A 64,660-nucleotide genomic window follows, 5' to 3' on the forward strand; every position below is an offset into this window, starting at 1 on the left:
AAATGTGGAATGTGATAGTACTTACTTGATTGGGTCATGAGTGAGTGACCACAGGAAAATCCCCTAAACCTAGACTGGTGCCCAACACAGAGCAAGTGCTCAATGAATGTTAGGTATTATTTTTAACTGTTGAAAACATCTTCCCCAGTACATAGGGCTGACTAAACATATAGTATTTGTATGCTTATGATCAATACAACTGGCAAATATTAAGCCATAAACTGAGTTGTAATAGTGTCAACTGATGGTAATTGTCACTGTGGGGACAGAGCCAGGAGTGCAGTTTCCAGTCTCTCGGCCTCACACGGAAAGGTGCTGGCTCAGGTAGTAAATGGCCATTAACTGTGACTTGATGGCCATCAGTTGTGGCTAGTTGGCCGTCAGCTGTAACCAGTGAGCCATTGCCCACTAATATAACTGCTGTGGCTATGCTAGCAGAAAGAAAGGGGGGCTAGCAAGAAGATGGTGGCTGGCAAGTGCAGATTGCAGTTAGCACGGCAGAATGAAGTTAGCAAGGGGTTGGTTGGTTGGCAGAGAAGCAGACGGCAGGTTGCGGATCGTGTGGCTTCTGCTTCCTGTGTCTCCAACCCAGCTGCCAGAGAGACTATTGTGGTATGAACCCCCTATCTATGGCTCCGTGGGTGTTCCTTTTTGGCCTCACCACGTCCTGCGTTCTTATGTGGGGAGCGGGAGCTGAGACCCCGCAGGCCGCCCTGCATGACAGTTACCAATTCAGGAATTCCCAATTTGGGGTGCGTTGAAGAAGGAAACTATTCAGTGCAAACAGCTCAACTGTGATATGTCATAGCTGTGAAACAGCACAGCTATAGAACAGCACAGCTGTGAGATGCCCTGGGCAACCCTCAGGTGTCGCCCCTCTCTGGCTAGACATCTCTGCTCCGCTCAAGTATAGTCCGCTCCTGGCTGCTCTGCCCTGCCGGCTCTGCTCTGCTGAGACGTCTTAGGTGTTTCAGCCTGTGAAACACAGTCTTCAATGGAAAGGAAAAATGTGCTCTCCAAGCCAGAGGGGAACTGACTTATATAGAGAGAAGTCCTCATACAAATGAGGAATCCAAATCTTCAGTTTGGTCCAAAAAGCACTGTTCTGATTAGTTGAAGTGGAATAATCTGATTAGCTGGTGAAAATGGGGCCATAGTTGCACAGCTCTGATTGGACGGGGAAGTCTCAGTCCTATTGGTTAAAATATGGTCCCAGGAACTCCTTTATAAGGGTTGGCTCAGTGGGCAGGAACACAGCACAGACCTGCAGTTCAGTGCCGGATTCTCTCTGAAGCGCAGCTTGTATGAGAGGTCCCAGTTAACAACAACTGCTACTCTGTAAATTTGAGCCAAATTAGGCACCAGTAGCCTTTATTGGTTGGTATCGTCTTTCTCCCGGTCAACAATAGAAACATCTGTACTTTTATCTGATTCTTCGATACTCTGATACTCTTGCGTTGTGTTTGGTTAGTTTCTTCAAATCTTTGATTCTTCCAACAGCATTTACTGACAGAAGAATGAATTACAGTGTTGCCATGTTGTTTCTGTGTATTGTCCCTCAGCTATTTTTACTGTGGCAGGAAAAAGTGATTCTATAATGGTTCACGGCTTTTTTTCTTTGGCTTTTAATTAAGAAACCTCAAGCTGTACATTATCATTCCTTAATGAAGTTTCAAATTGCCAAATTACATTATTGCATGACTTTAAGCACTAAAAAAATTGTAGTGGCTTGTCTTCCTGCACTGGACATTTAATTTGTAAGTCTCACCAATCATCTTGGCCTCATAATATTCATTAACCCCTCAAGACCCAACCTACATTTGGAGAGAGCAATGTCATCATTAGTAGTGAATGTGAATCCATGGTCTTGATAGCTTATAACTTTTTGCCAACTTTTTATTGGATGATAATTGTTTTAACCTGATAATGTGGCCATTGAAGAGTTTGTACTAGGAGTAGAAATGTCAGTCTTGGCCATTCTCTTGTTCTGTTCTTGCAGTATCTTCAATCGCAGTGAAGATAATATGTTGCAAGAATGTTTTAAAGCCACACACATATATTTACATTATCTGATTAAAACTTCAGTTCCTTTAACTAGGCACTTGAGCTCAGAATGTAAGCAAATGAATCAACATACTTTGATTTTTAAAAAGTCTGTGTAGGCCACATGGGTCAGGGAGTAGGCTGATCAGTACCGTGGGTCAAAGAGTGGGCTGGACATAGCTACACAAAGCAGATGGGGGAAGGAATGAAATGGGATGTGCTGATTATGTGGACAGGGCAGGGAAAGTCAGAGAAAGGGAAATTCTCAGTGATGCTCTCAAGACAGAGCCCTAAGGTAGTAGCCCAGGCTGATAAAATGTATTTCCGGAAAGGCTCTGAGGACACACTCCCAGACTACCAGCTCAGAGCATCTGCATTTGCCCAGTGTATGAACACCAGGGTGTCTTTTTAGGAGTCCTCCTATATTTGGAGGGTTTCCATAGTCTAAGTTCTGCCTACCTAGGTCAGGAACCAGAACTCGACTTCTCAGCTGGCTTGTAGGTAGGGCACAGATGTAACTCAGGATCGCCAGTGGGATGCACTTACGGAAGACTTACTCAAGAGGGAAAAAAGAGAGGACGCCGGCCACTCTCTGGCTAGGATGTCATTAGAGGAGAGCGTTTTCAGTCAGCAGTGGGATCGTTACTGGTGACCATGTGGGGTCTCCCTGGGACTGGAGCAGTGGGGGCTTCCTGAGCAGCCTTGGGGTGTGGTCGGCTTTGTTCTTGGCTGTGTCTCTTCCCCTCTTGCCTTTCTAGCCCTCCCAGAAATTCTGTAGTTTCCTAAGAAGCTTTTAATAATTTCCGCTTTTTTCCCCCTCAAATTAGCTAGAGTATTCTATTGTTTGTGAGCTGGCAAGATGACAAAAACTCAATTATTATCAACGAGTGGGTTGGGCAAATTCACTGAATTCTAATGAGAAAACTGTACATGTCACGGTCATTTAATAAAGGAGATAGGACTAAAAAAAAAAATGACATGAGAACAAGGAATCTCAGTGTGGAAAAAAGTAAATACAGATAAAAGAATCGGTTCAGTCAATATTTGAATCAGAAGTATCAATATAAACTTGGGTATTTTATCTCTTAAAAAAATTTCTAGCTTTTTCCACCAAAAGCCCCAGAAACAATGACCAGCTCTGTTGTGATGAACATCCCTTGTGCCCAGATGATTGTCTTGAAATACCATTTTTCACTAAAAGACACGAGGATGTCTTGAAGAAATGGCTGTGCAGGAAATGTATAAGATGAACTTGGAACATCTTACCAGAAAGCATAGAAACAATAAAAAATGAGTAGGATTGGGTCAAAAGGACTCAGAGCCAAGTGGAAGAGGCTCCCACAGGCCAAAGAGGAGACAATTTGAACATCAAGGAGCCTAACAATGACAATGAACCAAAACGTATCAAACACATGTAAATCCAAGAGCTCATAATCAGAAAAAACAAGCAAAAACCAATTGGTCCCTTTGAAGATATGCGGGAATTAATTATTAGGTTGGTGCAAAAGTAACTGGGTTTTTGCAATTATTTTAAACCTCAATTACTTTTGCACCAACCTAATATTTTGAAAACTGCTAAATAAAGGGAAAGACTCAGGCCTCTCTCCTTCCTTTCCTATACAAATGTTAGCACTGGGTAACCACATAGATGAGAAATTTCTCTTTATAGAAGTATTCCACATAGGCAACAGTTTAGTGGTTACCAGAGGGTATGGGGGCTAAGGGGATGGTAGAAGAGGAAAAAAACAACAACAAAAAGAGAAGTATTCCAGCAAGTAAATAAACAAGGAATGATAAATTGAAATGTTATGGTCACATTTCCTACTGAAATTAGAATCTAAGCATGGAGCTAGTGATACAAAGCAAGAGACAGCCAGACATGTGCCTCATGTTGAAGACCACACCAACCCCTATGATGTAAGCTCTTCTCTGAAAAAAATCAAACCTTTATCTGATTAGGCCTCTAGATACTAAAATTTGCAGGAAATACAAGGGGCCAGGGAACTCACAAAATCGACCGCACTTTGAGAACAGAATCAGCAAAATCCTGACTGTGTGTGGGGAGGCGGGGATCTGCAGAACACATGATTTGACAAAAAAGATGCAGTGGGAACCTCTGGATTAAAAAAGACCTAAAAGATATATTTAAAACAAAGAGACAAACAAAAAAGTAGGCCAAAGCTAAACTGCAGTGTGTAGAGATTCAGACCTGGGTGATAAAACCACATAAAGAAAAATGAGAAAGTAATCACCATGGAAGTCAGTGGTGTGCCTGCTCTTAGTGGGGAGAGTAGGGACTGTTTTGGTGGACAGGCACATGGAGGGCTGGAGCTGGGAGATCTGCTGGGCTGGGCTCTGTAGGGTTCTGTTCCCTCTCACAGGTGGTGGTGACCAGGGTATTGCCTTAGAATAATCCAGTAAGCTGTATATTTGTTTTATGCTGTTTTCTATATTTGTGTAACATTTAATAATAAAAAGTTTTAAGCGATAACAGAAAACATTTGCTTACATTTTCACTTATTCATTTATTCTTTTAACAATTTAACAAACACTTCTTGTGTGTGAGCTGGGGAAACTAACAGATACTGACCTTGCCTTCAGGAGATTTGTGTTTTGAGAAGGAAGTGATGCATGTTGAGTATCTTTCACTGAAACCACATCGGATCTGAATGGAGTGGAAGAAGGTGGAGCATTGAGGAGGCCATGTGCAGTCCAGGGAGGAAGTGATGGTGGCTGGGAATAGGGAGACTGCAGTAGGGAAAGAGAGAAGTAAATAGGACCCAAATACATTCAGGAGATAGAACTGACAGACAAGATGATTTACTTGTTTGTTGTTATTTGTGGGTGGGACAGGAAAAAAGAAATCATAATGTCTTTAGAACTGTTTGGCTCAATGGATGATGAAGACATTTACTAATATGGTTGGATCTGAGGTAACATAAATGAAATGGCACTCACGGCACTAAAAGCTGCTGTTCTGCAAAAGAAGTGTCTCGTATTGTCTCCAGGTTCCTAGAGCGTCATCTTTTATGTCAAGGAGCTAATAAATGCTTTGCATATAGAAGGCACTCAGTGCTGTCATTTGGACATAATACATATGCAATGCATTACTGCAAATCCAGATTCAGAGAAAGCGACGCAGCTCAAGAGCCTTTCCCTATGCTCATCGTGTCATGTCAACTTACTGAGTGCATGCTATGTGTGTGACAGTGGAGGAAGTGTAACCATATGTCATGACATTAACCCATTTGGCTTAATCTTCATAAAATCATGATATATGAGGTAAGTGCTTTTAGTCCTACATGTTAAGTGAAGACACGAAAGAGCAGAAGCCTGATCTGGGGCTTAACCTACTGGCACGAACTGGCCTCACCCATTCTTTCTTTCTTTTTCTTTCTTTTTTTTTTTTTTTTTGAGGAGAACTAAGAAGAGATTAACTATGCCTGCAAAAAGTTCCACAGAAGTGATATTTTAGCTGGATTTGGATTTCACTGGGAGAAGAGACAAAGTGGGCTAGGGTGAAGTGGGAAGGATTCAGGCTGGTGGACCGGCACCTTAAAGGCCAGGGGTGTGGGAGAGCATTCAGTGTCCTACAGCTGTGCACTGGGTAATGGGTGAGTGGGGATTGTCCAGGGAGAAGGTAGCGTCACCTTGTGGCTACTAAACAACTGCTATCTACAAGGTACATTTTTACCTTTCACGAAGCACTTTCCATGGGGCTTTGCTAGAGCTGCAGTAGCACAAAAACCAAAGTGGCACTAGGTGTCAAATATATAAATCTTGTTGTTCCAGAAGATGTAGGTACGTTCACGGATGATGGTTCTATAACTGGTTCATTCTGCCTTGCTCCGTTCATTCTAAACCTTGCCCACACCCCTTGTCTGTAGACTTCTCCCTGCAGGAGTGGGATTTACCCACAGGCCTGGCACAGTCTGCTCTGGTTGGGTCTGCTGCCTGCTCTTGGACAGTAACAGAGCTTGGTGATTTTAAACTTGGGCTAGGTCTACCCGATGTGTCCCACTCTCTCCCAGTGTTTTCTGGCTTATGGTCAGGTCCATACTTCTACACCCTGTAAGTGGTCCGGGGCCCGAGGTCACTGGGTTCAGTGGAGAAGCCCTCTGAGCAGTCCCAGCAGGCAGAATCCTGGGGTGGAGAAGAGAAAGACTCCTCAGAGAGATGGCAGGTTTGGAGTGGGAGTGTTGGGGGCAGGGAGGAGGATGGGGATGGAGGCTATGCAAGTTGGTTGTTGCTGCACACAAACGACAACAGGCCTCACGCTGAACTCTGGGTTTGAGTCTGAATCCTTTCTTCACTTACAATTTAGGAATAAAAGTACCTATTTCACATGTTATAATGTTGTGAGGATTACAACAAATGGGTTTAATGTAAATGGACATGTCAATCATAGGGAAAGGCTCTTGACCTGCATTGCTTTCTCTGAATCTGGATTTGCAGTAATGCATTGCATAGATATTATGTCCAAATGACAGCACTGAGTGCCTTCTATATGCAAGGCATTCATTAGCTCCTTGAGATAAAAGATGACGCTGTAGGGCCAGTGGTTAGCTCAGTTGGTTAGAGTGTGGTGCTCATAATACCAAGGTTGCCGGTTCAATCCCCACATGGCCCACTGTGAGCCGTGCCCCCCACAACTGGATTAAAACAACTACTTGACTTGGAGCTGACGGGTCCTGGAAAAACACACTAAAAAAAAAATAAATAAATAAAATGATGATACTCTAGGAACCTAGGACACAATATGGGACACTCCTTTGGCAGCAAAACAGCAGGTTTTAGTGACATGAGTGCCATCTCATTTATGTTACTTTGGATCCAGCTACTTTCAATCATCCAAATTAATTGAAGAGTATTGTCCCACTGGTAATTGTAGTATCAATGTAGTACCTACAAAGGATCATAGATGATTTTGTGCCACTATGCAGAAAATCATTTTTTGATATCTTCTATTTAGCTTTGGAGTGCTTTATATAATGGAAAATAACAGATTTATTTTCCATTATAAAATTGACACAATTTATTACGTTAGTCATTGTGCTAGGCTCTGAGGATTCAAAGATGGGTAAGACACTGACAGGAATGCAAAGAAAAAGTGATAAATTCCACAGTAGAGGTACAAACAGACCTAGTTGTGGTTTAGAGGGAAGGAAAACTCACTGAGGAGGTAGAATATCAGTCAGGATGGGTTAGGTTTGCTGCAATAATGAGCAACCCTCAACTCTCAAAGATTTAACATCCTCAAAGCTTACTTCTCATTCATGCTACACATTCCATGCACTTCACAGTGGTCTCTGCACACTGCAGCCACTTAGGGTCACAGGACGATGGAGGTTTTATATCAACATGTGCTCCCAGGATGACCTTGCAAGGAAGTAGGGGTGGGAATTTTGCATTGCCTCCTTATGCTCCTACCTATAAGTAGTGTGTATCCCCTCATTTGATATTTCCTTGGTCACAGCTATCCATATGGCCACAGGAGTGCAATCCTACCCTGGGCCCTGAAAGTAGAGAGCTAGAAACACTCAGTGAACCCCACTAATGACTTCAGTGAACCACACTGATAACTACCATGGGTAACTTTGTCCCAATATACAGAGATGAGTGTGAAGGAAGAGGGCTTTTGAGTGTGAAGGAAGAGGGCTTTCCAGTGTATGAGAAGCATTAGGAAAGGCAAAGGTTGGAAAGCCTGGCTGCAGAGAAGGGGTCCAAATAGGAATGCTGGGAGCCAAGGTTGCAAAGAAAGACAGGTCACATTGGGAAAGCCATGCAAAAGAGGTTGGATTTCCTCCAAGAGACACTGAAGGTTTTAAAGAAGCTGTGGTTGAGGGAGATGAACCTGATTGCCATGTGTAGGAGAGATCAGAGGGAGAAAACTGGAGGCAGGAGATCCATTCACTTCTTACACAAATCCAGGCAAAGGGTGATGAGGGCATGAATAGGAGTCTTCTAAATGGGTAGGAGAGTCAAAGATGATTCCAAGGTTTTGAGCCTACAATAATGATACTATTATATAATAATTAGAGAAAGCCGTGGAAGATGGGCACGTCTGGGAAGAGAATTTGGGGCTTGTGGATTGCAAAGTAGGGATTTTTATTTTATTTACTCTTATTTCCCAGCACCAAGAGGAGTGCTTAGCATATAATATGTGCTCAGTAATATTTGTTGGCTATGTAATACCAGTAGAACACAAATGGAGAAGTTCCCAGGCAATAGTTAATGCAGAATTGGCACTGTTTCATGATGTCAGTGCTAGGAAGGCAGGTTTACCTACTTGAAGCCATAAGAAAAGATACCAAGAAAGTATGGAGAAAAAAGGGAGGAGACTGAAGAGAGAACTTTGGAAACCATGACATTTAGGAGCTAGAAAGTTGGACCAGAATTCAGGGCAGGTGGGCATCTGAGGATGGTATCAATCCATCTCAGATGCGGCAAACGTGTAAAGGATGCTGGGAACAGAGAAGAGGGCATTTGGTTGGGCAACTCAGGACTTCGTGACCCACCAGGGAGAGCTGGAAGCAGGCCAGCAAGAGCCTTTAACAATGAAGAAGGGGCAGCTACTTCTGGCCACAAGGAAGGCTAGGCCAAGAGGCAGGTCTGGGTTTTGTTTGGGTTTGAAGGCGCTGTAATTTGAGACCTAGTGATGTAGACAAGTGGAGAGAGACTGAAGTAAGAAGGAGGGAGAGAAACCATGGTTGGCATCAAGGAAGCTGGTGGAAGTTTTGTCTTCCAGCGGAAAGAGAAAGGACCACTTCTTCTAGGAGTGGAAGAAAGCGCGGGGACAGCTTTTATTGTTGTTAGATCCTCACTATTCCGTGCGGGGCATAGTTAGTGCTAATGGCCACCACCAATCAAGTCGTCGCGTCTTACTTCTCCATCACCTGCAGGCCAATGGCCTTATTTTCCCCTTTACCAGAAGGGAGGCGATTCCCCAGAGGCCCTGAGGGAGGCGGGAACCCGCGAAGGGACAGCAAGTCTGGGAAAGGTGCCGGCGAGAGCGGCGGGCGGCGGGGCGGGCCCGGGGAGGCCACACCCTGAAACTACCTGCGCGGGACAGGAAGAGTGAGGGTGAGAGCCACCGCCAGCGGCCGGGCGCTGGGCCTGAGACCGGAACTCGCCACGGTCCGCGCTCCACGCCCTACGTGTCCCCAGTGTCCCTTTGCCCCGACGGCGATGGAAGCCAGCCGCCTACGGGGACGATTCTTCTGAGACCCGCGATCGGCCACCCGGACCATGAAGAGCAATCGGGGCCGCAAGGGCGGAGGGGGCTCCAAGGACCTCGGCGCGGGACTCAAGTACAGCTCTCGGCTGGAGGTGGGTGAGGGCTCGGGGCGGCCGGGCAGCCAGTACCCGCGCCGGCCCGGCGGCAGCCCTGACCTGGCCCGGCGGGGGGTGAGGGGCGTGGACTTTGTGGGCGCCGTCGGGGCCCGGGAACCCCCAGTGTGGCCGGGAGCTGGGCTGTCGGAGCGGGCGCCACGGCCCCCACCGCGCTGCGCTTTGTCTTGGCCTAGGGACTGCCCCTTTGTGGCCCGGGCGCTGGCCCAACAGGTGGAATTTCCAGTTTGGCGGGTGCCTGGCCGGAGGACCTTTGGTACCTGCCCTGCTGCGCGCCAGCCATCGGGGAGGCGGGAACCCTCAGGTTCTTAGAGACGCGGGATCTCCAAGGAGAAAAAGGGACCATCTCGGTTCCTTAGAGGACTACGCTCTGTCAGAGCACCTCCGGAAGGAACTGGGGACGGAGTCGCAGAGTGGAATGATTTGGGCAAGGAAGGGAGATTTCCCCGGGGGCTTTGGAATCTAGTCCTTAGCCTCTGCAGAACTTTGGTTTTTCCTTCGTGGTCAGAGGCATTTGGAGTCCTTTGCAGAGGGCACCTGGGAGACCAGAGCTTTGGTTGCCATGAAGCCTGAAGCTAAGGACTCCAGGGTGGAGCTTGTCTGAGCTTCTCCAAGAGAGCCTTTGGGATGGTGACTTTGGAAGGGATTTGGGAACCTGTGTCTTGAGCATTTTAGAAGACCTGGAATCTGGGAGGCCCTTGTTTGGCAGGAAGGACAGTGAGAGAGACCTCTTGAGATATCTCAAAGACATTGTAGAGAGTTGGGGACGAGTTGTTACTTTATTGAAGGACACACCTAGGTGGCAGTGCCCAGGCAGGACTTCCACCTCTCTGTCCAGTGGGATCCCCAGGTTTCCTGGAAGGCCAGGACCAACCCTGAAAGGCAAGGGCTGTTCTGTGAGGGAGCTTGGCCACTCTGCAAATGATGGCTGCCCTGTGTCCTGGCTCTCACTTTCTCTGGTGTTCCTGGGTTCAGCAACCTCCTCTCCCCACACTATGGCCATTGCTCCCATGTTAGGTCAGATTTTGGAGCTCTCCTGAAACAATTCCTTTTCTCCAAGCAGTGTCTTAGGCAGCTTGCAGAAGTCTAGATTCTCGGGCTGTTGTGGTTAGGTGAACCCCAAGCAGAACTAGTTACTTCCACTTTTCCCTCCCCTGTAGGAGGAAATGTGGACTCAACAGGCAGCCCAGAGGCTGGGCCTGTGCTTCTGTTGAGCCCCTGCCTGCTTCAGGTGGTGGACGCCTTCAGATTCACCTGGTGGACGCCTTCTATTTTCCTTTCTGTAATTGCCATGTTATGAACCCTCGATAATTACCTACTGGGGCTCTTGACTCCGGCCTCCTCAGCAGAGGGCCTGCTGTTTGGTATTTGTTATTTCAGGGCAGTTTTTCTTCATGACTTCCCTTTCTGGGACGCTCTTCTGCTGGCACTGGGAGAGCAGGGTCTTCCTGGACTCTCCTGGGTCATCTCACTGCCCATGTTTCCTCCCCCAGTGGGACCAGGTCTGAGGCTCACCTCCACACCTGCTCTGAGCTCCTAGGGCCTGCTGACTTCTCTTGTCACCTGCTAGTCCTTGCTTTCTTGTCCCCTTGTACCCTGCTCATTTTCTCATGTTCTGTGAAACTCATCCATTCTCCACTTCACTGCTCTTCCTTCCACTTATCATTCTGTGGTTTTCCTTCACATGGATCATTCTGTCTTTTCTCCTGCCGAACTCCATTGAACCAACTCTGTGCCTTGTCCTGGGCTGGGCACTGGTGCAGGGAGGGCTCTCAAAGGCAGGTAAAATATGGTTGTCTCCCTTGAAGAACTTACAGTCTTGAGAGCCATGCTAGGAGGTGTGACAGGACAAAGTATGTCCTGCAGGAAGTGGCCTGCTGTGCCCAAAGCTCATTAACATTTCTCCAGGAAGTCTTCAATATTCTTCTCTATTCCATGCCTTACCAGCAATCTCACTCCCTGGATCACCTGGCAGTGTTTGCAGTCAGGGTCTGCAGACTCTGTTTTAACTTATTCCCGATGAGGAGGTGCGGCTGCCTCCCCTGGATTTGCCCTCTGCGTCAGCAGAGCCTGTCTAGATCATGCCAAGTCAGAAAGGGGCACTGTTGCTTCTGGGAAAGGTTCTGTTTGTTGGTACTTGTGTCTGGCTGTGTCCTTCCAAAGACTGATGACTCTGGCCCCTGCTCCACCCCACCTCCACCTGTCCCCATCCAGTGGAAAAGAGCCACCTCTGCTCCCTACTATCTCTGGAGCCCTGATGCGCTACTGTGTCTGGGGATTGTGTGGGCCCTGCCCCCATGAGAGCGGGTGTACAGATGCCAATGATTGTGGCTATTCAAAAGACTGGGAAGCCTGTCTCACTGAGTGTCCTGGGCTGTATTGAATATTTAATAGTGGTCGTGAAGTTGCATTGGCATCCACTGGTTCCTTCTCAAGTCAGGATTGCCCCACATAAGACTTGGTATGATCCAGGCATATGAAAACCAGGACTGGGGAATCAGACGTTGTGGGCCTAGGCTCTACAGCTCGGTTACTCAGAGTCATCTCTTTGTTAACTGGTCAAATATTCATTCACCCACGTAACAAATATTTATTGGGTACCCACTGACTGAGCATGTTCCAGGTACAGGGCCATAGCGTTGGGAAAGATCCCAGTTACACAGTCTCTACCTTTAGGGAACACCCAGTGTAGTGTGGGATACAGAGAATTGAATTCTGTGTGGTAAGAACTAGATTCTGGAGAAACCTAGGTTGGACACTTAAGATGGATATTTAACCTAGGCTTGAAGGTCTAGGGTAGGTGGATTGGGGCCAGAGGCTATGTGTGATGTGGTGGCAAGAGTTCCAACATGGAGTCAAGACGTGGTGCTGCTACTTTCCTGCCAGGTGATCTCAGAGACGCTATCGAATCGCTCTAAGCCTCAGTTTCTGTGACTACAAAAAGGGGGTGACATATGCGAGCATGTTACAGGTTTGTTGCAAGGATGAAAAGATACTTGACATGAAAGCCCTCTGTAAGTTGTAGCGTGGTGTACAAATCACACAGTTTGAATTTCTGAGTTGGAAAAGGCCTCGAGACAAACATTAAGGTGATGTGGTGTTAGTAGGATAGGTGCATGTGAAGAGGCTCGAAATACGGTTGTCAGGGGGGCGTTGACCTTGCCGAAGTGCTGGCCTGCCTTACTGGACACAGGGAGTCTCCCTGAGGAGTGTTGGGGAGCACATTCCAGTCATCGAGCCCTGTGACCATCTTCCTGTGGTTCTTGTTTTCATTTCCCTCTCTTTACACAGCTTCTATGAAAAAGATCCTCAATGGAAAGGAAAAATGTGCCAAGACCATACGACCGGCTACTCATCCTTTTCTCCCTTTCATTTCTCTCCCGCCCCGATACAAAACAAAACTTAAAAATTCCTTTCTCTTGAGCATGTGCTGTGCTCTCTGAAGGCCCCATGTCCTGGAAGGTGTGTAGGCGTGGGGGGAGGAGTGAGGAAAGAGCAGGGAAGATAGTCAGCTGCAGGTCACTAAGATTGTTCTTTAGGTGGGGATTCATCTCACAGGTGTTGCGAGTGGGCAAGGAGCCTGCCTCCTTCAGGGCGCTTCCCTCCACCTTGGTCTTGGGAAGACCTGAAAAGTCATGGTCCTCATTTAGGAGATGGGAAAACTGAGGCAGAAAAGAAGACAACCCTCACTTGATAGCTGCCCAAGTAAGCAGCCCAAGTTGCCTACGCCCTGTGGGAATCTGCCCAAGGTGGACTATGCCCTGAACAGGCTTGTTGGTGGAGGTGCCATGTCTCCACAGCTTCTCCCACCTGGGCCTCACTCTGCTCCCCAGGAGGTGTGACTGCCTGTGCTATGGCCAGTGGCTGCTGTGGCCCTGGAGTTCCCCTGGTGTCCTTTTCTGGTCTGCGGTTCTGCCCAGGCTTTTGGCTCACATGCCTCCTAAGAGAGAAAGTCTGTTCTTGAAAGAGAAAGGAGAGTGTAATGGATCCCCCAAGGGGCCCAGGGCCCAAAGATGTTGCTTCTGACATTGTGCACATGCTACTAGAGTGCTTAGCATACTATTAACCAGTGCCAGCATTTATTGAGCACATATCATGTATTGCACCTCTAAGTACTATTATTACCTTTTTATGGTTGAGGAATATGGAGCACAGAGGGGCTAAGTATTAATAACTTGCCTAAGGTCACAGAGCAAAAGCAGTAATGGGATCAGGATTTGAACCCAGTTATTCTGGCTCTGCTGTACTCTACTTGGGCTGCTCTAGTACAAGACAGGGCTGTAAGCCCAATGGGCTCAGGAACAGATGGGTTACTAAGGGTAGGAATTGGTTTGATTTGGTAAGAAACTGGATTTCTCTTCTTAGGATGTTTCTGAGATGCCTGTGGCTTAGCAAAATTACAATAGCATTTGGTATTCCGGGAATGAGAATGGGAACTTTTGGGCTTCTCAGAGAATTTTCACCATGGTTATCAGTGGTGACAGCATGTTGGAGTTTGCTCAGAGCTCATGGCCGATAATTGCCTGTTTTTCTTTGTTAAGAACTTTTCTAGAAGCAGGTCCCTACTAAAAATTCTGTCTTGGAATCTCCTATTTTCAGAATTTGCTTATTCTGTCCAGGTTTAGCAACAGAATCCTTAGAATCCTTGTGATAGTTGTCTAATTGGTCAAAATCTTGGCTCCTTGTCTCTCTTGAGATGGTGATAATGATGGTGAAAAGGAGAATATGATGATGGTCATTCTACCCATCACTAAATATGTGCACTTCAATTCATTATCTTCGAAGCAACTGTGTGAAAAAAAAAAAGCCTAGTTGAGAAAACTGAAGCTCAAAGCATTTATGTAATGGCCCAAAGGCAGAAGTAGAGTAAGAGTTCAAACCTAGATCTGTGAGACTTCAAAGCCTATGATGTCAACTGCAATGCCATTATACAGTTGTATTCCAAAGATCGTGGTGATTGATGCATACCCCCAGCAAAATCCTAGAACACATTATTAAACAGCGTGGTGAGCACCAGGCGCCAACACAAGTCCACTAAAAACCTCTCACACCAAACTTGTCTGGTTTCCCCCTTTGATGGGATTACTCATCTGGTAGACCAGGAGTCCCTCTGGAGATGTGGTTTCAACAAGGCTTTGAACAAAATGTACCTTTGTTTATTATATACATGAATAAAAATCATAATGGAAATTTTAAAATGAAAAAATAATTCACCCTTCCCCAAACCAACAAATCAGGTTGTTCACATTTTTTCATGCCTTCTTTCATTCCTTACCCTATATATACGTTTTATCTAGTTTGTTGTTGTGCATATACAATTTGTGTTCCGGGAAAGGCATTCTATCAGCATTTTGTCTGCTGGGCATGGTGGAGGACTGGGGGCTGGAGGACAGTGAAGTCTGGTGGGTTTGTGTCTGTTGAAGAGCTGTGCCCACGAGGGTCCATTTACACATCCAAGTCACTCTGGGCTACTCCTGACTCCTTCCTGGGTTCTGTGACATTTCTTAGTTAGTAGCAAATCTGATGAGGTTTTGGGACATTTGCTTATCTTTGCAGATGACACCCTCCTGGGAGGGAAAAGCTGATCTTAGATGACTTAATTATGAGTCAGAAGGACGTGGACAGCCTGTGGGATAGGCTGCCAAGAACAGAATTGTGTCCATCTGTCTTAGGAGTAACTGCTGTGCTTACTGCACCACCCTGACAACGGAAAGAAAAGCCACCTCCCCCACACCCATGGTGATGTGAGCCAGGAGATGAGGAGCGGGTGGAGAGCCAGGATTTTGAGTTGATGCCAAGCTCAGTAAAAGCCAGGCATGTAGTGTAGCTTCCTAGACTCTAAAATGAATCCCCCCTATATTTTTATTTGGTTATAACTTTAAACATTATTATTAAAAGCTAAAATTATTATTATTTAAAAAAATTTGGCTCAGATAAGTAGAAAGAATTTTAAAATGGGGTAAAAGTCCCTAGAGAAGCATTTTACAAATTTGGTATTGCTTATGCATGTTTTCTAAAGGAAGTTGCTTTTTTTCCCTTTCTTATTACAAAAGTTAGGAAGGACTTTCTTGTTTCTTCAAGTCAAGCAGTACAGAAATATACAAAGTAAAAGGCCAAATTCTTTTGAAATTCTCTCTTCCAGATTTTATAACCCCTATAAATAGTTTGGTTTATGTTGTCCCACAAGTCTTCTATGCATGTACTAATATGTATCTATGTGGATATTAATATATGTGTGTACACGGATTTCTCCCCAAATGGAATCATAATGTCATTCCTATTCTGCAGCTAAAGACATGGTTGTAATTAATTCATCACACACTTATTAACTGTCTTAACCCATGTTAAGATTGTAGAGCAAAGACACAGCCCTTCCTCCATCCTTAAGGAGCATGTGGTTTATCTGGGGACTTGGAGACTAGGATGGAGGTGTGGTGAGGGTGCTAGGAAACCCGGAGGAAGGCTTCTCACTGAAATGGTGGGGGAAGGGCCCTGCTTGGGAACTTCTCAGAGGAGACACCAGAAGTGAATTTGGAAAGGTGGGAAGTGCCTATGTACTTTCTGACTTTTTTTTCAGCATTGTAGTTTAGGTAATTTTTCCATAGTATTACCTATTCTTGGAAAAACGATTTTTGATTGCTGCATAAACTTTCATCAAATGGTTATATCATCCTTTATTATTTTATTTTTATTATTTGTGTGTGCTAATTGAATGTATTTTTGGACAGTTGATGGACATAGAGCAATCAGGATAAGGGAGGTAACTGATGAACAGCCCCCATGGACGCCACATAGGTTTGGTCTACTTTGGATTATGCTGTTGAATTTGGGGTTCCATGTCTTAACAGGAATATTGCTAACTAATGATATTGTGAGGTAGAACCAAATGACCAGAGGTTTAGCGAACAGTGTGATTGATTGAGTGGAGTGTGTTTAAGCCAGAGATAGAGCAGACCCGGAAGTATTTCAGGAGCTGCCCTGAGCAGCAGTTAGGCTGGTCCCACTGTAACGCTAATGTGCAGGGGTCATTGTGATGCTGATCACACTTGGGGAAGGAAGAACTTTGTAACACTGGCAGCAAATAAAATAGGATTTCCCCCAGAAAGAAGGACCCCGGGAGGAGAGGAGATGGATGATGTCTAAAAATTGTCTCAGCTCTAAGAATCTGATTCTAAGGATGCAATTCCTGAGTTCTCTGCTCGCTCCGATCCTGTTACTTCCTTCATGGGGATTCTGGGTTGTAACCTTGGACGGCTCCCCCATTCCAGGCTCCCTCCCTTGCCAGGGGTGCTTTCCTGTTTGTATAGTTAGGGCTTTCACCCAAACAAGGTCTTAGATTTGTAGCTCCATTAACATGCCTGGAAGCTACTCTAGAGGTGGGAGAGGTGTTTCTCAGAATGTGGTCAGTTCCAGGAGGCGGGTGTATTGGGGCTTTTCCGCTAACTTCTGGGTCCACCAATGCAGCTGTTAAAAAAGGTTCAACGGACTATAGTTCCTGCGTACCATGGATACTACTCAGCAATAAAAAGAAACAAGCGACTGACGCATGTAATGACTCGACTCATGCTCCAGGGATTTTTGCTGAGTGAAAAAAAGCCAGCGATCCCCAAAGGTTATATACTAGATAATTCATTTCTAGAACATGTTTGAAATGACAACTTTAGAACTGGAGGATACATTAATGGCTGGGAGAGCTAGGTCACACCAGGGCAGCAGAAGGGATCAGGATTTTGTCGGTGCTGGTGGATACAGGAACCTACACCATTGATAAAATCGTACGGCACTTAATACTTACACCCAAATGAATACAGGCAAAATGGGAAACGGGAATAAGATCAGTGGATTATATCAATGTTGAGGTATTATAATATAGTTTTACACGATGTTAGCATTGGGAGAAACGGGGCAAAGTGTATAAGGGATCTCGGTGTCATTTCTTACAATGGCGCGTCAATCTACATGTACAATGATCTCAACAAAAATTTCAATAATTCAAAAAGCACTAGCCTGTGAAAGCAAAACATGGGCTCAGAGAAAAGAAGTTACAGGGTGCTGCTTTTGTTTCTCGTTTCTCTTGTTTTGTTTCTGGGGGAATCTGCCTAGTCGTGCCACTGCAGGAAGATGCTTCTGCTCCTTGAGTCTGGTGACCGGGGCTGGAGAAACGTGGCAGGGGCTAGGGCCAGGAGGGGGACCTCTGGCAAATAAGGTCAGGCTGGTGCAGAGTGTGGGATCAAAGAGCCCTGGGAGGGAGCAGGTGGAGGGAGTGATCTTGGAGCTGAGATGGAATTCTCTGGTTGGAATTTTAAAAAGGTTGTGTTCTTGGGGTAGCTTTTAACTGAGGACTGGGAGAGCACAAGACTGAGAGTCCACACTTAGTTGGGGCTGATAAATGGAGCAAGTGGCTAGGCCAGGGCTCACACCAGAGAGCCAGAGGGGAGAGAGTGCCGTAAGCAGTACCTCGGGGTGGGGGGATAGGAGAGGGGACTGAGTATTCGCTGTCCTTCCAGGGTTGAACACAAGTCTGGAAAGTTCCCTGGGTCATAGCACCTGGGAGATTATCCCAATTTGCCTTGGGTATACTATCTAAGTCTGGCTGTGGAGAGAGAAGTCTTTCCGTCAACCAATTCACCCATCATTCAATCAATCAATTGCTAACTCTGGCAAAGTCAAGGATGGAGTAGATGGGAGAGAGAAGCAGAACGAAGAGGAACTGGGGCACCCTGACCTCCTTGGGCTGCCTGGTCTGACCACCGAGGCAGTGGGGTCTCGTTGATGGGCGGTACAGGTCATAAAGGAGGCGAGGTCCCAGGGAGAAAGTACTGTGAATTGAGGTGGTCAGCAGAGGTTTCCTGGAGGGACTTGGCCTTGGGCTGTGTGCTCAAGGGCAGGTGGGTTTGGTAGGTGGTGAGGGGAGCCACGCCATTCTGAGTGGGCAGGCTGGGACCAGCCTTCTGGTTCCATACAGGTTTGGGGGCCTCCTAGATGGGGGCAAGGTCAAAAGTGGAGGCAGTCAGCACCCCTAGTGTTGAAGTGGTGGAAATTCGTATACAGTGCTGGGCACAGCATGCCCCTATCTAGGGTCCAAGAAGAGGGTTTTGTAGTAGGAGAGTTTTGCAGCATGTTCTTCATTTTCGCTGCGACGGTCATCTAGAGTCGAATGATATTTCCACGCTGTAATTATTTTTGACACATTTTGGAGAATAAACTTGAAATCAATTAGCGCAATGAGAAGGTTTAAGGAAGTTAATCTCTGAGCCTCCTCAATTTTGTCTGGGGGGTGGAAGGGGTCATACCTCTCCCCCTGAGAAGCCGCAGGGTATCCTGAGAAGAACACTGGTTTTGGAGTCAGACAGATATGGGTCTGCAGTTCAGCCCTGCCACTTTCTAACTATCTGGGTTTTTGACAAGTTAACCTCTTTTAACCCATTTCCTCATTTTCATTTTCATGAAAATGAAACCTGGTTATGAGAATTAGAGATAATATGTATTAAAAATGCTTGACATGAGGTTTGAGGTAAGAAGACCCACTAGGACGATCAGGAGATTATCTGGATGCAGGAAGAGTATGAGAGTGAGGATAATTGAATGGATTTCAGAGAACTTAGCATGTAGAATAGAAAAGAATTGGAGATTCATTTGATTTTGAAGTTTATGAGTGAGAAGTAGGAATCAAAGAAAAGGCAGTTCACATAAGTACCTCTTTTAATTCTTGACAATGTGTTGTTTCCCATGTACTAAGCATTTGATCTTATTTTTCACTTAAACTAATTAATTGATGATGTAGATAGTTCACTCTGTAAGGATACAGGCAACATCTTATCTGTGTTTGTATCCCCCCTCCCTGGCATAGTGCAGACACATGTCCCTGATATAAAAATAGAAATAAATACCCATAAAACACCAATAAAACATTAACAATAAAAATTGACATAATCCTTTAAAAAAATGCTTGACATGGCACCAGGATGCACAAAAATAGGGATTATGTTTGTCGTGGCCTCTGCCTTTCTCATGGAGCGCTCAGTCAGAGGCAGTGGGTAGGAAAGCCCCCTGGGGACAATCAGGGCATCCTTCTGTGGGCTTCAGCCCACGTGCAGACCCCTTTCTGATGCTGCCCAAGAGCGCCAGAGGGCAGGTCTCGTCTCACTCAGTGGTTTTGGAATCTCCTTTGGCCTTTTGGGTCAGTGTCTCAAGGACAGTAACCCATAGGTCCTGTAGTCCTGCTGCTACTGCAACCAGTCTGTTTATTGTTTTGTTATTTTTGAAGTGTTGTAAGAGCTTGCATTGGAAATAAGATTTTAATGTTTCCAAATTTTTTGGAAACGATTGGAACTTGATGTGTAAACAGAGACCTAGTGTAGATGTGGTCAAGCAGATGTGCTGGCTTTGCTGAGTAAATCGTCTATGGGTTGTGAGTGGGTGGAAAGGCCCCAGGGAGGGCTTTCTTCTCTCCCACAGGCCAGCCCCTGCCTTCCTCAGTGGAGGGGAGAGGGGACAGGGAAGGGGGGCAGGAGCAGGAGGCCTTCCCAGTGCAGTGAACAGGCGGGCTTTGATTTGTCTTTCCCCAGGGCTTCCCAGAACACATGCCAGGCCTACTCTTGCCTGGCTCTTTGAGGCCCACAAGGTAGACAGACTTATGCTGTGAAGGGTTTTCTGTTGTTGTTGTTGTTGTTTGATTTTAGTGTTTTAACTTGAACTTTAGCTGCTCCACCAGACCAGAGGGAAGAATGGTCCTTGCCTGGCCTTGGGCTGATGGATAGACAATGGGTGGAGAAATCAAAATCGAAGGGAGATGGTATGTAGGCCCCAGCATGAGTCAGCTAATTATGTTTTATAATACCCCTACGTAGAAGGCTAGAAGGTGTCATTAATCCACTTTTTAAAAACAAAAGTAAATTTTATTGGGGAATATTGGGGAACAGTGTGTTTCTCCAGGGCCCATCAGTTCCAAGTTCTTGTCCTTCAATCTAGTTGTGGAGGGTGCAGCTCAGCTCTAAGTCCAGTCGCCCTTTTCAATCTTAGTTGCAGGGGGCGCAGCCCACCATCCCATGTGGGAATTGAACTGGCAACCGTGTTGTTAAGAGCTCGGGCTCTAACCAGCTGAGCCATCCAGCCCCGCCCTCTGGGCTCAGTGGCAGCTTGTGTTCAATCTAGTTGTGGAGGGCGCAGCTCACTGATCCATGTGGGAATCAAACCCGCAACCCTGTTGTTCAGAGCCCGTGCTCTAACGAACTGAGCCATCCGGTTGCCCCTATTAACCCACTTTTTAGAGGGGAAAACTGAGGTACAGTGAGAAATATTTGCTCCAGTGGCTCAGGGTTCTCAGGTCTGAACTCTCATCTAGGTCACACCCACCCCAATCCCTCAAAAGGAAAGAAGAGAATTGTATCCAGCAGTCCTCCCCCTAGTCTGTTCTTTGTCCCCTTTTGCGTTCATGTTGAAGGTGTGTGTGGTCCCAGGACCATGGCTATGTGGGCAGGGCCCTGGGCAGTGCAGCGAGTTGGGGAGGGGCACAGGAGTGAAACCTGCAGGAGCCAGGAACTGGCTGGCAGAGAACCACCGGGTTTCTGTGCTGACAGAGTAACCGAGGTTGGCTGAGTCAGGCCCCTGGGGACTTCTCTTCCTGCTCTGACCAGGTGTGCAGAGTTTTATTTCCTTCAGTAGGAACGGTTGGCCATGGGTCGGCTTTCTGTTCCCCTAGATGCCTTGGGGTCACAGATCTACAGGTAATTCTGGATCCTCCTTGGGGGTCCTTCTGGTGGGAGGGCAGTGACGTGTCAAAGGGCAAAGGTGAGAGGGTTGGGCAACAATAGGTAGAGGGTTCAAAGAGTCTACCACCAGCTGACCGCACCTCTGGGAGCATGTGTCTCTGAGGGCCTCTGGTGGCAGCCTAGGAGACTCTAGGTGTTGCTTAGAGCCTGTTGTGGGAGGGCCCCAGGGCACGGAAGCAAAGTCCAACCAAGCAGGTATGTTGCTTAAAATAGGTGGACTGAAACTGTAATGTGAATTGGCTGGCTCCTCTCACTGTGATGGGAAATGGGTGAGCCTGGCTGGCAGCCTCCTGGAAACAGGAGGCCGAGTTTCTTGAACTTTCAAGTTCCTAATAATAACCTCGGGCACTTGTTGAACTTTCCAGATCCCAGGGCCCTGCCCCTGACACTGTATCAGCATCTCCAGGGAGCGGATGCTGGGCAAGCACTGTACTCGTTTTTGAGGTTGTTATTATTATTGCTGTTGTGTTTCATGGCCAGACTAGTCTGGGAAATGCTGGATTGGTACGATCAATGGGAACCGTAGCCTCTTGTGGCGTTCTTCAGAATCTGGCTACTTGTGAGATCAATTGTCGTGGGCTGGTGAGTGGGTGGAGAATTCTGATGTGGGCTGTCTTTTCCTGTCGGTCATCCTGTGAAGAAAAAACCGAGTGTCCTCTCTGTGTTGGTCACTATGCTGCACCAGGACTCCAAAGGCAGCAGGACGCATGAAGTGTCACCCGTGGGAGCCTGCACGTGGGCTGGCGGCTGTCTCTCCACAGCCGCCCAAGTTTTCCAATGTGTGGGTGGCAATTTAACTGGAGAGAGCCCATCCTAAATAGGGCTTCTGTGAGACAGGATCCCTTTATAATCAGCCACTTGAAACAGAGGGCTTTCTCCAGTTTCACCTGTGGTATCTCGGTGCTGTGCATTTCTGCTGGATGACAAATACAGCGTTAGTTTGTAGAATTCATGCCTTGCTCTGTCGTCTCAGGTGGCCTTGAGTCATGCTGTCTTTCTGGGTACTCTGGCCAGGATCTAATACAAACTGGCATCAGGGAGTGGCCACAAGAGTTAAGCTGGCTTTGTCTTTCTCCAAAGGAAAGCACCTTTGAGTGTCACAGAATACCTCCTCTCTGTGGAAAACGATTGCAGATGCTCAGACTCTCCTTTCTTGCTTGAACAATCTCAGGGATATTTTATGGTTCTCATCACCATAGTGACAGTGATGATGTCATGGAATTGAAATCTGTCCCGTCTGGTGGTGGGTACACTGAGTCACCCAACCTATTTATAAGTGAGGAGCACCTACTACACAAATCAACGGCCGAGCTGGCAGTGGCACATGAAGCCAGCCACCTTTGTTCTAGTCTCACGTCTGAGCAATACAACTTTGTCTCCAGCCAGTGACATCACCCCTGCCCCTTGACCTTGATCTGCTGCAGGTTACCAGTTGTCATGTGATGGCTTTTTATGGTCCCTTCCAGGACTCCCAGTGACCTCTTCCTTTTACAGTTTCATTCCCTACCTGAAGATCACACCCAACCTTAGCCAAATGAGGAACAATCTTAAAAAAAAAAAAAAAAAAAAGCGTAGCATGAAAGTTTACTTTTTCTTCATCTACTTTGGTTGGAATCTTGTGTGGTTTTTTGGATAATGTTATTTTTGCCATTTATAAATGTAGACACTCACCAGTTGCTTTTCTCTAGTGAGGACCACACTCTGAGCTACTGATGGCAAATACAGCTTTGGATTTGCTGGTCCCAGAGCCAGTGGGAGAGTTGACCCTGGAGAGTTTGGAGCTGGTGACTGGTCTGTTAGAGTGTGCTTAGGGAACCAGGAGAAGGTACCTCTCAGGTGGGAGGATTCTTTGGATGACTTGGACACAGAGTTTTGTTTGCTTAGCATTTAGCTTTCACCCCTAGTGAGTTCCTTACTTAATGGGAGTCATGTGACTGCAAGGGTCTTTCTTGTATCATTCAAATACCTTATGTAAATTAGTTTTTATTGACAACCACTGACCTTGGGAAGGATATGTGTCACTTGCACTAGTGTGCTTAAAACAACAGAAAATACGATATTCTCTAGGGTTTCTCCTCCCGCTCCTGGATTTCTGGAGCATATCCCTCTGTTCTTCCTGAGAGCTGAACGGGAATGATGATCATCTGATCTTGTCCCCGCAAGCTGCCCCCTGGGTTCTCCCCCTTCACACCGCCAGGGTCTTCATCTGCATGTACCCCAAGCCCTTCATGCCCACCTGTCCTCCAGGAAGTTACCCCTTGCTCTCTTGTCTGAGCTGGCTTTGAGCCTTGCTGTGTTGCAGGGACTCTGGCTGGCCAGTGGGAATTGGCCTCGAGGGTTATGTGGCCTCTGCCTCTGCTTGTGGTAAGCAAGAATCTGGCTTCGCAGCACTGGGTTTTTTATGTGTTTGTACCTGCAGATGTATTTACTTTTATGAAAGAGAGAAAGGAGAAGCAAAAGCAGGCACCAGCATACTTTCTCTTCCATTGGCTTTGTGACTCTGTAGAGAGATTGTTACACAGTATAGAGAGATGGTTATGTATGCAGTTGAGCTCAGTGGACGGGGCGCCCTACCCTGTCCTCCTCTTCCACGTGTGTACATGAATCCTGTCTCGGGTGGAAGGGCGTGGCTGGTGGAAGGGCGTGGCTCATCCCAGCTTTGCTGCTTTACTACCTTTGTGCCTTTGGACACGTTACTCCCTCTCTCTCAGCCTCAGTAGCCTTATCAATAACATGGCTGGGTTAGGCAAGATGATCTCTAACATGCTTGAAAATGGAGCCCAGAGTAGGGTTATAAAAGGAAGCAGTCTAGTTACTGATTAAACAGCATTTCTTGGCTGAGTGGAGCCCAGCATTCACACTGTAGGGACATTAAGGCCCCGCCATTGAGCCTGTCTCGCTGCTGACGGCCTTGCTCCATTGGCAGACAGGAGGTGGCTCCTGGGGTGCACTGTCTATGTTGTCAGCCACCGCCCCCTTCCCAAGGAGCTTGTTTTCCCTTTTTCCTGAATACTTGCTTCCTGAGTTCTGGAAGCTGACCACACTGGGAGGCAGAAACCAGGAAAATTCTGGACTGGCTGTGTGATCTTGCAAAGTCATCAGTTCTCCAGGCCTTATCTATAGAACAGGGGTGATGGCACCAGTCATAAATGTTTCCAGGATTGTTGGGAGGATTAAGTAAGAAAATAGTTGTGAAAGCACCCTGTCAATTGAAAATAAACATAATAAACAATTATTTTATTACATTTCTTCTAACATATATATACACATACACACAGTCTGTTCAGACAGTCTAGCTAAAGCCTTATTATTTTTTCATTTTAAAATATGATTAGACAACCAAACACCATTGGCCATTTAAAGAAAACCTACAGCCTAAAAGAGAAAGACAAAGTTCTGAAGATAATATATATTTTAAAATCTAGTTTTATCTTAAGAAAGAGCAAGAAGGTAGTGCAGTCATAAAATAAAAAAGGCTGCTCAAAAAAGTCACCATCAAAGAATAAAACATCACTCTTGGAAGTGAAATATATGATTTTTGGAATTTAAGGAAAAACATTCATTGCCTTTATAATAAGTCATGAGATCAGGTGATGTTAATTCTTCAGTTTTGTTCTTTTTTTTTCATGGTCTGTTGTATTTCCATATGAATTTCAGAGCAGCTCATCAATTTCTACAGAAAACCTACTGAAATTTTGATCAAGATTGTATTGAGTCTATAGACAGATTTGAGGAGAATAGACATCCTAACTATATCGAGTCTTCCAATCCATGAACATGGGATATTTCTTGATTTATTTAGGTCTTTTAAAATTTCTGTCAGCAATGTTTTGTATTTTTCAATGTACAGGTCTTGGACATCTTTTATTAGATTTACCCCTAAGTATTTTATGTTGTTGCTGCTATTGTAAATTTTATGTTTTTAGTTTTAATTTCCACTTTGTAATTGTTAACATATAAAAATACAAGCGATTTTTTATATATTGATCTTGTATTCTGCAACCTTGTTAAACTCACTTATTTCAATAGCTTTTTTGACTTACAAAGCTACAGTAATGAAGACAGCATGATATTCACATAAAGACAGACAGAGATCATGGACATAACAGAAGCCAGATATAGACCCATAAATATATGGACAACTGATTTTTGACCAAAGACTGTATCCAGAATATATTAGGTTGGTGCAAAAGTAATTGTGATTTAAAAGGATAAAAATAATTGCAAAAACCTCTCAAAATTCAATGGGGAAATAAGCAAACCAATTTAAAAAAAATTCAGAAAAAGATTTGAAAAGACCCCACTAAAGAAGATAATCAAATAGCAATTAAGTATATGAAAAGATGTTCAACATCATTAGTTATTAGGGAAAAGCAATTTAAAACCAATGTGAGATACCAGTCACTATAAATCTCTTAAAATGGCTACAATCAAAAAGATTGACCATACCAGGTGTTGGACAGGATGTGGACAAACTGGAATCCTCATGTACTGCTGATGGGAATGTGAAATAGTACAGTCACTTTGGAAAACAGTTTGGCAGTTTCTTAAAAAGTTAAACATACACTTATGCAAACTTGTTATTCCACTCTTAGGTAATTTGCCCAAGAGAAATGAAAGCATACGGCCAATACAAGAACGTGTACAGGAATGTTTATAGCAGCTTTGTTTGTGATAGCCCTAAACTGAAAACAACCCAAATGTCCATCAACAGGTGAATAGGTACACAAATTGTATATCCACACAATGGAATACTACTCAACAATAGAAAAGGATGCACTATGAACCTAATAAACATAATAATGGGTATGAATCTCAAAATATTGTGTTGCTTAAAAGAAGCCGGACAATAAGGAGTACATGTTGTATCATTCCATTTATATAAGTTCTAGAAAAAACAAACTAGTCTTTACTGATAGGAAGCAGATAATTAGTTGCTTGGGGACAGGAAAGGGAATGGGGAGGAGTGCGAGGGAAGGGCCAGGAGGAAACTTTTCAAGGTGATGGATATGTTCATTATCTTGATTGTGGTGATGATTTCATAGGTGTATATATAGGCCCAAAATTGTACACTTTAAATATGTAGCTTTTTTTTGGCCAATTATACCTCAGTGAAGCTATTTTAAAGATTCTATAGGTTTTAAAGTAAGTAAGTTAAAAAACAAAAATTCCCAGAATGTTGAAGAATCCCAGAATCCTAGTGATGAAGAATGTAAAATAGGAGGGCAGGGGGAGGAAAAGCCAGATAGAAGTTTAGAGAACATACTCTTTATCCTTGGTGTTCTGATATTCCATCATGATGTATTTAGTTATATCTGCTTTTTCATTTATTTTTCTCACCATTCAGTGAGCCTTTGAATTAAAAAGATATGCCTCTCTTTATAGTCTCCCAGGATTTCTTTGATAATGTCCTCTGCCAGTGTCAAGAATTGGGCTCTGGTGTTATAGAAGATAGAGGTGAGACAGGGAAGGGCATTGTGAGCAATCCTCAGATCCCCACCTCTGTCCCAAACAAAAATACCCCTACCCTACTAGTCCCTATAAGAGGTGGGAAATAGATTTTTCTAGACCTGAGGACACTAGGTGCAGAGGAAGGCTGTAGTGAGAGGCAAAAAGAGGCAAAGGTCTATTCTCTCACATGGTCTGGAATGCTAGTGGCTATGTTTAAATTGCTCTATCCAGGAGATTAGAAAATTATTCTTTGGAGCAATTAAACCACCCCATAGAAAAGATCTACATAGCCTAACTGTTGGGAGTGCCCAGTTTAAAAAACAAAACAAATGAACAAAAAACTCTATAATTGTGGCCTGTAGTAAAACCACTTGGGGCAAGCCATGAACACAGAGCTTCCAAAAGGACCTTATTCTTAAATATGAATGAACAACAAAGCATCCTTGGGCATTTGAGAAAAGCCTTCAACATGAAAGAGAGAGTGAAGGAAAACAAAAGAGAAAAAGTACTCAATAAAAATATAAAGATGAGATTTTTGCCTCCAAAATTCAGAGAACAAGAAAGAATAAAATTCAGAGAACAAGAAAGAATTCTTGGAAATTAAAGTTTTGATAGCAGAAATGAAAAACTCAATAGAAATTTTAAAAATTGAGATGATAATAGCAGAGAAAGGATAAGTAAAGTTAGCGATCAATATAATAGAAATTGCAGAAAGGTAAATCAAAGAAAATGAAGGGGAGGACATAATTTAAGAAATAATACAAGAAAATTTTCCAAACTGAAAAATATGAGTTTCCAAACTCAAAGGGCAGGTGGAGAGTTCAGCATCATGAAATTGAAAGACCCAATTCAAAGCATATTGTTAAGGCTTTCGGAGAAAGAAAGATAATAAATCATGAGTAAACAATAATGGATGTGTACTATTATCATATTTCTCAAAAGCAAAATTAGAAGCTAAAAAACAATGGAGTCTGCGAAATTGTAAGTGAAAATTATTTGAAACCCAGAGTCCTATACCCAGCCAAACTATCAAAAATGTGATTGCAGAATTAAGGAACTTTCACAAATAAGCAAAGTCTCAAAACATTTCTCAGGAAGCTGCTGAAGTATGGTGTTCCACCAAAATGAAGTAAGCCAATAGAGATGAAGATATGGAATCTAGGAAACAAATTTTAACACAAGAGGAAGATGAAGGGAATTCCCAGGGTGATGGTGAAGTTAGTTCCAGACAACAGCTTTGGGAAAGGAGAGAGGATGTAGGAGGGAAACTCCTAAGAGGAAAATGAAATGAAAGGTTGTTTGACAGACTTTATATGTGGAAGAGTAGAAGAGTATTACAGAGCTCTTAGATTGTATGGAAAGACTTGGGTGTATGTTAAAAAGAAATCCAAATAAGTGAATATTTACAGCAGGAAAAACAAAATTGTTACACTGGGAAGGAAATAATAGTGAACATTTTCAAAGACTAATGAAAACAGAGTATGGATATAAATTTTTAAAACTTTAGCTCTATAACTATTGGGAAGTTGGGTGAGGCACAATGAAGGAAGGACATTAAAATCCACATTATTATAATAGAAAGTCAGTTGATTATATTTTAAATAGATGAATCAAGATGTAGTGATATTGGCATATATAGAAATATGGAGACAAATTCCTGAACAGTAGTTTGAAAGCATTTTGAGTAGTTGCCTCTGGGGTGTTTCTTTTCTTTTTTAAAAAATTATTTTTATTGAGATATAATTGACATATAATATTGTGTAAGTTTAAGGTGTACACCACATTGCTTTGATACATTTATATATGGCAAGATGATTACCATGGTAGGGTTAGCTATGGGGTGTGTTTCTGTGAGTGATATTTGATCAAGTCACAAATATAACTTATTAGGAAACTAAAATTAGAGATGAAAGTATCCAAATGTGTCCGGAGGGGGAGGATCTGTCGCAGCAATGAGTTAATAGATACTTGTAAGGTTTAAATGTGACAAACCAAGAAACGTTAGTTCAAGCACATTATTTAGAGTTATAAGGTTAACACCAGAAGAACTACATCTGCAAACTGTTAAAAATGGCCACATCTGTGGAATTTGGGATGGAGGCTATTGCTTTTATTACAAACCCTTTTGCAGTGAGTATGAGGTAGTTAAACCTATAAAGGGCATGGCCCCTTTCCAGGATTGAGGGCAGGCAGATAGAGTGTGCGCGGTAGGGCAGAAAAGCTTACCTGTCATTGCGTGCTGACACTGCACCTGCCCCTTCCACATTCATGTTCCTCTTCCTGGATTCCCCCTGACAAGGAGGAACCAGGGAAACTGCTGCCCTGTTTGTCGCAAGTTTTGTTGCTTTTCGTGTTTTTGTGCCTGAGCAGGGGTGTGGATTCCAGTAGAGACCTGGCCTTCTCACTTCACCTTGAGATCATGGACTGGGACACTTAAGGCTAAAAGCAGGGTAGCTTGTTCCACAGTGGCGTGACAGAGCTGCCCAGGTTTATAGCCTGGTTAAACATTGGCAGAGCAAGGCCACTGGGTAGGATGTACAGTTTACACGCTGCCCACAGGCTCCTGTTGCAGGAGATCGGTTGGGACAGAATCATTGGGGCTCCTTGCTCCATGACTGGGGCTGTGGTGGCTGGAGGAAGGGCTGCCTTTAGAAGTTTGCACAGAGGCACCCAGTGGCCAATCATGGCCTGGGTTGGGCCTGCTTTCCCCACAGCTGGGCATCTACCTGCGTCAAAAGATGATTCATTTAAGTGGAGAGCTTCAATGACGGGCTGTTGAGATGAGAGTTTCTGAGCTGCAGTGCCTTTTTCTGTTTAGAACATGAATGGCTTTGAGGAAGGCCTGGAGTTCCTGCCGGTGAACAACACCAAGAAGGTTGAGAAGCGAGGCCTCAAGCCCTGGGTTGTACTAGTGATTGTGCTGATCAGCTTCTTCTTGCTCTCGCTCACGGCTGGTTTGCTGGTGTGGCACTTCCAGTGTGAGTAAAGCTGGAGGGGGGTGGCTCTGGGGGCAATGTGGGGGTGGCTCTACCTTCTCCCTCAACAGACAGAGCCAAGGCCTGCCTCTTATGGACCAGAGAATGGAGGGTGCCATGGGGTGGGTGAGGAGGGGTCTAGGGCTCTGTCTCCCCTGGCTCTCTCAAGCCGTAAGGTGTGTGTGTGGGGGGGTGGTGGGAATGAAGAGTTGGTCAGAGCTGGCCTGCAGGGCTCATATGTCCACGGGCCCCCTCCTGCATTCACTCCCCTGTTTGTGGGAAGTTTTGTTGCTTTTCACACTCTTGGATCTGAACATAGGTATGGATTCCAGGAGACACCTGGTCCATCTGCCTCCATGCCCTTCATCATAGCTGCTCCCTCAGGGGTTCTGAGGGCAGCTTGTGGACATTGGCAGATGAGACAGGACTGCTGTCTCTTCTTCTAACTACTGTCCTTCCTTGGTCTTGCACAGACCGGAACGTGCGGGTCCAGAAGGTCTTCAATGGCTACCTTAGGATCACAAACGAGAACTTTCTGGATGCCTATGAGAACCCAAACTCCACTGAGTTTGCAGAGCTGGCCAACAAAGTGAAGGAAGCGGTGAGTCCTATCCCTGGGTTGAAGCTCTGTTCCTGCTGTCTGCTCCCTGGGCTGATGTGGGACACCGGAAGGGCATCCAGGTCCCAGGAGGGAGGGAGCAGCGAGGGCTGGGGGCAGGGGGCTGTCACTACTCTCTGGCCTGCCCTGAGCCTCTTGTCCTTCCCTCAGCTGAAGCTGTTGTACAGTGGGATCCCAGCCCTGGGACCCTACCACAAGGAGTCAGCGGTGACTGCCTTCAGGTGGGTACTGAGGGGAAGGCTGGGTGGGGGAAGGGCTGGGAATAGGATCGGAGTGTGGTCCTACCTGGGACAAGAGCCTGGGAGCCTGTAGGGTGATGACGCCGTGAGGTCCTGCCTTGGAGAGCGAAGGCAGCAGTCCTTTTCTGTCCTTTATGCCCATGACTTACCACGCTTAGCTCTTCCGTCTCTCCAAGATGGGTGACCCGGGAGTGTTGCTCTGATGAAGGGTTTGGAGGAGGGTGGAGTGCTTCGCACAGTGCCTGCGTCATAAGCCACTCGGGAATGGTAGTGATTCTTTGCTATTTTTCCAAATTTGGGTTTGGGTCTGCCCCTCACATCTGGGAGAGTGGGGACAGGCAGATGCCTAGAGCCCCTCCGCATATCAGCCCAGTCGCCTTTCCCCAGCGAGGGCAGCGTCATCGCCTACTACTGGTCAGAGTTCAACATCCCCAACTACCTGGTGGAGGAGGCGGAGCGCGCCATGGCGGAGGAGCACGCGGTCAAGCTGCCGCCACGCACCCGCACCCTGCATTCCTTCATGCTGACCTCCGTGGTGGCCTTCCGTGAGTGCAGGGCTGCCGGGCGTGGGCGTTTGGTGGGCCAGGCTGCCGGGGAGCAGGGGAAGTCACTGCTCCTGGGCCAGTGCCGGGAAGAGAAGACTGTGTGCTGGCTGGCACCTCCCTTTAGGGGAATAAGGAAGCAGGAAAGAGGAAATAGACCAGATCAGTAAAGACTGTATTCTCCCTCTTTTTCTTCAGCCACTGACCCCAGGACAGTACAGACCACCAAGGACAGTAAGTATGGTGCCCTTTTCCCAGAGGAGGATTGGGATATGGCCAGATGCCCCTTCAATCAAGGGGTCCCCAAAAGTTGCACAGTGGTGATAGCAACACATCCCTTTTGCCTCCCCCATGCCACGAGAAGCCCCCTTCCTGGTCTCTTGCCAGTCCAGGGCAGCCTGGGGCACCTAGGAGAGGCCAGGTGTAGGGGCACCCCCAGGAGGGCTGTGAGCTGCTCACCCCACCCACTCTTCCCAGCTCTGCCCCACTTCCTCTTGTGTCCCACAGACAGCTGCAGATTTGCCCTGCACGCCCGCAGTGGGGAGCTGACTCGGTTCACCACACCTGGCTTCCCCGACAGCCCCTACCCAGCTTTTGCCCGCTGCCAATGGGCCCTACGGGGGGATGCCAACTCCGTGCTGAGCCTCACCTTCCGAAGCTTTGATGTCGCGACCTGTGATGACCGTAGCAGTGACCTGGTCATGGTGTATGACACCTTGAGCCCCGTGGAACCCCGCGCTGTGGTGAAGTGAGTGTCCTAGGGGAGCACAGGCAGGCTGTGGGAGCTTCGTGGCTGCCCCTCGTGGGCTGGACCTCTGGAACTAGTTGCAGTGTAGGTTGGAGATACAGAGTGTGACTCTTGGCCACAGGCTGCTGCAAACTTCCAGGCAGCAGAGAACAGGTGTGTGGTGAGATCCTTCGCATGAGCTCCAGTGGAGCATCTTGGAGGTGATTTCTAGGCCTTGGCAAGGGTGGGTGAGGAAGGCTCACTAGATGTCAGTGAGCAGGTGCGCTGCCTTTGCCTGCCAGAGTGACGGTGCAGCCTGCTGTGGTAAAAGTTATGTTGAGGCCAACAGATCAGGAGACAACTGACATAGAAAAGATAGTTTGTTACTCACACTTCTGAGAGCGCCACAGAGGAGCCACACAGGGAAGCACCAGGGTCAGTCAAGGGGCAGAGGACGTTGTCAGAAAATGTGGGCAGTGCTGTTTTGTTGTGGTTTCCACAGGAAAGGCAAGGAAAGGCAGGATATGTAAGTTAAGGACTAATAGCTTGAATAATTCCAGTTGGCTCTGGGGCATAGGTTTGTCTCTCACTGTCTGGTATGGTACCTGGTTGTGGGGTGATTAGGGGAGGTGGATGGTGGCCTGGAGTGTAAGAGCCCTAGAGAGAAGTGGTTGGGGGTGGGCTTTGAATTGGTTGGTTTGCGTGAGAAAGGCTTGGCCTCAGGTGAATCTTTGCTGTCTCTCGGAATTGTCTAACCCTTGGAGGGCAGTCTCTCCAGCAAGGCTGCAGATGTCAAAGCATCTGGATTATAGGAAATAAAATGGCACCTGCTAAGGAGGTCGGGGTGCCCAGAAGCACGCCACCCTCGCCAGCCGCATGTCAGGATGGAGCACACTTCTAAAAGGTGTTGTGGGTTGGGGGCAAAGTGCCCCCCTCCCCCTCTCTCCCTGACTCAGTGAGCCAGGACCTTCTACTGCCCTCTGTGGAAATGAGCTGGGCAGATGTTTCATGATTAATAATGGGCTAAACTTCAGGCTGAAGCCAAGACAGAACCATCTGCTGCTACAGTTTAGCAGCCAGAACTCCTGTCTAAATAAACACCCTTTTTGTGCAGGGTTTTTTCCCTCTCTCTAATCCGTTAATTGTACAACAAATAAATACATGTCCTAAAAGGAAAACGTGGAAAACGGACATGCGCAAAGAGGACAAATGTCATTTGTAATCTTATTTCCTAGAAACAATCACTGTTAGATTTGTAATGTATATTCTTCTAGACTTTTCTGCTGTGTATGTATATGTTTGTGTATATATTTAAATATAAGATTATACAGCATCTTTGGTTTTGTTATCTGCTTGTAAAAAATGAAGTATATTATTATAGTCTTTCCAAATCGGTAATCCTGTCCCTAACCATCACTTTTAATGGTTGCGTGACGTGGAGTAGTCGAGAGGCTGCAGGACATGGCTGTTGGCTGTGTAGGCTCTGGAACCTGATGCTTGGGTTTGAATTTCAGCCCTTACACTTAGTAACTGTGGAATTGTGGACTTTCTCATGCCTCAGTGTCCTTATCTGTAAAATGAGGATAATCGTCTCTACTTCAGAGTTGGTAGGAAAATACCTGAGTTACTAGATATAAAGCATGAAGAATAGATATAAAGTCATGTTCTTAGTAAGTGTTAGTTGTTCATGCTTTCACTACTACTATTATTGTTATTATTTAGCTTGTAGTTTATTTAATGAATTCTCTAATGTTAGGCATTCAATATTTCTGAGATTTTGCTATTTTAAACAAGGACAGCCTTATAACTAGTGCACAGTGCCTGCAACATATGCGAGGACTCAGGTGACCTGCGGGCTCATCAGGGATGTGCCTGAGCTCAGGTCGCTGATTGTTTGTGTGGGGTGGACTTTATGACCCCACCCTTGGCCTTTTGTGAAAGGGTTAGGGATGGAATCTTTGGGTCCCCTCTGCTTAGGTTCTGTCTGCTCTTGCTAACGCCTGCCCCTTTTGTCCCTGCAGGTTGTGTGGCACCTACCCTCCCTCCTACAACCTGACCTTCCTTTCCTCCCAGAACGTCCTGCTTGTCACGCTGATAACCAATACCGGGCGGCGAAATCCTGGCTTTGAGGCCATGTTCTTCCAGCTGCCTAAGATGAGCAGTAAGGAAGGGCTGGGGTGGGGTGGAGAAGGGCACAGTCTTTAGCGGGTGGCTTGAGCTTAGGAAGCCATAGGCCAAACCCTATGGCTGGCAAACTGGCCCAGGTCGATGCCAAAGGTTTGAAGCTTAAGCCAAAGGGCCTTTTGCCCCTCACCTGGGTCAGGAGGCCTCCCTAAAGAAGTCGGCCTCCTAGCATTCGGCCTTTTCAGCAGCTGGCTGTGGAGGCTCTAGGTGTCCAGGCCTGCAGCCTGAGAGGACCACTGGCTTTGCCTCAGGCTGGCTCTCCTCTGGCCCCTCCCGAGCAGGTCCTCAGTCCTCATGCTCTCTCCTGCCTTTCCTCTCAGGCTGTGGAGGCTACTTACGTGAAGCCCAAGGGACATTTAGCAGCCCGTACTATCCGGGCCACTACCCGCCCAACATCAACTGCACGTGGGACATTGAGGTAGGAGCTGTGGGGGAAGAAGGAGGGTGGGGAGAAAGAGAGCGAGAGAGAGAAAGGGAGAGAGGAAAGGATGCTCCAGGATGGCATGTGAGAAGGGCAGAAGGGAGATGGGCTCCTTCGCAACCCCAAAGTGGCCACAGCTGAGCCCCGTGGCAGAATCTGAACCCCGCAGGCGGGCAGGTTTGCGCAGGGCTGACTTGCTGTGATGTCAAGCTGACCCAGACTCCAGTCCGAGCTCCTCTCCATGGCTGATGCTTGCTTGCTCCAGGTCACTGAGTGTGCTGGTGGCTGCCTCTGAGAGGTGCGGTTGGGATTAGGTCGGAGAATGTGTGTGCAGCAGAGAAAGCACTTGCTGAATGGCCGTGAGACACGTCTTGCTGGCAGGACTGCCCCTCATGCCATCCCAATCAAAGATCCATCATTCTTTCCTACTTTCGATAATGTAGGGAGAACCTTCCAGCCTTCTTTAGCGATATAGCAGTGTCTCTTGTGTCTGAGTCTAGAAGTTCTTCCAAACGTGGACCCCGTCCCCTCCTGCTCTGTTGCATGTTGCCCACAGGGGCTGGAGAGGAGAAGCACAGCCAGGCTCCATGCCCTGCTTCCCCAGCCCCCACAGCCACCACGCGACGTCCTGGGGTTTAGGAAAGCAGGAATGAAACAGCAGAGGCCCAGCAGCGTCTCTCTCTTCAGGTGCCCAACCATCGAAATGTGAAGGTGTTCTTCAAACTCTTCTACCTGTTGGAGCCCAACGTGCCCCTGGGCACCTGCCCCAAGGACTATGTGGAGATCAACGGGGAGAAGTGAGTGCTGGGAAGTGAGCGAGAGGAGGGCAACAGAGCAGCGGGCAAGCTGACCCAGTGCTGGTACTTGTGGGGGGGGGTGGTGCCCGAGCCCCAGGATGTGTCCTCTTCCTACTGTTGGCTCCATCCTTCAGGTATTGCGGAGAGAGGCCCCAGTTTGTGGTTGCCAGCAACAGCAGCAGGATCACTGTTCACTTCCATTCGGATCAGTCCTACACGGACACGGGCTTCTTTGCTGAGTACCTGTCCTATGACTCCAGTGACCGTGAGTGACTTCTTTGGAAGGAGGAGCCTGGCTAGAGGGAGGGACCCCGATTCGCTCTCTATGCGGCATCTTCTTAGCATTGTGCTTTCCTGATTCTAAGACGCCAGAGAATGTGCATATCCCTCTAGTAGATTTCTGAAGGAGAAAAGGCTGCCTTAAGTGCATTTGTTACAAAGGCCACAGTGAGCGCTGGCACACACCGTGCTCTGCAGTCCCACGGTGAGGCACCTTCAGCCCGAGCACCCTGAGTTCCTTTGGGCTACCTGTCCCTTTGGTTCCGCATCCCTGTGACTTTAATAATTGGTGCTTGTCTTTGTGGCCTTTCAGCACCTTTAGAATTAGTAGCATAATTTTGAGACACATTAGAAAATTCTGGAGCATGAACACGATACTCACTATTCCTAGCTTTGACAATTCTGTGATCTATACCTAAGAGGTCCGGCAGATTCTGTTGCCTTTAATTTCCCTGTCTGCTATAAAAGTAGCAGTTTTTCCACATACACAATGGTCTTTTGTTTCAGCCCTGCATCAGAGAATAACCTTTAGAAGACATTTTAAGTTAAATTCCTATATGCAAGAATCCAAATTTAAGTTAAAATTCAATTGCACAGCTCACCACCAAAAGTGTTATTAGATGAGAAATCTGCTTTGATAAGTGACTAAGGTATCTATGTAGAGAAAGTGACAACGGCCTCCTCTCAACTTTGTCGTCTATCTGCCTGATGACATCAGTTATCAGACACCTTCCAACTTCAGAAACGTGGAAATGTGGAAAATACCTAATTAAGGAAATGTGGTGATGCCGTTTGACCCTTGCATAGGACACACACATCATCGACCTGCCGAGCTGCTGTTGCTCTGTGTTGCTGACGGGGAGGCTGGGCCTTGGGGGACATGGCCGGCCGAGGACAAGGCAGTAAAACTGAGTGTACACCCAGCCAGCCCCTCTTCACTTTGCCCAGAGCTTCCAGGGGTTTGGTCATCGGCAGTCAGGAGGGACTCCCGGCCAACTCTCCCCTACGGGCTTTAGAAGCCGCCTTGCCAACAGCCTGATGGGCCTGGGAGAGCCCTGCCCTGTCTGTGTTGAGGACGGGCGAGAGTTTTCCTTTGGGCCTCAGTGTTGCTGTGTGGTTGGCTGTGAGGGAGGAGGGTGAGTCGGGGAGTCAGCTGTGGGAGGCAGGGGTGGTGGCCGCATACTTCAGGCCTGCCCTGTCCCCTGCAGCGTGCCCTGGGAAGTTCATGTGTAACACGGGGCGCTGTATCCGGAATGAGCTGCGCTGCGATGGCTGGGCTGATTGTGCTGACTACAGCGACGAGCTCAACTGCAGTGAGTGGGGCTGCGGGCTGGGCCGTCCTCCCTGTCCGTGCTGTGCCCTGGTTCCTGCCAGCTGACCCCGTGGCAGGAAGGCCCCAGGTGGCGGGGAGGTTCTGCCCATCTCCTGTGTGGACATCTAGCCCCCTCCCCTCTAGCCATGGCTCCTGTGGAGCAGACAGTGGGGCGTCTGTGCTGTGCTGAGGTCAGCTTCCATAGCCAGTGACACAGGGCACCTGGACCTGCTCTCCAGATGGGGCTCTGTCCTCAGGCAGCTTCCCGGAGAAGCTGAGTGATGAGTGAGGCTGGGGGCTTGCATCCCCACTGAGCCTCGCCGGCTGACGGCTGCCCTTGCCCCATCCAGAATGCAATGCCACCTACCAGTTCACGTGCAAGAACAAGTTCTGCAAGCCCCTCTTCTGGGTCTGTGACAACGTGAACGATTGTGGGGACAACAGTGATGAGCTGGAGTGCGGTGAGTGCTCGTGGGGGTGTGGCCTGGGCTGCAGCCAGCTCTCAGCTGAGGCTTCGAGCCCCTGCTGAGTGCTTTGTGCTTCCCAGATTGTCCGGCTGAGACCGTCAAGTGTGGCAATGGGAAGTGCATCCTGAAGAGCCAGCAATGTGACGGGAAAGACAACTGCGGGGACGGGTCTGATGAGGCCACATGTGACAGCGGTGAGGCCTGGCCCAGCCCACTGTCCTTTAGGGGACGTTTCCCCCCTGTACCCGAGAGAGGAGCCATGAGCACACTCACGTGCAGCATGTCCAAAGTTTAATAAACACAAACCACCTCATGTGAAGTGTGACGATAAAAGGTGTCCATAGGAAGAGAATCTTCCAGAAGGTGGAGAACCATTGGCAGGGCTGGAAGGACAGTGGGCTGGTGCAGATGGGTGGACAGGCCTGAGTGAGGGGCGTAAGATGGGTGGATCGTCAGGCTTCTGGTTGGCTGCCACAGAGGAACCGATTTTCTCCCCATGTCCCTCCTTGAGCAGTGAGCATCGTCCCCTGCACCAAACACACCTATCGCTGCAAAAATGGGCTCTGTGTGAGCAAGGGCAACCCTGAGTGTGACGGGAAGAAGGACTGCAGCGACGGCTCGGATGAGAAGGACTGTGGTGAGCAGGGATGCCATATATGGTTGTTCACTGTGCAGACACATACAGAGGCGGAAATCACATCAGTGCCTCATTCACCCAGTTCTGCCCGGGTGAGAGGATGTGTCTGCCTGGAGGAAAGGATGGCTTTGCTGGTTGGTAGTAAGACACTGCCCCATTGGCCTGTTCTGGTCCTGGAGGCAAGGCCATGAGCAGCCAGCGTCAGTGCCTTCATGGCAGGGCTGCTGGGCTGGCCCCTGCTCCATAGACCCAGCCACAGGGGAGTGGCAAGCCCTGGCTTCCCATCCTGCCTGGAGGAGAGAGCACACAGCTTGCTGGAGCACTCAGCAGGGTTTTGCCCACACCCCACCCCATACTTTAATTTGTAACCTCTTGTGTGTTTCAGAAGCGCTGGCCTCAGGTTAAATTTGAGCATAGCTGCAGCTATTCTGTGACTTCATGTCACCCATCCACTGTTCTCTCTGAGAGCTGTGTCCTTCAGCATTTGACAAGGAAATCTAGGCAAATGACACCCATAGTAAATCTAAACAAACCAACAGGTGTCTGGAGGCCCTTCGAATGCATTTGTGCAGGAGGTGGAAGGGGAGATTATGAGGGTTTTGAACTTGGGAGTGGGGAGAGGGGCCCAGTGGAAGCCGGTGAGGCTTGAAGTTACTTACTGGTAGGGGTCCCTCATGCCACAACTGCTCCGGTGGTGCTATGCCTATCCCCAGGGGGGCTCTTTGGGCCTGATGCAGGGCCCGGCGCTGGTGCCCCACTTTGACTCACTGTCTTTTCTTTGGGTTATCTGCCCCTCCCAGACTGTGGACTGCGGTCGTTCAGCAGGCAGTCTCGTGTTGTTGGGGGCAAGGATGCAGAAGAGGGTGAATGGCCCTGGCAGGTGAGTCTCCACGCTCTGGGCCAGGGCCATCTGTGCGGGGCTTCGCTTATCTCTCACAACTGGATGGTGTCTGCAGCTCACTGCTTCGTCAACGACAGAGGATTCAGGTGGGCCACTGGGCAGGAAATAGGGGGCCTCCTTGGAAGCCCTCCTCTGTGTATTCTGGGGTTGGAAAGCCCTGTGTCTGTGAGTCACGCCAAGGTGGGATGGCAGTGGGGCAGGGCCAGGACTGGAGGGGTTGCAGACACCCAGGACAAGCTCACTCGCAGTAATAATAAAAATGAGCATTTCCTTCTCAGTCAAGTACCATCTAAGTGCCTTTCCTAACAAGCTAGTTAGGCAGGTCTGGTTATGTCCCTGTTTTACAGAAACAGAGATTCAGAGAGGTAAAGACATTTGCTCGAGGTTGCCCAGCTATTAAGTGGCAGAGCCAGACTGGGACCCAGGTGTGTGGATTCCACAGTCTGAGTAGTTAGTCCCTGCACCAAAGGGACGCCTCGGGATGAGTTCAGATCAGCCTCGCAGTCACTGCAGCTCTGGCTTACCAGGTGACCTTGGGAAAGTTATTCATACTTCCTAGGCCTCAGGTTCTTCGGTGGTAATGGTGACACTGTGAGTTCTTATCCTTAGAGCTGTGAGAATTAAATACGACAGCACACCTGAAATACTGAGCCCTGTGCCTGGCACAGGGAAGGTCACTAAGGAAGGGTTGTTCTGGCATCTTAGGAAGGGAGCAGAGGATTAGCAGGAACAGGTGGCCTGACCCAGGGCTCAGCTCTTTGTGTCTTAGCTCCAGTCTACTCAGGCCCTCTGGCCACTGGCTGTGGGTAGAAGTCTAAGGGGACAGCTTGCTCCTGGAGTAGATCTTAAAAGGGATTCCTACCTTTGGGGACTTCCTGCTGGGCACATGCTCTCCTGCCACAGGTGGCAGCTTGAGGGCCCCCCAGGCTGCCATGACACCCTTTTACAGGGACGAGAGGAGAACCGTCATGCACTTTCAGGAGAGACGACCTCCAGCAGCACACAGGCCTCAGGAACAGATGTGGGGCATGGTCACAGGGGCACATGGGCATGGGTGGTGGAGGAGACACCGAAGGTCTGGAGGGAGCAAGGTCAGTGTGAGGAGTGAGGCCTTGCTGGGCTGTGGAAGGGCAGCCTCGTGCGACCTGACTGTCCTTTCTCTTCTCATTTTGTCAGCTCCACTCTACCCTGGGCAGAAATGATTTTCTTTCTTTTTGGGGTGATGAGAGCCTACTTAAGAATTTTTTTAGATAAACTTTATTTTGGAATGTAGATAAGTTGCAAAGATAGTACAGAATTCCCATATACCCCTCACCTGCTTCCCCTTGCTGTTAATGTGGGATGTTTGTAAACACTACGGTTAACACACCTCCAGGCCCCGCTGGCCTTGCCCTAGTTTTTACACTGATGTCCTTTCTGCTCCAGGAGCCGTCCCGGTTACTACTTTGCATTCTGTTCTCCGGTCTCCCCAGACTCCTCTGGTCTGTGACAGTTTCTGTCTTTGTTTGTTTTTCATGACTCTGACAGCCTGGAGGCCAGGTATTCTGTAGAATGCCCCCCGTCTAGGTTTGTCTGACGTTGTTCTCATGATGAGACTGCGGTTATGAGGTTTGGAAGAATATCACGTCATATCAGCAGGTAAATGACGTCAACATGACGTTGCTGGTAGTGTTAAGCTTTGTCATTTGGTTAAGATGCTGTTTGCCAGCTTTTCCCATAGGCAGTACCTGTGTTCTCCCTTTCTACATGGTATTCTTTGGATATCAGCTAATTTGGAATTCTTCTGTAAGGAAGATTTGTCCCTTCGCTCCCCTTTACTTCACCATCTATTTATACTCCAACAGGCTCGTGTGTATTTATATTTCAGGTTGTAATCTGATGCCATGTTACTGACTTTGCTGCTCAAATTGTTCCCGATTTGGCTCTTGGGAGCTCACTGAGTTTGGCTCCTGTGTTGTGTCCCTTTGACAGGGCCCCATTCTTTTGTTTAGTTGAGTCACTTTCTTGCTTTCTGGCACTCCTAGGTGCTCCAGACTTCTCTTGTATGTTCCCTGGCCCAGCCCTAGAATGAGCCATTTCTCCAAGGAGCCCTCTTAGTGGGAATGGTATTTAGAAGCCAAGAGCTAGGACACCATGTCTGTGTCCTCCCCAGTGAATCTGCCACGGCCTCCTGTACCTCTTCCTTTTTCCCTCTCTTCATCGTCTCATTTCTCATTTCCCTTTCCTTCATCTTCTGTTGATCATCAGTCTTACTTTTTGCCAAGTAATTCCTTCAGTAGCCACTGTTATTATCAGCACTGTGGAGATAAAATGAGTAAGACTTGGTCCCTGCACTTCACAGACTTCCCAGGTAGGGGACGAGATCCGTTATGTGTGCACATGTGCATATACACACGTGTGCACATACACGGACATGCATGTGCACAGTAAATGCTGGGCCAGAACTGTGGACACGTCACCTAGGGCCGATGTGTGGAGTTTAGAATTCTGCCTGCGCGCTGGGAAGGGCGGCTGTGAGGAATGCCGTTATCAGCAGGAGCATCTGATCTGAGTGTCTAAATGTGAGGGTATTTGTCACTGGACGAGGTAACTCAGTCCTTCCAGACAAAGGGAATGTTGTGAGCAGAAGCAGGTAGGTGTGAAGTGTTCAAGAACCTGGAGTGCAGTTACTTTGGACACATTTCTGAGTCAACAAATACTCACAAGGTGTTACCAAGAGGTGGTATCATGTTGTGGTTACGAGCATAGGTTGCCTGGGTTTAGACTGTGGTCCATGACTTACTAGCTGTGTGATCTTGGGAAAGTTACTTAACCTCTCTGTGCCTGAGTTCTCATCTTAAAATGGGTGGTCGTATCTTGAAGAGCTGTTTGGGAGATAAAATGACAACATGTCAGCATTTAGACAAGGGCTTCATGTGTGGTCAGCTCTGTTCCAATGTTAACTATTTCCAACGCCCTCTCTAACACCATGACAGTTACTGAGGGGAACTAGGTGGCCACACCTTCCCAGCTGGTAAGTGTGTGTACCTTAAACAATTAGAGACTAAGTTTGCTTGTATGATCAAAGACTGTCTTAGACCGGGAACCATGGGCTTTAGAGAAAAGACCATTGTGGTGGGGTAAATAGGGAAGACTCAGTGAAAGGGGCTGGGTGATCAGGGTCCGGCGGAGGCCGAGGGGTGGAGAGCCTTAGGGCACAGAGCTCAGCACCAGCACAGGGCTGAAAACGGGATGTCCATGTTAGGCGATGGGGTCAGGGGAGCATGCAGCAGCGGGGTTGAGGTGCCGCCTCTCGCTCCCCCATCCCATCCCATCCTTTCAGCCTCCAGCTCCTTGCCTCCTAGATATCCTGGAAGCATCTCTACTCTTTCCTACTCACACTGCTACTATCTTGGCTCCCCCTGGCCGAGGGGGCTGAAGCACCCTCCACCTGATCTCCTTGCTTTCCTCTCGGCACTCTGGTCCCCAACGCCAGTGTGGTCTATCCAGAGAACTAACTTGATCCTGTTGACCCCCTACTTACAGGTGTGCCGTGGCTTGCAGGATAACGTAGAAACGCCGTAGCTTGACCAACATGGCCACATCACCTGGCCGCTGCCCATCTCTCCAACCTCAGTCTCCTATCCTGGCCTCACACCGTCCATATGTTCAACTTTGGGGGGCTTCCTAAACATTCCCGTTGCTCTCTTTGAATGTGCTACTTTCTCCTCCACCTGTAGGCTTTGACCAAATTATATTAGGTTTTCAAGGCCTGGTTTATGACCTGTTTCCTCTCCTGTCTCACGCCTCCCACCCCATGTTCTTCCAGGGCATCTCCCCAATCCTCTGAAGGATGCTTTTCACGCTGTGCTGCCGTGGGTGGGTTTCCTGGTTCTCTTCCCAAGGATGCTGTGAATGTGAAGACTGGATATAATACAATTCCTGGAACATCAGAGAGACCCAATAATTACTGAATAAATGAATAGATGGATGGGTGAATACATGGTAGAGTATGGGGATGAATGTGAGAAAAAATCAGAAAGGGTAAGGCAGAGTTCATGGTGGTATTGAATGCCTGGATGGGAAGGAGAAGCTGATCTGTCAGGTATTGGAATCATTTTAGGTTGTTGAATAAGACGAAGAGGTTCTCACAAAAGCAGTTTTTAGGAAGTTGCTATCCAGCAGCAACAGATTAGAATGAAGAGAGACCAGAGGCAAAAAGACCTAGTGTGGAAGGTGGTGCTTCAGTCTGGGTGTGAGACACTATAGGGAGGGGGCGGTAAGAACGGAGAGGAAAAGGTGGATGCAGGGTCAGCAGAAGGCAGCTGGGTAGGGTGGGGCGACAGATACTGGTGTGTGAGTCTGAAGTGCACGTCGGAGGTGAGGCTGCTTCCGTAGCCTCTTGACTTTCCTGAGAGGTTAGAGAAAATGAAGCAGGTGTTCATGCTTTTCTCTATCATATACATTTTCTATTTTAAAGATATATTTTCCAGTTTTTTATTTTGAAAAAAATTCAAACCTACAAGTTGCAAATACAGTGAAAGAAAAGAAAAATTACAACAAACGCCTTCATACCCTTTATCTTACATTCACTAATTGTTTAATTTTACCACATTTGTTTTATTTTTATCTCCTCACACATATATGTGTATACACACACATACTTGGTTTTAACAAATATTTTTCTTTTGAACATCAAGGTCTCTCAGAACACCTCAGTAACAAAAGATTTGGTTTACTAAGGAATCTGCCTGTTAGCAAACACTTCAGACCACAAAGTTAACATTAGGTTACATACATCTTACAAAAAACATTACCTCAATCTGTTAAAATAAGCCAATGTGAAACTAGGAAAGAATAACTAGAAAAAAATAAGCTCAGCTTCAGTGCCCCAAGTATCACACTTAGAAGTAGAAAGATATCTTATCTTCTCCTTAAGTAGTTATTGTTATGCCATACACATTTTTTAAATGTTAACAAAAATAAAGGGAAAAATCCTTGAAAATATATTATCAGAGGCAATGAAGATAAAATATCGAATAAGGAATTCTTCAGGCAGAGTTTAGTCTATTTCCCTGCATGACGTATCATCATCTCCTTTGAGGGATGGCATCTCAGGTTCAGCAGCCTTGCTACCATCAGTCATCGGGTCATCTTCATCAGTGCTAAGACCGAGTTTGATCATCCTGTAGATCCCATTAGCGTATGTCTGGGATATTCCAGACTGAAGCTGGAAGACAGGAGCGCAGTTCCGTGGAGCACGATGACCAGATCCTTGCTTCACAGACTTCTCCTTTCTGTCAGCCTCTTCCTTTTATGTTAAAGTCTTGGTGATGGAATGATTAGGGTTTATTGCCAGGTGTTTCTTTGCTGCCATGTAACCCATTGTTGAGTTGTCTCTTAGGGCTTGGGCCTTCATGATTCTTTCCATGTTTTCTGTCCAGCCACTTGTGCTTGTGGCATTGCAACATTAGTCAATTAATGTTGCATGACCACCCTTTTGGCTTTTTTCTCCAAGATGTCTTTCGTGATTTTGCAGAGCTTTTGAAGCTTTGCTTTTTCTCTTCTGCATCTTCTGGAATGTCCAACCCCTCTTTGGTGACTGACACTAAAGTCTTCCCCTCAGATTCCTTCAGCTGTTGTACACAACTTCTCAGTAGGCTTGATCACACAAATCCTTCTAAGCTGTGCTTCCAAAGATGTTCACATATATTTTTCTGAACTGTTTCTGAGTTAGGTGCAGCCATCACAACATTCTTCCTTACATACATCAGTCTGTATCTCCTAAGAACAAGGAAATTCTCCCATGTAACCACAATATGTCCAGAAATGACAGTGCTGATATGGTACTGTTAGCTAGCGTATGCCCCATATTTCATATGTCCTCCAGTTCTCTCAGTGTTGTCCTTTATACGTTTTTATCCCCTTAAATCAAGGATCCAATCTAGGGTTATGCTTTGTATTTAGTCATTCGGTTCCTTTAGTTTCTTTTAAATCTAAAACACTTTCTTCAAGCCTTATATTTTTGGTGTATTACCTTTTTGAAAAGTCCAGGCCAGTTATTTTGCAGATTATCTCTCAATTTGGATTTTTCTGATTGTTTTATTCTTGATTAGAGTTAGGTTACACATTGTTTTTTTTTTTTTTTTTTTTTGTAGGAAACACTACCTAGGTGATACTGTGTCCTTCTCAGGAAGCCATGATATCTCACTAATGGGAATGACTAGGAGACCCTGTTGATTTCTTACTTGGTTAAGGTGGTGTCCAGGGGTTTCTTCATTATAAAGATACTTCCCACCCTTGGTTATGAGTTAAGTAATCTTGGATGATCCATTGAATCAGTGTGAATATCTTACTGTCCAACAATCTTTTACCCAGTGGTTTTAGCATTCCTCAGTGACGCATGTATTGGTTATTGCTGTGGTAGGTGCAAAATGTGATTTCTTATTGAATAATTTCTTTTGTATTTATTAGCTGGTGTTTTTCTGTAAAGAATAGCTTTCCTTGCCCCCTTATAAATTTTTTTGAAATTATTTTTTAGACTCAGGATGGACTCATGGATTTCCCCTTCTCCCTTTTCTATTATTCAGCATGTGTAGAAATGTAATCCAATTGTTTATTTTGAAGTTCAGATAATCTTGACTTTGGCCAGTGAGCACCTTGTCCTACTTGTTCCGTCACTGTTTTGAGCACTCACTGACTTGTGGTAAAACAAATGTTCCAGGTTCATTTTATGCTTTACTTACTCTAGACCTGAAATCAACTGATTCCGCTGCCAACAACAAACCTAGTATATCAACTTCAATCTATTTTTCAACTCATGTGGTGCTTAGAATATATATCACTGTGTTAGAAAACTATTCTGAGTGAGTTGTGTGTTATTCCTTCTGTGAAAGATCAGATTAATAAACTATAATAAAGTATTTTTGGATAATTGGATGAAAATGAATTAAAAGAAGGAAACAAAGACGGAATGGGGGGAGGGGGTGTGAGTGTTGTGTCAGGAGGCACCCAGTAGTTTCCAGTTGAGGATGGAGGCCAAACTGTGCGGCTGGTGGTGTGTCCGGTGGCGCGCTCATCTCGGGCGGCTCTCTGGCTCCCTCTGCAGGTACTCCGACCACACCATGTGGACAGCCTTTCTGGGTCTGCACAGCCAGAGCAAGCGCAGTGCCCCCGGGGTGCAAGAGTGCAAGCTCAAGCGCATCATCAGCCACCCTAACTTCAACGACTTCACCTACGACTACGACATCGCACTGCTGGAGCTGGAGCAGCCGGTGGAGTACAGCAGCACCGTGCGGCCCATCTGCCTGCCAGACACCTCACACTCCTTCCCACCCGGCAAGGCCATCTGGGTCACCGGCTGGGGCCACACCTACGAGGGAGGTGAGCTAGGCTGTCCCACCTCCCACGCCTGGCAGGATGAGGCTGTCCAGGAGTGAAATGGAGGCTTCTAGTGAAAGCGGGGCATTTGGAGGCCGGGCTCTGCATGGAAGGCCTGGCCCTGCTACTTAACTGAGCGACCTAGGCCCAGAGTTGCTTAAACTCTGGGCCTGTTTCTTCTCCTGTGCAGTGAAGATAAAAACACCTTCCCAAATGGTACTTAGTGAATGTAAGAATGTTGCTGTGGGAACACTGATGTAGAAAGTCCTGTGGAGCTGTGCCTGAGTCAGGACCGGTGGTGGGAACCTGGCCTCTTCTCTCCTTCTCCCTACTTCTGAAGGCCGTTAGTTAGTAAATGTTATGTTGAAAAAACTCAGTTCTAATACCGTGTTTCCCTGAAAATAAGACCTAGCCGGACAATCAGCTCTAATGCGTCTTTTGGAGCAAAAATTAATATAAGACCGGTATTATATTATATTATTATATTATATTATATTACAGTACATTACGTTATATATAAGACCCGGTCTTATAGTAAAATAAGACCGGGTCTTATAATATAATATAATTAATATAATATAATATAATATGTAATATATTAATTTTTGCTCCAAAAGATGCATTAGAGCTGATTGTCCAACTAGGTCTTATTTTTGGTGAAACACGGTATTAACGTAGCACACTGCTGAAAATTTGTAGATTATAGAGAGGAAAAAGAAAAGTAACCTGACTTAAGACTCTACGCAGGGGTGTCCAAACTTTTTTCAACATTTTTCACCAAGGGCCATATTCGGTAAAATACTCAAACAGCCGGGCCATTCACTCGAGGTGAAGTACGTATTATAGCCTCACCTGGTTTATTTAAGTAAACTAAATGTATTTTTGGAATTTGCTGCGGGCCAATTAAAAATGGATTGTGGGCCGCAGTTGGCCCGCGGGCCGCAGTTTGCACACCCCTGCTCTACTGCCTTAACAAAACCACTGTGGGCATTTTTGTGGTACTTTCTTTTAGTCTTTCTGTTTCTTATTTCTTGTATGCTATTCCCACAGTGTATATTTGATCTTGTATCTCCTGTCACCTTTCCAGCCTGCCACCCAATGACTCTATATGGCTGCATAATATCCCGTTGAGTAAATGTGTCATCAGTTACATAGCCATTTGTCAGCCACAGCCTTCGGGTTGTCTCCAGAGTTTTACTTATACAGTTACTCCTGTGGGAGCATCGTGGATGGCACTGTTCCCCATGTGGCACGGCCCCCTCAGAAGCCCGCTTGCTCAGTCAGCCTGTCCTGCCCTCTCCCCAGGCAACGTGGTGCTGATCTTGCAGAAGGGCGAGATCCGTGTCATCAACCAGACAACCTGTGAGAAGCTGATGCCACAGCAGATCACCGCGCGCATGATGTGCGTGGGCTACCTGAGCGGGGGCGTGGATGCCTGCCAGGTGCGTGCCGGCGGGGGGAGCCTGGGCTGGGGTCAGCCTGGGGAGGTTGGGCGGGGGCACTCAGGGCTTGTCTTTCTTTCCTCAGGGTGATTCCGGGGGCCCCCTGTCCAGTGTGGAGGCAGATGGGCGGATCTTCCAGGCCGGCGTGGTGAGCTGGGGGGAAGGCTGTGCGCAGAGGGACAAGCCAGGCGTGTACACGAGGCTCCCTGTATTTCGGGACTGGATTAAAGAGCAAACTGGGGTATAGACGCAGAAGCCATCCACCGGCCACCCCAGTTTGCACCCCTGAGAACAGGATTGCTAACTGCACCCCTGCCTCAGGCCCCCCTGAGCCCAGACTATGAGCTGAATCCCCAGGACTCTAGAGATGGAGGACCAGTCTGCAGAGCCTCTCACCTCCCTCAGCCTCCAGAGCAGAAGGGAAGATCCCGGCCGTGCTGATGGGGCAGAGGCTTGAAGACACAGCCTGTCCCCTCCATCCCCAAGTTGGACTGAGGCTCTTTCCTGAAGATCGGCTTCCTCTGCACCTCTGATCCAGGAGCAGCTTTAATGTTGACTCTGGGACCCCTTAGGTGGGGTTGATGGGGTGCTGGGTGTTCGTTCCTAGGGCCACACTCTTCAGGAAACACAGGCCAGAAGGACCCTGGAAGACAGATGGGTCTAAGATTCGAATTGTTTTTCCAGGTCCCAGGGTAGGGTTCAGAGTGCATATTTGTGTGTATGAGTAAAACACTATTTCTTTTTAGGTATGCTTTTTTTCTTACTGCTTTTTTTCTTACTGGAGTCAATGGGTTCTCCTTCTTCCTCTCCGTCTTCCTAGTCCCAAGTCCTACTCCCAAGTTGTAACTGGGTTTAAATTTCCCTCAGAACAGACCCTGGAGTCAGGCTAAGAGTGAGGGTCTCTGGCCAGCACAGGGCTGTGTTGAGAGTCTCCAGCCAGCTAGCAGAGGGCAGAGGGCTCGGTTTTTGGTTTTGTTTTGTTTTGTTTTGTTTTATTGGGGAATATTGGGGGACCGTGTGTTTCTCCAGAGCCCATCAGCTCCAAGTCATTGACCTTCAATTTAGTTGGGGAGGGCGCAGCTCAGCTCCAAGTCCAGTTACTGTTTTCAATCTTTAGTTGCAGGGGCACAGCCCACCATCCCATGTGGGAATTGAACTGGCAACCTTGCTGAGAGCTCGCGCTCTAACCAGCTGAGCCATCCAGCCGCCCCTCCAGCAGCTCAGCAGCAGCTCATTGTCTTCAATCTAGTTGTGGAGGGCGCAGCTCACTGGCCCATGTGGGAATCGAATCGGCAAACCTGTTGTTCAGAGCTCGTACTCTAACCAAGTGCCGTCCGGCTGCCCCCCAGAGGGCTGTGTTTTTGCTCTTATCTGCAGCTGCAAAACCAGGGCCTGGCTCCCTGATAGGAGGGGTGGGGAGGGTGTGTGGCAGCGGCCCGGTCTGGGCACCCCAGGAGGGTGGAGGAGCTTTGTCCCAGGAAGAAAAGAGGAAGTAGGACTTTTTTAGGTGGAGAGGTGGTCATGTGAGTGGGGTGTGTGTGTGTGTGTGTGTGTGTATGTACATGTGTGCTTACACATGCAGCTATGAGAGGTCCTGAGGCCTTGGAGGAGATCTGCTTTGCCTACAGGTTTTCATATCTGTAGTGCCATCCACCCTCCTTTGAGTTTTACTTATTTAAAATACTCTCTTTTCTTGCTTGGGGTGACCCAGAGGGACAGTGTCAAGGATCTGGGGAGGGCTTAGGGAGTTCTTAAAGGGACATTTGAGGCGCTATATGAGCTGGGGCCAGGGGAGAGCAGCAAACCTAGGAAGAGAAATGAGATGGCCAGTGACACGAAGGAAGACAGGTTGTATTTGCTCATCGTGTATCTGCAGCTCAGGCCTGGCTCCCAGAAGATACTAATATATGTTTGCTGAATGAATGGTCTTTACCTTCCATGAGTTTTGGAAACCAAAGAAAGCATGGTGTCATTGGAGTGATCTGGTCAGATTTCTTGCGGGAGGTGAGCTGCCTCTTTCATTTTAGTCTGAATGTTTTACCCTTGGGAGGGAGGGAGAAGTTTTGTCTTGACACCTATGGAAGCACCCACGTTGAATTTCCCATCCAGGAATGGGAAAGAGTATCTGTTCTTACCAAGATGTGGGAAGTAGAAGAATGGAGATGCTGTCAGAAGAAGCCTGCACGGATAGCTGTGCAGGGAGAAGCCTCCCTGGCCTCTGGTTCCTCAGCACACCTGCCGCTCAGGCCCAGTATAGACGTGTTTGCCCCCCAGTGGGGCTCGAGGAGGCCAGCCTGGCCTGTGCCTCCCCCTTAACACCGTATTCTCCCACCACAGCCTGCCATTGTCTTAAAAACTCCCTTCCCAAGTCAGAAACACAGGCAGGATCAAAAGACTTCACTACAAATTACTTTTGGTCCCTAATGGCAGAGTGTCTCTTTACAACTCCCTGTTCCAATTTCCTGTGGTTTCTCAGGCTCATTGTTTTCTACCCAGGGAGATGGTTAAACATGCAGGTGGTTAGTCATTCAGGAGCCTTGTGGTCTGTGTGGTGTGGGGGGATTGGGCACACCTTCTGTGACAGTGTCCGCACAGTGTGGCCCTTGGGCCAGCAGCTTCAGTACCACCTGGTGAGTCTCGGTGGCGCAGATTCTCATGCTTCACCCCGACCTCCTGCATCAGAGACCTCCTGCATCAGAGACTCCGGGGCGGGTCCAGCAATCTGCTTCAGGTGACTCGAATGTACCTAACGTTTGAGAACTACCGTCCACAGGCTAACAGCATCAGCCTCACTGCCAGACACTCAGGGCTCACAGGCGCATGCCCTTCAGTCCTGTCAGGGTCCTGGAAGCTTCAGCAAAGGGTCAGTGCCTTTAAAATGACTGGAGCCAAATCCAGTGTTACTTCTGACAAATAAGAACAGGCTATGAATCCTTCACTTGTAGGAAGTCAAGTGTCACTCTGAGGCTTGTCACTCGCTGATAGCTCCAATGAAGACAGGAGGCACTGGTACAGAGTCTGAGTTGACAATGGGAGTGGCAACCGGCCTGTGTCCACCTCTCCCTGCTGAGGACAGTGGTGCAGGCTGGGAGCAGTGCACAGGCACACAGCCAGTGCAGGGATCAGGATGTGTGCGATGGGGCCATAGGCCTGCTGTCTTGCACCCACGGCATTGCTGGGGGAGTGACTAGTGGCCAAAACTATTTTGCACACATTTGCATTTTAGATCCATGAAGTCTAGCTCCAAGCATGTAAATAAAAATGCAATTTAATTGGTGCAGTCTGCCTTGGGTGTAGCCAGGTCTACAGTGCAGGGAGTGGGAGGAAAGTACATTTGCAGACCCGCTCACGTAATTGCACCTGGAGTCAAGTTGTTGAGAGCAGGACAGTGCCCCTCACTGCCCCAACAGCTAGTCAGGGCTGTCACTGGCGCCTGCTCACTCAGAGGGGCCCTGCACTTGGTTTAATGCTCTGCGTTGCCTTCCTTAAATTCTTCATCATTTTTTACAAGGGCCCCGCATTTTCACTTTGTACCGGGCCCCACAAATTACATAGCTGGTCCTGCAGCCTTATGCACTTGGCCATTATCCGGGCACCCTAAGTTCACAGTGTGAAGTGGGCAGGGAGCCGGGTCTGAGAAGGCTCTGATGGGTTGGAGCGAGGCGTGGAGTCTGCCAAGAGGTGGAAGTGACTTCTTCTAAGCCCCGGGCTGCTGCCCTGTTGTGTGGGCACTGGGGAGTCTGCAGTCCTCTTCAGCAAACCCGGTGAGGGGACCTTGGGATCCTTAGCATCACCTGCAGCTGTGGGACCCCACAGCAACTCAGGTGCAGCTGACAGTGAGAAGGAAGTGGCAGGGGCGAGGCCAACGGGGTGGCATCCTGCCCACGTGAGCACCTGTGTCCTGAGCAGGGTGCGGGGCCCAGTGCTGTTGGTTGGGTCCCCCTCTCCCAAGCTCAGTGAACCACCACGGGGTCCTTTCCTGGCTGACCAGCCTTTTTTGTTGGTATGATCTTGAAATTATTCATCTCCCTGGTCCCCTTAAACTACCTTGTATCTCAATCATTTTAGCCACCAATTGAAAATATATAAAGCTTAATGAATGTTTAATCTGATTGCATGGACAGGGAGTCCGCAGGAGTAACGGTGAAATCTGCTTAGCCAGGATGGACTTGATAGACGAGGTTAGGGCCCGGTTTGGAAGTCTCCAAAGACCCAGAGACCCAGACCCTGAAGAGCTGGGAGGGAAGGTCTTCAATCACCAAGGGCATTGCAGGACTTCCCTTCCAGGCCGTGGGCTGTTGGTGGGATGTTGTACTCACAGGGGCGAGTACAACAAAAGGCAGGCTGCTCACTGCCTTTTGGGGTTGGGCGGAGGGTCGGTGGTGAGGTGGGACGGGGAAGGACCCCAGTTCCAACCATTCTCAGAAGGCTGTCCTCTGCTGCTCTCCTGTCACTGTAGTGCAGTGAGGTTGCTGTCCTACCTCAGGGTGAGCACACAAGAGGCCCCAGCACAAAGCTTTGCCTGGTCAGTCCTTGGGCTCTTTAGTTTTCCCCACCCCCATCTGCAGACCTGGCCCTCAGACCTGGAGGATATACACTCCCAGGGCAGGGCTAAAGGCCACTTTTGAGGTTGAGAAGAATGGTGACCCGTGGGCAGGAGGTGGGTATCTGAGAGTAGCAAGCAAGTGTGAAACATCTCGAACACTCATAACCTGCAGGTGTGTTCTGATACACACAGACACTGACACACAGAGACATTTTGGGGGAGGAGTGGGGTCTGTGTTTTAGGGAATGGACTGATTAGATTATGCCACAGGAAGGGGACCTGGCTGTGACACCAGGGCACCCGCTCCCTCCCCAGGGCACCCGAGATGCCTACAGATTCATTCAGGGGGCCTCCACCTTTTTGTGACGAAATGATGCTTTTCACTTTTAGGCTTGGGATCGGTGTGTGTGTGTGTGTGTGTGTGTGTGTGTGTGTGTGTGTGTGTGTGTGTGGTGCACCTGCAACCACATTTAAGGGAAGGTGAATCTTTAAGCCAGTGTTTCTGAGACATTTGAAGTTCTTGGAGCTGTGAAATTATAAGAGAACTTGGGTCCAGCATATGTAACGTGATGAAGAACGCCTCCTCCGTGTTCCAGGTGCTTTACTTGCCTTGTTTCATTTGAATTCACAACAACCCTTCGGGAATTCCATTTTGCTGGCAGAAAACCAAGGCACCAAGAGTTTAAATAACTGTGCAAGGTGCCACACGTAGGAACTGTTGGACCTGGGATTTGAGTGCAGGTGGTCTGGCTCCAGAGCCAGCACCCTCAGTCACTGGCCCACCAGTGCGTTATCCATACATCGTCATTTCATAAAGAAAGAAAAACGTTAACATGTACAATGAAGGTAGGCCACACTCTTAGAAAATGTGGGGATCAGCGTGCGGGAACTGCTCCTCTACGCATGAGCCCCCTTTCCTCTGGGAATTCTGACAAACCTGGTTACGAGACCTTGCAGCTATAACACTCTCCAGGGGTGGGCTCTGGGCTGGTGACACACTTGCCTTTCATCTGCTTTGCCTGCCTGAGCGGAATGTCACTGCACATTGGGTCCCTGGGCCCCCCAGCCAGCAGGAAGGTGATTTTCAGCAGCTTTCGCGCCATCTCAACTTGCCCAATGAGGCTGGTCGGTTGGGGAGGGAAGGGAAGGAGTGTTGGGAGGCGTGGGGCATAACTGCTCCCTCAGGTCAGGCCGCGGTCACTGGGCTGGGATTCCTCAGAGTGCCAATCAGAAGGGAGCCTGGAAAGCCACCCAATACCACTGAGGAGGATGAGGCTAACCCCCCAAGCAAGAATGTGAATACTTATCACCTGCTTTTACATTGTGGGATTGCCTAGAAGATGGTTCAAACTGTTCTTCCACGGGATGACAAGCACTGGCATTGGTGACACGGAGGGAAGATGTCAGAGAGGGTCTGAGCAGTGGGCATTCCGCGGGGCCTGTGCAGTGGCACTGTCTCCTGTAACCCAGCTGTGGACCAGAGCCTGGCCTGGCTCTCCTGGGGTGAGCCCTCCGAGCTTTGCAGACACTGGGAGGGCAGGGAGCTGCCACCCGCACATCAGGAAGAGCAGGAGTGAGCAGGACCTGGCACTGCTGACCATAAAGGGGACGCCTGTGTCTATACTATCTTTATACTCAGGCTGTCCCCTGTTCCCCCCTACCCCAAGAAAGGTGCTGAACTAAGAGCAGCTTTGATTCTCAGGGTAGTGCTGGTACATCACACTAATTGCCTTGTGTCCTAATGTGCGTACAGACACGACATTGTGTTTTGATGGAGTCCTAAGTCTTAGGGTTCCAGTGAGGTCCATTATCCCTTTCCCTCCTTTTCCCTCCTTTTCCCTATACCCCAAGTTCCATCATCCTGTGCTTGCAGCTTAGAGACTGTATTTATCCTATCCTTGCCCCTCACCTCCAACTGTTTCCTAACTAAGCACTGTCCAGAGTTGTTTCCAAGTGGAGGCGGACTCAATTCCATTGTCTGTTTGTTCCATTGTCTCAGAATCTTCCAACAGGAGGGATGTGTGTATTTGCCTAGGATGTAAACCTAACTTTCCCTGTCCCCTGGCGCATCTGCTTTCCCTCCACCACACGCACCCTTCACCGTGGAGGTATCACTATTTCCCCTGCTCACGCCCCAAGGATGGAGAATATCAGTCTCTATGCCAGTTCCTTTCCTCTGGAACTTCATGTGGACTTGTTTAATTCAAAAGGAAATTCTTCTATCCTCAGCCTGTGCTCTTTTTCCAAAGAGCTACAAGAACACAGGAGGTGGGTGGGCAGGCGAAAGGCCTGGGGATGGGGGCACCAGGTCCTGTGTAGAGAAGGGGAGAGAAGCTCTCTCATTTGCTCTAGCTTTCCCTCCCTCTCTTCACCTTCAGAGAACAGGTCCTAAAATAAACAGGGCGTCAGATACCTCATTGAATTTCATAATCTAAGTACTGTCCTAATACCTGATATTACAGGGAAAATGGATAGAAACAGAGTAGAAACAACTGAAATGTATGTTTGAAACATACGACTATTGAAAAAAATAATGTGACAAGCTTATTTATGTAAGCCAGAGGAAAGGCTGAGGAAAGTCTTTCGGCTGAGGGCCACTCTGTGCCCTTTGTGAGTGGGGAGAAGAGTGGCTGATGCAGGACGTGGGGCTGCTTCAGGCCCGTCAGGCCCCAGGCCAGGCAGACACTGACGAAGCAGGTCCTGAGGCAGGTCCAGGGCGGGCTGTCGTGGGGAGGGGAGTTCACGATCCTATCTAAGTAGGTGTCAGGTCACAGGGTCTGGCTACCTGTCTGGGCCGAATGCAGGGGAAGGGTGCCTATGTCTGGGGCCTTTTCAGGGTGCAAGGACCTTTCCGTGATCCTTCAATTGCTCAGTGAGAAGTATTTCCTGAGGTGACAGCTGGCTGAGGGGCAACCTTTTTAAACTGGAAGAATGCCACCATTCAACCTCGGAGTTGAAAGAACTCCCAACCTGCGGCCAACGTATCTGCATCCCCTCCTTAGTTCTGTGAGAGCACAGACAGGCGTCAGGTGACTAGGAACTGGCTGCACCTCCGCCCAACTTTGTACACTGGCCCTGTCCAATGGTCCTAAGTTATCTTGCTGTCCGTCTCCCACTGGATGTGTGCGCTGGATAGGACTCGGAAGGTCATCTACTCCATAGGACACAGCAGGTGTCAGGAACAATGGGTGGGTGGTGCTAAGTGCTTTGTATACATCATCTCCTTCCATCCTCGTCACAGACCTAGGAAGTACATTTTATCACTCTCATGGCATGAGAGGAAACTCGGGCCCAGAGGTGGCACTGTATCTTGCTCAAGCTTCCTCAGTAAGAGAAGAGGACGGATGCAAACCCAGAACCTTGTACTGCTTTCTGGAAGCAAGGCACTCTTCACCGAAAGCCTTGAGATGCTGAGTCCAGAGCCTCTCCTGCATGGTAATACACTCACTGGCTCAGGAACACACCGAAAAGCCCAAAGTGAACTTGCACTGGCTGGGCTCTGAAATGGCTCCTTCAGCATTTCAAAATCTTTCCCATTCCCATTTCCTTGGCTACCCCCAGCGCCCCTGGGCATTTCCCTTCCTGAGGGGCCAAACCATCTGCTTTCTCTTATGCCGCCTCCCAGGGCCAGTGCAGACAAGGGAGCATACGTTTCCTTGAGGTCTTGGCCCCGAGCAGTGGAATGGGCTCTGACCTCTGATCCAGAAGGAACAACCGCTACCCCTCATCTCCTCCTGGAGTCGTTCCTTTCTGCTGACTGCTGGTTGGATTTGGGGGAAGCTTCAGCAAAGGGAACAGAGGCCAAAAGTGATGAGGGGGGAAGGCAGCGGGCCCTGGGCTTGGAGCAGGAAGTGAGGGGCCTGGCCGGGGCTTTGGAGCAAGCTCTTAGTCCTGCTGAGCCCAGGGAAACCCCCTTTGCTCAGATCTTCCAGGCCCAGAGAAGACCCACGAAGTGAGCCTCTGTGGGGGACAGAAATCCTTATGCATCACCAATGACAAAGATTGTCACTCAGATCTGGGGGACGGGAGCAATCAGAGCTGAAAAGACAATTCCATTTTGTTGTAGTTCAAAGACTTTAGAAAAACAAATAAGTGGCAAGCAGTTTGAGGTGTTTCATCGGGTATTTATTTTAAACAAAAGCCTTTTAATATGCTTTTCAAAAATATTTTGTAAGTTTGGGTTAAAGGCAAAGAAAGATGATTTTGAGTCCCTGCCCCGGGGCTCATTCTAGGTGAGAGCAGTAGGGGGCGCTCACGCACTACATTTCTTAAGACCAGTTGCTGAAGCAGCAGGAGGCCAGAAGTTTTGGGCAGCTTACCGCCCTCCACAGTCCCCTCCCACCCAAGTAATGGTGAGTCTTGGCGAATCACTGATTTAGAAGCCCTGTGTTCCCATGTGTGGAAACGCCAGGTTCGGACCCACTGTGAAAGCAGCCTTCCAGTCGCAGTGCTGCCTTTCCTCCTCTTCCTAACCCCCGACCCCAAGGTGAGGGTAGGCAAGGGCACAGCTTGCCAGTTGTTTTCGTCACACTGTGGGAGAGGCTGGCAGGCACTGTTAAGTCCCACAAGCATATCCTGGACTCCTGAACTGGATGGCTGATTTCTACGTGGAGCAGGCCTCATTTATGTGCCCTTGGAGTGTTAAGGGTTGGAATCACGCAAGAGTGTTTGGCAGATTCCTAGGCGGGAGCAGGTTTATAGGAGGCCAAGGGAATCCCGGATCAGAGTCACTGCTACGGGGAGCCGAGCAGTCTCTTCGCTCTCTTCTTAGGGGTATAGAGGGCCCCAAGAAGCTTCTCATCATTTTTTCCAGAGCTTGGATTTCATCCCACTGAATGTATCTGGAAACATTTCGCATCTCTAAAGCTTTTCTTCTCCAAGGTTAAATAATGTTAACCCCTTCGGGCTTTCTTCACTGGTGTTTTTTAGCTTTCTAGCCATGTCCACATGACATACCAGGGAAGTGGATGAAGAGTACGGCTTCTCTGTGAACAGCTTATATAATTAGGTGTTTCTTCATTATTGAGAGTGAAAATAGAGTTCTGTAGAAGTGTGTTGAGCTTCATATTATACTCGTCCTTTTTTTTTTTTTTGACTGTAACCTGATAAACAGATGCCATTATTATGGACCCATTTCCAGTAGGCACTTCCATACTTCCTCATGTATTCATTCCAAGGATACTTATTGACTGACTTCCTACTGTGTGCCAGGCCTTGTTCTATGCACTGGGGGTACAGTGATGACCCCCAAATCAAGGCAAGTGAGGCTCAGGGAAGTTAAAAGACTCGCTCAGGTGCTGGACTCAAAGTTTCCTGACTCCACACACAGTGCTCCCGTGTCCTGAGCCATCTTTCACAGGAGGGAAGAAAAGAACCTCAAAAGGGCAGGGAGAAGAACTGAGTGCTTAATAAAAACTGTCAATGCCCAGCTACTAACAGGTGAGTTTTAGGCTCTGGAAAGGTAAGGCTATTTATTTTCACATGTTCCTGTCACCCTACATTAACACCATCTTAGGCTGAGTCTGAATTATATTCAACATTGATTTCCCCAGAAAGGGTGAGTGAACCTCTTCTATTTTGTCCTTAGGTTATTCATGGGGCTGCATTTTGGATGACTTCTGGGACACAAGGACCAAACTTTCACGTCTACACTGAAAACAGGTTATACAACTTATTTAACATACTTCAAGATGGCCTCTAGGAACCATGTGTGGAGAGAAGCAGGCAGAAGGCCCATGTTCCAAGGTTGCAGAACTCAGGTGCTGAGTGTTGCACGCTGTTGGCTGAGCCCAGAGAGGCATCTGGTTCCCATCTGGAGACTGGGGGTTGCTGGGCAAAACTGAGTTGCTCGGTTTTTCCTTTGTTCTTGGCTCTGCTCACCCCCTCCACCCTGACTCCCAGCCTACACTGTATGGTGGGAGAGGAACTGGAAAATCCACTGATGCACGTAAGAGCAGGGATAAACCAATGACTGTGAGTGAAAGGGTCCAGGTGGAAGAGAAGCAGCAAGCTGGAGGAAAACCTTCCACACCTGGTGCTTGTAAACAGAGGCAACTCAGGGGTGAGACTTTTAGTTTGGCTGTGGAGTGGTGGTGGTTGCTGACAACAAGGGCAGCAGTGTGAGAACAGGAATGGCAGGCTCAAATGGGAGAACACTCATTTTCACTGAACACGAAAGGGCTTTTGGTCCCATGTGCTTCCGCGGTGAGGAGGCTCAGGGACCCACAGCCCCGAAAGGAAGGGTCTGGGCAGGCGTGATGGTTACAGTAGCACTGCAATGACATGGGGAGGATTGGACCTACAGATGTACCCTAGCTGAAACAGAGGCCCTTCTTCAGACAACTCTCCTTTTCATTGAGGTATTTCTCTCTCTCTCTCTCTCTCTCTCTCTCTCTCTCTCTCTCTCTCACACACACACACACACACACACACACAGTCAGCCCTCCAAATCCGTGAGTTCCTTCATCAGCAGGTTCAACCAACCTCAGATCGAAAAGATTGGAACGTGACACTGTTGCTGACAGGTACTATGTGCTGAGGCCTACGACAGTTGGACGGCTGCATCTGCACTGAAAACAGACAGAAGTTCTTCGGGAAGAGAAACCGTTCTACAAAAGCCACTTCATGTTTCCCGGATGACTGCAGATGACGTGCTTATGGACTGCAGTGTGTGTGTACACTTCTGGGCTTAGTCTTGGCATATATGTAGGAGTGGATATGTAGTCCCTCTGTAGAAAAGGATGTGTCTGGGGACTTGACACATGCAGGTCTTTGAAATGGCACTTTAAACTCATATAAGCCAAAAATTTGGGTAGGGAGAATGAGTTCAGCTACATAAAAAAACTGACTTACAATTGCAGCCAGTGCCTTAAAGCTCAGTTTCTAATTTAGAGCAACCTGTTCCTTGGCTTGTGTGGAGGAAACAGGCTTCCTCTGAATGAGTCGGTCCAGGAAAAGACATATATTACCGTGTTTTCCTGTAAATAAGACCTAGCCAGACCATCAGCTCTAATGCGTCTTTTGGAGCAAACATTAATAGAAGACCCGATCTTATATAAGACCCGGTCTTATTTTAACATAATCTATTAATGTTTGCTCCAAAAGACGCATTAGAGCTGATGGTCTGGCTAGGTCTTATTTTTGGGGACACATGGTATTATACCTAAGCAATAATCCTCCTCCATGCCCAGTTTCTGTTTCACTTTTTAGTCTCTGGCATTATCTTCTGCTTTGGCCTCAGAACAAAATCCATCTGGGTGGGGACACTAGCCTCCTGGAAGTGTAACATGCCAGGCAGGCACATGGCTTCTCAGGATCCTTGCCTTGCCGTTCCCTCTGCCTGTAGCACCTCTTGCCCTCACATCCCTTTACTTAACATGTCACTCTCTCACTTTGGCCATCCTACCCCAAATCACTCACCGACCCACTAACACAGTGTATCTTGCTTATTGTTGCTAATACCCCCTTATTGCCTGATCCTTTCCCCCCACCAAGAATATAAACTCCATGAGGGCAAGATTTCTGTTCTGGTTGATGCTTTACTGAAGGAAAGTAGGAGGAATTGTAAGCAGCAGAATGAATTAGGACATGAGACATGTCTTTGGAACTTTCAACGCCAGCAACTTAGTTTAGTAGAAGCAGTTATGCTAGAAAGGGCCACCCAGCTAAATAATTTTACTTGCTTGACTATTCCTGGGGTGGGAATCTCTCCTCAGCCTAACTCTGAGCTCAGCTGTGGAAACTGCTTAGAACTTTGCCAAATTCTTACCTTATTTTATCTAGACACAAGGTCCTCCCTCAAAGACAAAGGGGGGTTGCCTAAGAATTTAATGAGGGCGAATAAGTAATACTGATGCACCCTGAAGAGCAGATCTTGTCTGCTCGTCAGAGACAACTGGTCTTCATTTCACGGGTTCACCTCTCACCGAACCCCCTCCCATTTGACACCTCTATTTCCACTCCCATTGCCTTCTTTTGGCCTTTCCTGAATGACTGAAGTAATTTCTAAGTGATCTCAATTCAGTCTGTACGCTTGCCCTCTAATCTACTTTTATGCTTGTTCTTCATCTTTCTAGAGCCAGCTCAGTTCCTCTGCCTGAAAATATGTGATGGTTCTCTATCTCCTACCAAATGCAGTTCAAATTCTTAAGGCCTTCTCTGATCTGGCACCAGCCTACTTTAAAGCATTTTCTTCCATTCTTCCCCTTCAGGGATTGGCAATGCTTGGCAAATTAAGCTTCTTTCCTTTCCTGGACACTCTACCTCTCTGGCTCAATGTCGTTCCCCAGGGTGATCTCCCTTCCCCTAATTTTTGCCCGTACAAATTCTCGACCTCTTTTCAAGGAAGACCCAGCTCTGTCGTTCCTCCTCCCTTGTTGCCTCTCCTGACCCCACCAGCTGATTCTCTCCCTCCTTCAAACTTCCCACTTTTTGATGTTTCTCTCATGGCTACCAGTTACTTCTATGTTAGTTTTACCTTTCTTCTTTACTTCAGAAATCGTAAGCTCCTAAGGTCAGACTTCATTCATTCAACCAACCCCGGGCCTGGGAACGCCTTGGTACAAGAGACAGAAATGGCCCTTGTCCTTATGGAACAATCTGGTGTTTAGTCCAACTGGTTTTAAATAGTCAATACCAAAGTAATAAGAGTATAGGATGTTCTTCGAACTTAATAGGAAGTTCCAACCCACCATGGGAGGCTCTGGGAAAGCTTCAAGAACTGATATTTAGGTGTGGACTTCATGGATTAGTGAACCAGATGAAGGGAAGAAAACGGCAGGACGAGTGTTTCAGAGAACAATTTGGGGAAATTTTGGCCCAAAATTTTGGCTGATGGCAGTTGTTCTGAGGATTAAAGTTAACACTCATTCATAACCCCATATGGCCTTATATTTCAGACCCTCATTTAAAAATGAGTGAAGACTCTGATACATATGAAGTGAGAGCTGATGTAAATCATCACGTGTGACATGATGAAAATAGTTCTGGCTGTTCTGTCCTACGGGTCTCTGAGAAGCAGCTCTGAGCATTCTGGTAAACGGGGCTCGTGACCACTTCTGAGCAACGTCTACTCCTTCAACTCATGTTTTGAGTTCTACTATGTGCCAGACACAAATGAAAGACAGTCTCTGATGTCAAGCATTCAGTCAGGTGAAGGAGACACACGAGACTTATAGAGTGGTTACTGTACATTACGTGCTGCTCTGAGCATTTTATGTATAATTCGTTTAATTCTCATAACTACCCTAAGAGGTAGATTTCCAAGACAATGTGATTGAGAAGTGGTCTGGTGGAGCGAAACAAGACCTGCTATGGGAATAGACAGGAGGGACCTTCACCCCAAACTGGAAGTAGATGGGAGTGGGAGTGAGGACTGCAGGGCAGGTTTCTAGAGGTGAAGCCTGGTCTGTCTTGACAGTCCAACTGTAAGAGCCAGGCAGAGCAGGCTGGGAGGGATATGCAAGGGAGAGGGAGGCAGAGTTTCAGCACGGCAGTGGCCTGATTAGAAAGATGACTCTGGTAGCATGTGAAGGAGAGACTGGAGGGAGCCCAATGGGAGAGGGGGGAAGTTTATGTTAGTAGAAACAACAAAGGTGTGAATTAAGCTAATAGCAGTAGGAATGGAGAAAATGATGGAAACTGTTTATCAGCAAGGATGGGAAAGATAAGCAAGTGGAGATATTAACTAAGTTAAGAGCACACAAAGAAAAGCACATGACCAGTCCACATGTCAGGACAAGGCCATATGCAATTTTTTTCTATTGTTAAGAAAACAACCTCCTACTCTCCTTTAAGGAAACTAGGTGCTGGCATAAAAGACAAAGATACCCATCTGCATTAATTCACATTTCCTCCTCATTACCCTCCTCTCTCAAGGGTCTCCCAAAATGCTAGTGCCCAAAAAGAATCAGAATGCTAGAACTAGCAGGGTCAAAGCTCCTGGCTTTTCTTCCAATCACTGTGTCTCGGAGAGCACTCAGCCCAGCGGATACAGGCGCTCCTGGAGCCAAGGCTTCTGAGGTTCCAGCCCTTAGTGGCCTGACTTCAGAGTGGATCTAATGTCTTTTTATAACAGGTAGGAAGGAGACTACCTATGTGGACCATGCATTTGTTAATATTCGCCCTGCTTATCTCACTGGGTTTTTGGAGACCATATTACTGAAAGTGCTAGCATTTTATAAACTGTAAAACATCAGAAAAGGAATTTTTACAAATCTTGTAAGTAGACTCATTCGCATTCAATAAAGAATTCTGCTCCTGGACAAAAGTTGGCATATACACAAGTCCTACCATATATACTGTTGATGTCTGGACTGCCAAAGGGAACGTATCTGCCTCAGCTGCTAATTTAAAATGGACTACAGGAATTTACTTCGTTGTGATCATTTCCTTCTATGTTCTAAAGCAACTTTCCCAATAGACCCTCTAGATGGCGAGACTCACCAGAGGCAATTCATCTGAGGCTGGCCCTTTACTGGGTGTGTGTCTGTGTGTGCGTGCGTTGCTAAGCCTGCCTGACTTTTCAGGTTCTTTGGTCAATGAGGCTCACTCATTCACTGAATGACCTCCAGCCCAAGGCAGTCAGAAATGTTAGCTGTGGAAAAAATTAGGCAGGGATAGAAAGAAGGGTGTGGGATTATGTGTGGAAGCCTTGCAAAATGATTCTAATGCCAGCCCTGCCCAGATTCTCTGCAATGACTTGTTCACTTATGTAGGCATAGAAATTTCAAATATTTTTCGGTAGGAAAATTCAAGGGCACCAATCAGAATTTAAGGAGAAAATGATAACACAGCTTTTCCTTTGTCCCCAAGGCTTTTCAAACCCTAGTTCTAAATCAGTTTGCTGATAAAGAATTTCTTTCTAGATTGAATAAGCCCTATCTTAGTCAGTTTTTCCATTTGTATAAAAGTTTATCCATATAAAAAATGAATGACATTAAATTTTGGGATTTGATGTTTACAAGCAAGTTTCTCCCACTTATACTCTTGGTATGTCTGTAGATTTTACTTTGTTCACTTTCTCAGTTTAGAACTTAGAACAAACATTCCCGTTCAAAGGAGAATGCCCAAACTATTAATTTTAACTCTACCAGTTAAGGAGATAGTCATCTTTTTGTTTTTATCTTCAGCATCATTCCCCGAAAGGAATTTTTCAGGTATGTAATTCATATGCAAATCAAACTCTAGGATAGAATTATTTTAAACTCTGCATTTTGCATTGATATATGTCATCTGTGTGTGAGACTACCAAGGAAACCAACAGTTTGCAGGCCTTGAATGGTTTGGCAAACTGTCATTAAAATCATTCAACACACTGAATGAAAAAGAATGCTTCATCAGATTTACCCTCTTTGTCTCTGAACTTAATTCTAAAGTGATCCTGCTAACTCTTGGGGTCAATGAAATAATTTTCTTTGCCTGTAAGTCTCATTCTATATATCAGTTATTGTCAAAATCCACATCGAGATGAATCTAAAGTTAGAAAGCCCTTCCTTTAGGCTCTCATAGGCTCATTACCTACGCCATGAGCTGCTTTCCCCTGCTAAGTACCTATTTTCTACTCCTTGGATGTAAGATATTACTGAAAGGTCACCAATAGGTCTCTAATCAATAAAGTATAACTTTAGGAAGATTCAGAACAACTTCTTGAGATATAGCCCATCACTGAGGAAGTAGCTTTGCACAAGAACCTTTTAATAGCTGTAGGATTTGATGACTCTCTAATAAGCCTCCTTTATATCTCTTTCAATCTTAGGGGTGGTGTTTGTGCCATCTTTGCTCTTTCGGCTTTTTTCTTGCCCAGGAAGCTGACGTGCTGTCTAATGTAACACTCTCTAGTCTTGTACACACTCAGTGGATGTTTACTTAGGCAATGCATTACTCTGGTGACTTTTCTTATCCACTTGACCCCTCAAGCAACACCACCAATTCTTCACTCCAGCCAACAAGAAATAACAGCAGGAAGTTTTACTCCATAAAGCATTAAGGTATTTTAATGAGGGAAAAAATCTGTATCTTAGTCTTATGTTTGTTTCTATTCAAAGACACTCAAAACTAGTTTTTCCCTGCCCATCTCTTCTAACTGTAACTTTATTTGTGACCAGGTAATAAAGGCCAGTTTAAAGATATTTTTTTAAAAAGTTTAAACCTTTTTAAAAAAGATTAAACAACCAGGCTAGCAAAAAGGTACTCAATACATACTTTCCTTATATCAAACAAGCTAATATTTCAGTACAATGTAGCTATACAGAATATATACAATACACATATGTTCACAAAGCAAACACTATAGGCTCAGAACAGATTTGAAAAAACATGATATTCACATTGATTACAATAACTCTAAAAATGATTGTAACGTTCAAACGGCACTTAGTTTACAAAAAAGTCACAAAAATATATATATGTCTATATATATGTAGTCATCAAGAACTATGGTTCCTGTAAAATACTAATAGCCAGATACTAGTATATAAAATGTGAAGTTCTGACATTGTATACATTTTTAGGAAGTAAAACAAAATCCAAAACTATTTTTGTTATTGTTGAAAGTCAAACATGCCAAGTAACTTAGCTATGGCCACTGTCACCAAGTAAA

At 47.1% G+C, this 64,660-nt stretch overlaps 1 protein-coding gene across 1 annotated transcript; it reads left to right on the forward strand.

Annotated features, from left to right (window-relative positions):
• Window positions 1-9,109: 9,109 nt before the first annotated feature.
• On the forward strand, window positions 9,110-48,261 carry ST14 (ST14 transmembrane serine protease matriptase). Its single transcript, XM_033098408.1, has 19 exons — window positions 9,110-9,372; window positions 29,434-29,593; window positions 30,064-30,191; window positions 30,360-30,430; window positions 30,836-30,993; window positions 31,189-31,224; window positions 31,498-31,738; window positions 33,739-33,878; window positions 34,222-34,319; window positions 35,010-35,119; window positions 35,254-35,384; window positions 36,607-36,711; window positions 37,061-37,171; window positions 37,258-37,371; window positions 37,692-37,814; window positions 38,615-38,801; window positions 45,803-46,077; window positions 47,380-47,516; window positions 47,602-48,261. Exons 1-19 carry the CDS (start codon window positions 9,292-9,294, stop codon window positions 47,761-47,763), a joined length of 2,568 nt encoding a protein of 855 aa, XP_032954299.1. The 5' UTR covers window positions 9,110-9,291; the 3' UTR covers window positions 47,764-48,261.
• The last annotated feature ends 16,399 nt before the right edge of the window (window positions 48,262-64,660 follow it).

This window comes from Rhinolophus ferrumequinum, chromosome 25 (assembly GCF_004115265.2).
Source record: "Rhinolophus ferrumequinum isolate MPI-CBG mRhiFer1 chromosome 25, mRhiFer1_v1.p, whole genome shotgun sequence".
Taxonomy (NCBI): domain Eukaryota; kingdom Metazoa; phylum Chordata; class Mammalia; order Chiroptera; family Rhinolophidae; genus Rhinolophus; species Rhinolophus ferrumequinum.

What these genes read in the sequence shown, in the direction of transcription:
- ST14 (XM_033098408.1), top strand. Translation starts at nt 9,292, where the DNA reads ATGAAGAGCAATCGGGGCCGCAAGGGCGGAGGGGGCTCCAAGGACCTC. An exon ending in CCAACAAAGTGAAGGAAGCG is followed by an intron (nt 30,192 to 30,359) that starts GTGAGTCCTATC and finishes TCCTTCCCTCAG; the next exon opens with CTGAAGCTGTTGTACAGTGG. An exon ending in TGAGGCCACATGTGACAGCG is followed by an intron (nt 37,372 to 37,691) that starts GTGAGGCCTGGC and finishes CTCCTTGAGCAG; the next exon opens with TGAGCATCGTCCCCTGCACC.